This window comes from Heliconius melpomene, chromosome 10 (genome assembly GCF_056956725.1).
Source record: "Heliconius melpomene rosina isolate 202511_hmr_F chromosome 10, ASM5695672v1, whole genome shotgun sequence".
Lineage (NCBI taxonomy): Eukaryota > Metazoa > Arthropoda > Insecta > Lepidoptera > Nymphalidae > Heliconius > Heliconius melpomene.
The window spans coordinates 15015565-15066298 of NC_140398.1; the positions used below are offsets into that span (position 1 = coordinate 15015565).

Sequence of the window (50734 nt, forward strand, 5' to 3'; positions counted from 1 at the left end):
TAATTGTATAAAATAAGTGTAAATATATAATCATCCGATTATTTATTTACCATATATTATATAGAGTTTATTTTTAAAAGAAAATAAGCGGCAATGGCTACTACAGTAAGTGAAATATTACGATATAAAATACGTGAAAAGAAAAACTTTGCACGTATTTTATATCATAATCACAAAGAACTTATCTCATAAATAAGGCGATAAAACAGGTGTTAGAAGCCTCAAGTATAGAACGTTAATCTCTTATATTTGAATATAGATAGATATTATATTAATTGTAATATTGTTATCACTTAACGACAAGATAAGATTTACCTAATATTCCATATATAGAAGTATCAACCAAGTTTATCAAATCGACTTAATTATATTTATCATTGCTATGAAATGATTAGTGTAAACTGTTGGTCGCGTGCCGGCCATATATTGTAAATCATACATCGCAGCTGAGTAGTTGTGTACAATCTAATAATTATAGAGCATCATTGCCAGTATTATTTAACTTATAATATATTTGTCCTTGTTTTTGTATCCAGTTGATGTGATCTCCCATGGATCTTATAGACATTCTCCTCCAAGTCGGCTCGTTCACCGCCGCTGTAGTGTTTTACTTAATATTTATAAGAAAAACTCCGAAACGTAGAGGCTTCTATCGCGAGCCGGGTGAGTTATTTGGAAATTATCTTTGTAATCCTCGTTGGCCAAGAATTAGATAAATAAATTTGTTTTTTTTTATATTGTATAACGTTTTTGTAAAAGGTTATATCAAAATTGAGTAGGTATCATTTTATTTTGTTCGAGCAAAATAATGCTAACCTTGAACTTTATTATAATTTTGTTGTTAATGTTTGTTTTTTATATAGGTAAGTAGGTTGCCGTCCTTGTGAAAGATTTGTAGTTAATGATTGCGGGTGCAATGAACAATTCTATATTTTATATAAAAACATATAGGTACTTGTAAGTAAATATAAACTTCATTTTAAAACAATATAAAAACTTTTGTATAGCGTATAACATGACCATCATGGGTTCTAATACCAGTTGCATTATTGATAAATAAGTATATTCTACATATAAGTGTTGTGCCCTGGGTTTTGTTAGGTAGAGCGTATTTCTGAGATCTCTATCAACATTCAGCGACTCTAATTGAATGAAAAGTGGCAATTGAAGTTATAATTAAGTTAAGTAATAATTGGGTTTACCTGCATATCTTGAAATTATAAAAAAAATCAAATCCATGCCACATACTATATTGTAGAGAATTTAGTTTCTAATGTGTATATAGGAATATATTTTTTTAGGATGGAACTATCCACTAAAGTTAATCTTAGCACGATATGCTGTTAAAAGATGGAAATCGCAGTTAGCACCACAACCATTACATGAAACCCCAAATCTTGAGAAGAATGAGGGTTGGGATTCCATTGCACTTCGAGCGTCTGCTCCAGATGGTTCAACGGTCTTATTGTGTATCAGAAAAAGTTTTAATAGGAGAAAAGCTATTGCTGAAGTCACAGTATTTGTGAAGTTAGCTGATGGGAAAAGTTATAGGTTACCGCGTAAGTTATTCCATATTATTTGTGTGGCTTTTCAATAAAGTTTTTTTTTATATGAGTAGAACATTAGGATAGTGAGTACGTGGCTATTATAAATTAACTTGTGTAAGTCCTATATTGTGTTCGTCATCCATGACGTTGGAATTGTGGCGGAAAGTGGGGAATGGAATACACAGGGCCATATAAATACCTATATGCATATTTTTATTTAAGTAATAATGTTGGTTTGCGTATACATACTATATTTAATTTTAAACTTACTAAGAGTGAAATAAATGTTTCTCACATTTAGAACATCCAGAGACTGCTGTCAGTGAATGGAGTGATATCGAGGGAGGTTGGTGTGCTGCCGGCCTAAAGATACAAGTATTGGGGGAGCAAGAAAGATTGAGGATTGTGTTCAATGGATTACTAAATAGCGTGGAAGACAATAAAACGCAGCACGTCAAGTTTAATTTTATGTAAATTATGTTTTTACTAATAATTTTGGTATACCTATAGTATATTTTTATAGTAGATATATATTTGAGGCGACCGTCCAGTGAGACAAAGCTTCCCTATATCATAATAATTGTGGGTTCGGTTTCGATTCCTTCTAAGGAATGGTTAATGTTGAGGGAGATTAGAGCGAAATGCTAACGTATAATAGGTCTAGTAGTTCACTACCTAGTTTCTCGACCTTGCTTAGCATAAACCGGTTTACAGCGCTTTTTGATGAGGGCAACATTTGACCGCGGAATAAAAAACAATTTAACGCCTTTTGCCGCATAGCAGGATAGGCAGGGGGCCTTAATCATAAATTGAATATCTATGAGTGACAACGGCATTTCAAGTTCGATCTCAGACTTGAGAGCGATTTATAAATACGGGCGTAAGTGTTTGTCGTTCGTTCCCTCCAATTCGAGACAGTGTATAAAAAAGGTAAAAAGTAATGAAACATATAGGACCTTTAATCAAACTATTTATATATATTTCAGATGGTCATCAGCTACTAGTGTAGTGAGATACCCACAAGATTGGAGCGAACAGCTAGCTGCTGAAACCCTTGCTTTAGAGCCGTGGCGGGATGGTGGTTGGCCATATTTACTGTAAGTACTTTACATTGTTTATTATATAATTGTGTTAATATAAAATATTAAAACATAAAATCTTAAAAACAAAAATAAATTTCCAATATAGTATCACGTTATCCATTTTTAAGCTATTTTGATACCATTTAAAGGGATTGTGAGAATTGAATCCACTCCTGCTTGAAAATGATGTGGACGACACATATTTTTTATCACTATAAATTTATTAAATTACACATACATGTAGTGTCTAGTGTTTTTAACAGTCAGTAGTCATATTAACTTTATTCTGTTTTTAAAGAAATTCATGTGGAAAAGGCTCCGGAAGTTGGATGCAATGGGGAACTATCCAAGGAAGGTTCCAAGCGTTCGATGCAAATGGTGTTACAGAAATAAGCGAATATCTTCGTATGAGAGGCGTAAGAGAGCGAAGTTATGGCCTAAATTCTAAAGACGTGAGACGAACATTCACATTGACTGCAACCGCTACAGATGGCACTGCAGTTGAAATTCGAGGCCTGTCCTTTTATAAAGACTTTACTCAGTAGGTATTTGTTTTATATTCAGATTATTTTTATGTTATTCTTGTTAGATATGTAATTTTTTGTAGATTGATTAATTGATGATTTAACTAAAATAAAGTATTAGGTTATCTTCTTGACACTAAATTCCCTCTACATACCCTACGCTTAAACGCTGATGAGATATTACTAATTAATAAAGTAACCATTTATTAATTACAGGTGTATATCGGGAAGTGTAAGATTTCCAAATTTTAAGGTCAGCAGCATTACGTCTACTGACATGATTATGTCCGATTTTTGTGAGAATAAAGAAGGTGTACCAAACACATATACTATAAATGTGAGCGGTAAGGCAGGCACATAGTGAAAACTAATATTTAAAAAAAATATTTTTTTCATAAGTCTTTTTTATTTTAATATGAAAGAGAAAGGAGAAAAATTTATGATAATACTCTTAAATTTATATACTCTCCTAATCAGTTTTAGTAATAAGAGATCTTGGTGCATCTGGTCTTGGTGGTGTGGAACAGGGTCTGACGCGATGATTACCAGATATATTCGGGAGGTTGTTTATATTTAATCTATATTTTTTTCCCGTGCTGGTCCATAAGGTGCAACATTCCAAGGTTCCCTCTGCCTATACCGCTATGTGCGGAATACAGGGCACGTACACACATTTTTTTTATATTTATTTAAATAATATTTTACAGCAAATAACCGCACATTTAAAATAGTTATTCGTATAAACAAAGACGGAGGTGTACTTTATTCAAGAGGACTGCAACTGCAACAAACGTATCGCACATTTAGTGTCACTATTGATAGCTTTCACGGTACTGGTGTTTTGGAACTTGGTTATGACAGTTTAGGTAAGATAATTCATTCTAATGTAATATGTTAATTAATATGATTTTGGATAAAATACCATTGTACCTAATATTTTTTTTCCCTTCTGCTACAGTAATAGTGCCAACTTTATTTTGCACATTTAATATATCGAACATTACTATCAGTATAAGAGATGTAGGCCAATTGTCATAAAACTCGTCGACGCGTCGCACATCTACACAGTATGTGAACACTCACACAAATGTAAAGCTCAGCTTAAACTTTACGGACAGTATACAATTCTTGTTATGCAATAAAACTATATATCAAGAGTACAAGTTCTTTGCTTATAATGAACCTTTATGTATTACAGTGGATAAATCAGATGTGCCATTAATTCACTCACCAAGACTAAAATGGTTAAGTAAAAAAGAAGCAGGCAAAGTGGACTACTGTCTCCCATTCGAAGCAAAAGCTGCGGCATGCAAGGAATATGTTGGAGGAAAAGGTGCTTCTTTGGCGCTACTAGCGTCTGTGCAAGAGGAAAAGGTATTTTTTGCTTTTTTTTTAGAAAAACAAAATTTTTGGACGATTAGAATCCGCACTTCTTTGGAAAACGTCCAAGCGCTCTGACCAACTAAGCCATACGTTCTCATCGGGCTACGTCGAAATTCTTATATACTACGTTCTAGGCTACGTTATACGCTACGTTCAAATTTTTGTGTTTTCTAAAAAGTCTTTTTACTTCCTCAGTGTGGAATAACATTTTAAAATGTAAAAAAGTATTTTTTGTTGGTTTTTAGCATACATTGGGTCAAGTGTTACTTTTATTTGCTGAATTTCTTATAGGAGTTTCTTAAGCTATACTTATAATGCATTTAAAGTTACAAGCCACGTTCCACGTTAAATGTTTAATTTTTTTCATTACTTCCGACCTAAAAGTAAAGTTTTTAATTTTCTACATTTATCAGGGTTACCGCGTACCTCCTGGATTCTGCATAACTACCCTAGCATTGAACAAACATCTTGAAGTCAATAGTCATCTCAAACAAGCTATTTTAGAAATTGAAGCAGCTAACGAAAATTACGATGAAGCTAACTTTAAAGAGAAATGTCAAAAGTTAGTATGCACACTATTTTTTTTTTCTCATTCTTCATTCTCTTTAATTTTTTTGCTCTCTTTAATTATGGTAGTTTCTAGAACTACCTAGATATTCCTCATAAAATGCGATTATGGTGGATGGTGGATTGCATCAAATACAATTTGAAGCAATAGTTTTAATTTTAATATAGTAATCTTTAAGTTCCAAGTCTGCAAACAAATGTACAAGGGTTATCTTTGAAATCCTAAAAATTTTAAAAAGTAGAGAATGGTGTGACATGTTTTTTTCTGCCAAATAAAAATGCAAATAATATAAAAAGTACCAAAAATTATGTATAAAGTTATTATTAAATTTAATAAATAACTTAAAAGCCATTTGATTAATAGAGCTGAAATTAAACATATTGAAAATAAATATAATTATTTACTTATTCTATTTTTAGAGCAGTAGACTTATTCCTTGCTACTGATATTGTAGAAGATGTGAAGAATGCTATATTAATTGAACTCAATAAATTAGAGAAGAAGGCGATCGCGCAGAATTATGGCCCCGAAATACGATTTGCAGTTAGATCTTCAGGTATTTATAGTGGCTTACAAATTATAATTTGGTAGGTACATTCAAACACCTAATTGGTAAATAATATCTATACTTTTTTTATTTTGTTATTTATTGAGTAAAAGGTAAAACTGTTATATACAGAAACGACAAAAAATAATTTACTTTTAAAGGGTATCACATATTGAAGCACATAACTACAATACAATATTTTGATTCCTTAATAATATATAAATTAATTCAACAGCGGTAGGAGAGGACAGCGAGGCACTGTCCGCAGCGGGACAGAATGACACAGTTTTGGGAAGTGCAGCGGACAGAGTGTTACATGGCGTACGTGTTTGTTGGGCATCTATGTTTGCTTTTACTAGTGCATATTATAGAAGGTAAGATACGTTTGTTTTATTTATTCTTAATCCATTTGACATTATGTATTGAGTGCCGGAACTCTTTGTCTTACAATAATTTGTCACACTTCGTCGTCGTGGCGCAGCGGCACAAGGGTGTGACTGTAACGCGACAGTTGTGGGTTCGATTCCCACTCGAGGAAGTGAAATTTTTATTTACGTTTATATTTCCATTTCTTCGCTCTGGTGTCGAGGCAAAACGCGGCGTTCTGCCACTCAACACGCAATGCCTCCAGAATTCGGCAGAAAGTGGGGAACGGAGTAGCAGCAGAGTAGGCAGAGGAAACCTAGTGTTAAAACACTCCGTTTCCTACTTTCTAGTGATTAAATGTAATTATCATATATATTTTACAGACAAAACGGCCAGCCATGCTTGTGTGAAGGTGGTGTAGTAGTGCAGGCGATGGCGGCGCCGCGCGTCGCCGGCGTCATGTTCACGATGCATCCGCATCAAGGCGATCCTACTAGGATTCTTATTACCGCTAATTATGGTTTGGGAGAGGTATTTATAAGGTATTTTTTATAGAGTTGGCTAGAGTATATTTTAGGAAGGTAGAGTGGGGTAGGGTAGACACCAAGTAAGTAAGACATTTCGTTCCCCACTTTTAACCAATTTTCGACGCAATAAGTGGAGAAACTCAAGGTGGCACTTTGTTTTCAGAGCGAGGAAATATTATGAACAATTACTTTTCCTCGAGTGTGAATCAAAATCATAACTGTCACGTTCTGAGGAACTGACCCATTGTGCCACGACGATCCCAATTCAGTTTTGTACTTAGATACGACAAAAAAATATATTTAGTGGGATTCCTACACGAACGCCTTGCAAACGAAGATCTTAATATTTTTCAAAATTCATGAAGGTTTCGCTTTTCTAACGAGGATACTATTCACTGAATAATTTTATAATAACTTAAATTGTGTAGATAGTTATTGCTAAACTTTATAATTTTACAATAAGTAAAAAAATCATAACTTTATACTCAAATTTCGCATTTACAGAGCGTCGTATCGGGTTCCGTAGAGCCAGACACAATTATTGTTAGACGGGATATCGACGGAACTCTATCCATTGCTCAGATCGATCTTGGTTCCAAAATGCACAAAATCATAACTAGTGATGCCGGCGTTACTTCCCAAAGTGTTACAGATAATGAAAGAAATAAACCATGTTTATCTGAATCAGAAATATTCAAATTGGCTAAACTAGGACTGTCACAGCAAAAACTTTGGGGAGCCGGTAGAGATATTGAATGGGCTATTAATAATGTAAGTAATGATAATAATATTTATTATTTGATTTGGACCTAGCCCATGAGATTACCGCCATGTGGGATGTCAATGCGACTATCATTGTGCCGATAGTGGTTTCGGTTAACGGTTTAATAGCGAAAAGCCTCGACCAACACCTTAAGAGGCTATCGCTTAGCTGTTGGATCAAGAACTGGTCACTTAAAAGTCTTTGTTTTTGTTTTTAAGGATGACATATTTTTGCTGCAAGCTCGACCTATAACGTCTCTTGAGCGATGGACGGAAGAAGAACTTTTGCACGAATTCGACTTCCCGATTATGTCCGACGATGAACTAATCACGTTTGCTAACACTGGTGAGGTAATAATAATAAAAAATGGCTTACTTATTAGTTTCTTTAAATATTTTTTTAATTTTTTTAATGCATGAAACAGGTTCCCTAGTTCAGCAACAGAAGTATCTACAAAATTATATTAACTTTATAGCAGCTATGTGCGGGAGCAAGAAGAAAAAACTTCAAATTACATCTTCTTTATCCTAGAAATTGTTTAGATCTATCTGAATACAAAAAAAAAATCACCTACATAATATTCTAATTACATTCTAGGTTCTTCCAAAGCCAGTAACACCACTCACCTACGATTTGGTCTACTGTAGTTTAGAAAAAGGAGTGTCTACTTTGATAAGAACCAACCACGACGGATACGATAAAAATATTATGGTAACACATAATAGGTGTGCTATTGCTCTTTATAATGTAAGTAATATATTTTTAACATCTCCTTCTTCATGAAATATAGATTAAGATAGTAGTATCACTCATGACATTATTCCTAAAGTCAGATACTTAGCGCTTTTAATTACTAAATCTGAAATAATCATAAATATAACTTAGAAATATCACGAATCGTCGGCGAATCACGATCGACTAAAAATGCTAGATTTATAATCGCATATTTTAAATTTTATAAGAAATGTAAAGAATTTAAAAAACTAGTCGTCGTCCGCAACTTAGTTTGTTATTTTAACGTAGCTTGAAGAGAACGTATGGCTAGTCTAGCTGGCTGGTCTTCACGCCCGGTTGGAATCGTACTACGTTCAAAATGATATACGTTTTCTATAAATTAAAACATAATATTTCTGTTCTTAGTCAGTATACCGAAGAGTTCCAAAAGAGATTGACATTAATATTCGTATGTTGGAAATGTCAGTACACGGACACACAGTCGCGGACGACGCCATTATTAGTACCGCCCTTCACAGACGTGCGCCGCAGATAACTGATAAAATTGTTGTTTTATATGACATGGTTAAGGTAAGATGATGTTATACAATCACTAATGGTTTAAAACAAAAATATGTTAAGTTTTTAAATAGATTTTTTTACAGCAGTAGCTGGGTAGCCATAGGTAATTTTATTGTTAAGATATTCCTTTTTCCACTTTCCTTCGAATTCTGGAGGCATTGCGTGTTGAGTGGCGTCTCTTTTCTATAAAAATATTATTACAAATTATTGTAACTGCAAAATAAAATGCTATTTACCGAATAAACATTAAATATTTTCTTACTAAAGACTTCAATAAGAAACTTGACCGTTTGTAATTAATAAAAATACCCATATTATAACTCACAACAGGCCCTACTACTATCAAAACGGCGTATGAACAATGCAATTAAAGACATTAACGTATTGAACTTAAATTTGGACACAAAGGATCCTTCAATAGTATTGAATAAATTAGTATCGACGGAGAAGGATATGCTCAAATTCATGTTAAGTCATGGGACCACCAGCGTTGTCAGCACTTTCACTCAGTTCATTGCTATGACTGTTCTTCTGGAAGGGAGATCTGGTTAGTATTTTCACATATTTTAATGGGCAAGAAGAGATAGAGTGGTCGTGGCTCAGTCTGACTGAAAACGCGATGCTTCATTAACTACTATTTTAAAATATTGTATTGAAAATAATACAATTCTTATAGTTTAAATTTTTTTATTGTTTGGATCATCATACCGAGTGAAGCGAATCTTTGTTTTTGTTTTAGTCTTCTATTTTTTAATAAATTCCTAAGTGAAGACTGTGACCACAGTTGTTTAGACAAGGCAGATTTACAAACATAAATTGTTAGCTATTCATTATGTCAAGAGAATAAAGGCCAAAATTAATTTTCATAATTTCTAATTAAAATAGATTTCACACCAGACGAATGTAACGAAGTTAGTGCGCTTCTTAGCTCCGGGGATGTTCTATCAGCAGAGGTTCCATTTATTATGGCCAAAATCATTAAAAATTTAGAAGGTTGTGGGAAATTGGCAGAGTTCCGTGAACAGAACCCAAAGACAGCTTTAGGGTGGCTGAAAAGCAATGTTCCACGCGTTTATAACGATGTTTGCACGTTTTTGGATCAACACGGACATAGGTCTATTATGGAAGTAAGTATAATTTGCCTACATATTGAATATTTCTTGCTGTTTAAATATTTTCAATCAAAAGTTGTAATAAATACAAATTTATGTCATTATAGTTAAAAGCTTCGTTTATTTAAATAAAAAGCGTCACTTTCATACATATTTGCTTTACTTACAAGCAATATAAGAATATGATACTTATATATTATTTTTTTCTAAGAAAAACATAATATACTAGAGCCTATATTACTAGAGTATATATTATGATTTGTTGTAAAAACTATTAAATTTTCAGTTTGACCTTGCAACAAAACCATGGATTTTAGTGCCAGAGGAGTTGATGAAGTTGTTAATGAATCTACCTGTATCTAAAGTAGATACACCACACAAAACTAGTGACGAAGTTATTGCATCTCTAAAGACGCCTAAAAAGCCAAATACTAGGTAAATTAATAATATTTTTTTTGAATGAAATTGTATTTATTACATTTTGATTATTTTTCATGAGTTCATCAATTTGTCAATTCATCAGTTTATCGCACAGCTCTTTTACACATGGGAAATATAGAAAATACAAGAATATCAAGACATCATTAAACATCAAGTCATCACATCATCAACATCAAAAACAATCTCATTAAAGAAAGAACACACAATTATAACAGATTAATTTAACAGGAAAATATTACGCTGGGTAGTACCATTCTGTCATGGAGCAGTACGGAACAGGGAAGCGACCAAGGCTCATCTTATACTAGCCGTACATAAACTGCGTTTGGCTGCTTTGAGACTAGGAGAACTCCTCGTGCAGAACTGGTTCCTGCCGTTTCAAGATCTCGTCTTTTATTTCACTCTAGCTGAACTTAAGCGATACATCGCGATGAGGGATCCAGCCTTGTTGAAAAAGTACGTTTTTTTGTGAGAGTTCTTGTTCTTCTTGTAATTAAATTCGCACATGCCTATAGATACCAGAGAGCTAATTGGTTATGTTTATTTATAATCCCCAAATATAAAAGAAGTGAATCGGATTAGTATTTTAACAGTTATAAGCAGTTTGCCAAGACGAGGTAGTGATAGTGTAGTAGTAATTATAGTAATATAGTTAGGTTTTTAAATTTTATTTACGAATATAATTACATTAATTAAATGTATTTTTAGACATTAATAATACCAGTGCCGGGTGTATGCGCACAGAAAATTTCAGGCTGGCTATGCCTTAGGTGTTAATATTTATTCTCCAACAAATTTATTTGACAGAGAAGATCAAACAAAAATAAAATTTTCTTAAATCCTAGGGCAATGCAACGCCATCAATTCTTCCCCGCTTGGAGCAAGTTGAAATTTGCTGAAATGCATACAGGATGGGTGGAACCCGTTAAAACTGAGGGGCCGAAGATAACGAGTGGTGAAGTCAAGTTAAAAGCTACTTCTGTCTGTGGAGGGGAAGTTGTGGCAAGAGTGTGTGTCGTTAAAGACTTATCTGAGGTAAGTTTAAAAATATAAATTTTTAAAAGTTTTTAAACGTATTTTAAATAATACTCTAATCTTTTTCACCTACATCTACTCTCTTTTACACGAGTTCGCTTATAATATTATAGTTCTTTATATTTTTAGACAGCTTTTAACAATGCTGATAATTTATTGCCAAAATTGATTAATTGTCTTCCATTATATTTGTCAAATTATTGTCAATAGATCCATGAGTTACAGCAGGGCGATGTACTGATAACGCACTCTACGGATATTGGCTGGTCTCCATACTTCCCTCTACTCACTGGCATTGTTACCGAACTTGGAGGACTTATTTCACACGGTAACTATAGTATACTGTATGCAATCCACTATGTGGTGCGCGCGTTGCTCGACTCTAGAGCAAAGAAATGAAAACATTAAATATTTACTTCTTCGAGTGGGAATCAGACCCACAACCTGTCGCTTTGGCCACGATAGGCCTTACGTCATAATTCGGTACATATTTATGAATGTATTGTAAACATAACAGTTTCAATACGAAAATTATAAACTTTTAAAAATATTATACGAATTTTAGGTGCTGTAATAGCCCGCGAGTATGGTTTACCTTGTATAGTGGGCGCCACGGGCGCCACCGACATGTTTACTACAGGAGACATCGTGCGTCTTTCTGGAAACGACGGGTACATTGAAAAAGTCACCATCGTTAATACGGCAGAAGATAAATGATTAATAATGTAAATATATATGAAATAAATTGTAAATTTTACAAACTGCAATTCTTTATTTTTAATATCACAACAAAAACAAAATATTCCAAAAATATTGTGCTCCAATGGTATATTGGTAATAAAATAAATAAAATGCGCTAATTTAGAAACAATTAGTACTTGTATATAATCCTAAAATGGCCAACTTTTACATTTATACTAAAAAATCAGCCCACTACTACCAAAATACTATCAGAACATTTCCATAAGACTATCATCAACATCATCATCAAACACTAAACCAAAACCAAAATTTCAACAACAAACACCATCAAAATAATAACAAAAATCGCAAATAATTTGACACCTACATCCTAATCATCGCCATCATCACTCGGCCAAAACTAACAATTCATAGCAATTAAACGCAAACGGCCGTCCGTATATGACGACGTGACAGCGGCACGCGGGTGCGAGCACGGCGCCCACGAGGTGCGCGCCGCGGTACAGCACGCGGCCCACGAGCACGCCGGCCGCCACCCGTACCGCGCGTGTACCTCGCGGCCCCTTGGCGAGGCCCTCTCGTGTGTCCGAGGACCGACAGGCCATCCACGATACTTCAGCGTTACACATTACCTTTTGAGGAAATACTTTTATTTTTTATATATAATGGAAAGTGCTTCATTAAATTAAGGAAAGTTAGACCCTATCGTGTCGGGTCTGAGGCCCAACATGTCATCCACATCGTTACACTTTTTAAGCCAATATATTTATGATCAATGAGATGTGATCAGGTGAACACCATTAAAATGGTGAAAAAGAAGTGTAATCATTTGGATATTCCACTGTTATTGTACAGACTGGTATGTTTAATGCACTTGTGGGCCACAAAGCATCACATTCTGTAATAATAAAAGTAATAAATGTTAAACCACATCATTTCTATAATCTATCATAAAAAAAATGTCGGTGTAGTCGCTAACTTCATTATGCTGTACCAATCCCAGTAAAACATGTGAAAAATTGCATGGTAATTTAGGGTATCTAAGGAAACCTAAAATAATTAAAAACCGAGGATTACTTTAGCAAACGTTATGTACCTGATATTTAGTGTAGTGATGAACTTCACCGTCGCTGTATACTGTGCAACAGTGCTTAGACGGGTGAAGGGCTGCTGGTAATACACTGCATCTATAATAATCGTTACCCTTTTAGGATGCACGGAAATACCAATTTATCATTAATTAATGATAGTAGTTCCTATCATTATATCACTTAAGTAAGATGTTCCTAAACATTTGACTCAAATATAAAAATCAAGTAAATAATGCAATATTATCAATTAATATACTTGTGTGTAGTCCGGGCCACCCAAATGACTTCCCCTTCATATACACCCGCGGCGACAGCACCGCTGGGCACCGCGCCGCACGCGCTCACTACCCACATCGCGCCAGACTTGCTGAGCTCTGGCAACCAGTCTAAAACAATTGTTATATTTGTTAAATAGCTTTACCCCTGATTGCAGAGGGGCATATAAAAATCAAGGCATTGCGGGCTGAGCGTTGGAACTTAAGGCATCTCAATGCATTTTGTCTTCATTATAATTTTTTCTTGAAGGGAAATTAAAATAATCACGTATATTCCTTCGAAATGAGGTTAAATCACATTCATCAATAAAGTTGTTATTTTTTAAGTATAAAATGTCTCAGTATTTACCTAAGCAATATTATAAAACATTCTCACCGGTAATAAGCATTTTATATTTTTGTTCCCAGCTGACTTTTAAATGTGTATTATACTTTTTCCAATCTTCCACATATTCCTCAATTTTGCTCTTAAATTGCTCCCATTTACTATTTAAGTATGAAATAAAATTTGTATTTGTAGGCTATATAACAAAAAAATAATAAGTTTTGATATATATTTATTTATACTAACGTATTATTTGTATCTGCCGTCGTATCATAATCTTGATCAATTGAATCTGTTTCTCTTATCTGTTCAAAATCAAAGTAAATTAAAAATTAAAAAAGGAATACCTATTATCAAAATATATATAGTTATATGTATATTTAAGTGTTTTACATACAACTAAAGTCAACCATTGGGTCCATGTGTGAAACATATCAATGATGTCTAACATCTCCTGCTGGCACTTCATATAAATTTCAGTTTTAAGAGTGGCTCTAGTAGGAGAAACAATCTGCAAAATATAAATAACACCATATTGAATATTCAATTACTTATTTGTCTCGACTACCTGAACAATCATAGAAAAAAAAATATCGTACATACTTTCTTATCTCTGTACCTAAGTGCAAGACGATATGTTAACTGTCTACTGAAATTGTTGTACTGCCGCCATTGCAGTGCATCTGTAGATGTTTGCCTTTGAAATATTGCCCAAGATTCTTCGGTTTCTGCTATAAAGGAAGTATTTTAATTTTGAATGAAATCAATTTACTTTCACACACTTTACCAAACGCGATTGTTATTTACCTATTTATATTTTTCGAGTTTGTCTGCTAAGACATAGTGGCTGTGAATTCAACAAACTTTTAAACAAAATATATGTACCATTATTTCGATAGTTTAAAGCGCGATCTATATTCCCTTGTATCCACTTTCGCCACGCTTGAACATTCCAGGTCAAGCTTACCATCATGGCGTGCCAATCGGCCATTTGATCTGTTGTTATTATTGGAGCTCCTGCAAGAAAAAATTATAAAATATTACGTAATGTAAAGCATTTTTACTGGATATTCAAACAAACAAAACCAGTCACTAAAGTTTGCGATTTATATAATTTCCCAAATTTTATGCTTGTAATTACTATACTGAAAGCCTCGTGATATTTTACTTTGTTCTTTACATATGCAATTCATAAAATTATCCTCGGTTTCAAAATTAGAATATACTACATATTTAATATTTAGTAAGAACTGTCATAATTACGTGTATTATATCCCCGTTTGCCTAAAGTCCTTTTGGATATGGAAGGGTCACAAGTTCTTGGTGTATGTGATGAACTTTGGTCTGGCTCAGTTTTTACAACTCTGGCAAACATTGTAGTAGGTGAATGCCAAAACACGTGTTCAGTATTAGGCTTTGCATTTTCCGAGCTGCTACTTTTAGAAGTCAGGAAAGATGAAGATGCACTTTCTTGATTATTTTCAGGTCCAAGACACATATCTCGCTTTTCGACAGCTTGCGTATCTTTAAAATTTGCTGACACTCTTGGTGAACCAATAGGAGACTTAATTGTAATACCTTGTGTATGTGAAGATGTTTGAAACGGTTCCCTTTCATATTCTGACGAATACAAAAGATATGAAGCAGTGGTCTTGCAGTGCTCAGAAGGTTTCTTGGCCGGGCAAGATTGAGCATACGGTTTTTCACCTTGACTTGGTAATATTTTCTTTGATTTCGAAGGGCAAGGTGTTAGAGATATCCCAACCCCATTGGTGTACGTTTTAGAAGTTCCAGGAATGTCATCATACAAATTTTGTAAAGAAATGTGGCGTGAACAGTTACAACAGGGTTTAGCAACACGACGCAAGATTTCATCGCTCCATAATTCACATTGAACGAAAACGTTATTCATGCATTTACAAACTTGTATAATATCTGAAAATATCATATATTATGTTTATTATATCATACAAATGTACAAGAATATATTGGTACAATAAATATATTGTACCAATATATCGGCGATAAATATATCGACAAAAGTATTTTAACAAAATATAATATAATAAAAAGTGACATTACGTGGTTGCAAGAAGTGGACAGCCAGATACATAGTCGCATCTTCAATAACATCTACAGAAAAGGAAAAAAATACTTTTACAGTGAACAAAAAGGAGGATATTTAATATTTTTTATATTTCCAGAAGCATACCGTCCATGAGGGCTAGGTATTTATCAGGTGTACGCGAGTTCATCAAGTTGCGTAATTTTATTTGTATCTTCCTTGAAACTACAGGATCGGCGCTTGGGACACTTAACTGGTCACTGTTCTTTGTGCGCAATCTATAAGAAAACAAAAAGTCTTTTTTGTACAAATATATACATAATAGCATTAATGCTTTTAGCCCTATTGGCCTTTACAGCGAAACCAGTTGAGAAGAAAAGACGATACTCTATCCCTGAAAAGGTTGCGAACACTACAATTTTCTCCGACAGGATGACGACAGAAACAAGGACGTCTCTGCGAGATATACCTCGGCTTGCGGCCGTCGATCAGGCTGGAAAATTCCTTATTCGAAGCAAACCAGATGCGACGTGAAGACGCGACTCGAGACAAACTAGATAAAAAGCAACTTTTTGTTGTGAAAACGGGGCAAGTTAATAAGCTACATTCACATTCACATTTTTATTGTTATATAGTCTTTGTATAAACTCTTTCAGGTTTCACAATCTTAGGACATTAATTTCAAATAATAATCACAAAAGAGTTAGAAAACATTTCTACACTATATGACATTGTTACTGAAACATAAGAGACTAACGCATCAGCTCCGTCACCGAAAGTTCTTCGGACATTACCATGTCGCAATAACACATTATCACACTCTGTTTCCATTTCCTCTGTTAGCACTTTTAATGCTTCCGTTTTTGTACCTAAAGAGAAAACACAAAGAACAATTAGAGAAACATTAAGAAGCGTTGTAATTATAATAATGAAGGTACTTATTTTATCCAATAATTGTCAAACAAGCATACCTTGTAAAACGATGTAAGAGACAAGCAATCTTGTTGTTTCACTTATAACACCTTAAAATAACAGAAAAATGTGATTAATTAATATATATATATATATATTGTAGTAGGTATTTTTTTAACAAATGTATACCCTTACCCGACATGGCGGTTTTGTCGTAGTTTACACTGCTGCTGTCCATTAAGATTCTCAATTTACCTTCAGTGTTGGATTGCAATGATGAATTTGGTAGTGCTATCATATCTTGAAATGTTGTTAGTTGACGGAGACTATAATTGTTCATGTTAATTGATTATAATATTCGTTGTATATATAAAAAAAACAGAAGTTATATAATTCAATTATTAACAAACAAAACAAAATATATAAATACTTACTAAGAGGCAGCGTCTTTGTATGATTTTGGTATATCACCTTCTACGAGAAGGCCACTCCCAGCGGCCTCCATTTCATTTAGTAGCGCGACATATGCTTCAATTTGTTCATCTACAAATACAAATATTGTTAATAAATATACAAATTAACGCACCTACATGCAACAAATAGTATAAATTTTCAAAATAAGTATGTACTAAACTTAAACGACTAAATTGTAAAAATAATGAACATACCTGGTTTTGTAACGTTAGCTGACAGATACAATGCCACTTCTACAATGTGATCTGAAAAATCCAAGCAACAATAATATAGTTAAAAATATTCTTTGGGATTTATTAAGGTATCTAAATCAAAAATTGTATTTTTTTTTTTATTATTTTATTAGTACCATTTAACAATACATACAAAAAGTTAAACTGTTTGTGAGTTTGACTGCAGGATCTCGAGTCTCTTTACATATGATTTCAATTAAAATTACATTGATATTAGATCAAAATTAAATTAAGAAGTATTTTTCGGTACCTTTCATTGACGATATTATTTTTCGTGGCATTGACCGACATTTTACAATATCTTCTAACTTCTTTGTTAGGCGATATGCCACTTGCGAACATGGCTCATTTACTTCTAATGATGATGTTTTCTTAAGTCTAATATAACAAAAACAAAAAATCCTTATAGTATTTAGTTTTTCTAAGAAACTCTATTTATAATAATTATTAAGGACCACCTTTGAGCTGCAAAGAAAAATGTTTCAGTAGCACCATCCACTTCTATCAATATTTCATTCCCTCGCTTCTGCATTTCCGATATAAGCGCTACTCCGACGAGAACTTTAAAACCTATAAAATAGTTTTATAATACAATATAATATTTATTCTTATTATTTATTTGATACAAAACTAGTGTATTACTAAAAAGCTTAAATATTAATTATTGTAAGAATTTTAATAATTTTATTAACAAATATCTTTTACTTTCTGCTATAAAATCGTATAATAATCTACAAATATTATCAAGAAAATAAAGCTTATGCAAATGTACTTACTTTTCGAAACAAAATATTCCGAAAGAATTCCTGCTGACTCTATAACGACGTCTGAAAAAAATTAGTAATAATTATTAACGTAAAAAATTTGTAATTTATAATGTGCAATACCTACAAGGTATACTTTTATAATAATACCTTGCATTACGTCGTGCATGTTTGCGGGAGTGCTGTCACCAACGAGATTGTTGAGCTTTCGTTCAAATTTTATATGAAGACGAGCAGTGTCGCCACAATGTTTCACCGATTTGTCCACTTTCATGGCTGGTTCCATTGTCAACCTGCATATTAAAACTACTATGGAATGGATAAATTATTCTATTTTATTAATAACTAGCGGACCCGGACGCGGCTACGCCTGCTTGAAATATAAGAATATAATTTCTATAGAAATATAATTTCAATCTAGATGGAATGCTAAAAGTGATTATTATATTTATTTTTTTCATAAGGATGAATATCAAAATGGCGCGGTTGCGTAGCGACGACGGTTGTTATTAACATGGCAGAATAAATTGCATGTCAAATTAGAAAGTATTTTAATTTATTAGTATATATGTGTAATATAATGTTATATAGCCTATAGCACTTCTGAAGAAGGCAGCTTTCATACAAAACAAAAACAAAGTAAATCGAACCAGTAGATCCAGAGATCTTAGCGTTCAAACAAACAAACAAACAAACAAACTCTTCCGCTTTATTATATTAGTATAGATATCCTTTTCCTGTAATGCTTGGTCTTAATAAATAAAATATTACAAAACATCAATGGCGTACAGTAAAAAGATAATGCGAGAGATTGGATTAGATCACCAAGGCACTCAGTCTTACAAGATTTGGGGCCACGGTAGTAGCCCCGTCATACAAGAGGGGTACCTTCTACATACCTTTACTCGAAATGCCGTTGTCGTTTCTTAGATCACTATATATAGAATATTACATAGTATAGACCTTAACTTGTATGTATTAGTAAAATTTATATTTGTATATTTAAGAATATGGGGGTAACTATATATTTTAACCATTTAGCAGCTTCCGAGTGTGTCAGTTCAGTATGAGGCTGCTTGTAGAACACCTCCTCGCCGCGAGCGCGCAGCTTATTATGAAGAATTTGCAAAGCATGCTCACGATCGACATCACCTTCAAATTTTTAAATCAATTAAAATATTATTGTGTTCGATTCCCATTCGGGGCAATGAGTTATTATTTATTAATATTTCTCGAAAATTCAGCGGGAAGCGGGAAATCGAATGTTTTAAACAGGTTCCATCTATATACCCAAATATATAAAAAAATATAATAGCATTAAACACATTAATTTACATTATTAACGTTTCTAGAATATGAAATATCCTATTATAAGCTTGCTCTAGCATACTCGTACAATTTATTGTTGCTATATCACAATATCTCTTATATGCTAATAATTATTTTAAGTATGTGAATACCTTCAGCCACCTGGTCAGGTTTTTGGCCCGATTTTCTTTTAGCTTCCTCAAGTTCTGCAAGTGAGACGATAGAGCTTAAATTTTATGATTACTATGTCACAATATATCTTATATATTCATATTGACAGTAAACGCGACTGGTTCCCCCACAAACCCCCCCCCCCCCTCCCTTTGGTGAAATATTTATTTAAATTTATATTTAATTTTTTTCGCTCTGGTGGCGAAGCAAAGCGAGGCGTTAAGTTCCACGACTCAACATGCAATGCCTCCAAAATTCGACGGAATGTGGGGAACGGAGTTTTTTAACACTAGGTTTTCAACACCTTTATCTACCCCGCTGGTAAATACAGCGTGGAGCTGAATTTATTTTAAATATTTGAAAACCTTTAGCCTTTCTTCTAGCTTCTTCTTCTGCCATCCTTCTTAATCTGTCCTCCCTTTCTTTGTCATGATCATCTCCACGAGGAATACTAGTTCTTTTAGAGCTCGTGTCATCTGCCATACTCGCTGCCGTATCATCACTTAATGACGGTGGTGGTGGAGCTGGTGGTTTATCTCTAAGATATTACATACATGCTTAGTGTCAGTCTATCACTATTTATTCAACAATAGTACATTTTAAAGATGGCCAAAAAAGATAGAAAGATAGATAGCGGTCTTGTCCACCATTATGGCGGTAATGCTATCTATCCACGTGCCAACTTCCCCAATCATAAGAAATATTTGTATGGTTGTATAAAATTTATCATGTAATCGGTAATTAACATATTTTGTAATCAATGAATTTAAATTTATTTATATATAATGTTTATATTTTTTAATGAATGTAGATCATAGTGTTATAGTTAAGTTAGCAAGTGGCAACTGAAATGAATTACTGGATTCTCTTAAGGAGATATTGTATAAATATAGAAACATCAGTACTGAAGTAAGAATTAAAATAAATAAAATACTATTTATAAATAGAATTAAGGCTTAATATCTATCTATCTTTAATATCTTAAAGAACTAAACATACCTAACCAAAAACAAGTAACAACAATTTATATTTTAAATACTTAGATTAAAAATGTAGTATATGAACAAAATGTACCTCAAGACATTAATATAATTAACCAGTTAAAAGTCTATTTGAGCATTAACATTAAAATTATACCCTGAGTTGGAATTGGTAAACTAAAGTACGTACTTTTCTGTTTCCTTTGTGGCATCTATAGATTTTTGTAAAGCTGCAAGTGCCTTCGCATCTAAGCCACCTTAAAGTTTGACATTATTATGTCTATAATTATTTATATATTTCCTTTCTTTTTGCGTTAGGCCGCAGCCTGTTGTAAGTAAAGTAGGCAGAGGGAACCTGGGAACAATGCGTTAAGACACTCCTTTCCCATTAAAACACTTCCGTTTCCGACATTCGTTGAATTCTGGAGGCTTCATTACCAGAGCGAGGAAATGAAAATATTTAATATTTTATAACCAACCCACAACCTGTCATACTTATAGTGGCATCCCAGTGTTCCTGCGCAACGACTAGCCTCGTTTGGTTTAAGTTTTTTTTAAATTTCAACAATTTTCAAAATAAATAATATTTCAGACTTACATTCTTCTGTAGCTATTCCAGCTATGTATTTTGTTGTAATCTCAGACGTATCTGAAAATGTATTAATCTCATTATTCTTTTAAAATACGACCGACCTACATCTAAGGAGGTTCTACCTAAGAGGTGAGCGCAATTTACATAATGCGCAAAAGATATTAGAAAAGATGAATAATATTGACATATTAAAGTAACATAAGCATATTAACATATTAATTTAAAAAAATAACGGTATTAACTTTATACCGTTATTTTTTTCAATTTCACGCTAGAAAATATAGAGCATATGACAAAGAACCGAGCTGTGAGAATTTATTGCGAAAATACTTTGTTCTCCTCTTTCTACTCAAATTAGAGATCCGTTTGGTGGCGGAACTTAACCGTACACTGCGCCTATCAGAGCTGGTAAACAGAAAATAGTACCTAATATATAATTTCGATGCATGAGAAACGGTTTCAATGCACAAATATCGCATTTACTGTTAGACGCTGTTTGCCTACGCCAGGAAGGCCTTAGTAATATTTATTATTAAATATTTTATCTCACCTGGGACATACGGTTTTGATTTTTCTGAAACACTAGTAGTAGGAATGGCCTTTATTTTATCAGAGACTATATCTTCAAGAACAGGTGACGGTCTCTGTCCACCAAAGTGAGAGGCTGTTTCTAACCTAAATATCAAATAGCCTCATTTTTTTTAAATAACTACTTTTAAGAAAATTAATGAGAAAATTAATAAATATAATGTTACATTATTTAACAAGTAACGTACATTTGTGCTCCTTGTTCGTGAGTCTTAGAAAATTTCCCAACAGAAATAAGTTCTTTGTCCTTTTCCTTTTTCATCTCATCATGTAATACTTGCATCACTTCAGCTACATAAGAAAAGTAAAGATGTATGAAATAGCATTATAATAACTTATATTAATGTAATACAATATATTCATTACTTTAGCGTTCACTATCCAAGCAAAAATCGTCTTTTATATATTTATATATTTTATTTTAAGCATTTTCCGCATCTAGCGGAGTAGGCAAAGAGAATGTAGTGTTGAGACATTCTGTTCCCAGTTCTCCGCTTGAGTTCGAGACAATGGTGGCAGAACTCAATGCTGCATTTTGTCTACGAAAACGGGGAAATTAAATTATTAATTCTTTTAAGTGGAGATCGAACCTACAACTGTCGCGTCCAAAGGCCGGCACCGCATCTGTAGCTCCTCTGGTGTTGCACAGGGTCGTGGGCGGCGGTGATCATTTACCCTCAGGTATATTTGTTTGCCTTGTCTTTTTCCATAAAAGAAACTCTACCATTGAGTCACGATGGCCAGAATATAAATTACATTTATTTTATAATGTTGATGTCTCACCTCTTCCTTTTACCATATCGCTTAGGTACGCTGCCCCTTCGTTAGCTGGTTCTGAAACAATAGACATTATGTGTATGTTATAAGACCTATAATTACTTTTAAATATAATTATTTTATAAATTATATTAAATTTACGTTTGAGAGCGGTTTGTAACTTCTTTTCTGGGATAACACCATTTACTTTTTCCAGCATCTGTTGTTTCGTATTTTCGTCTTGTGCTTTAGTTGATCCGACAGGTGCTTTCATTATTCTAAGAATTTAAATATTTTATTATTACACAATTAATTGTATAATAAATTTAAACTAGGTATACATATATATATATTTATTCCTTACTCTTCTCCACCTTCAGTATAAGTTACTTTGTAAATGCCTTCCTTCACTAATATTTCGTCTCCTTTTCGAGCCATCAAGTCAGCCAAAACTCGTCGTTTATCATCTTCACCTAAGGTAGGTGAATTCATTATTATGATCTTTTTGCAATTAAATTATAAATAGCATAGGCAAATATGATACAGGCCAAAGCGGAAAAAAAACTAAAGTACTTAGTCTACATTGATACTAAACTAAACGAATTAAACTAAACAAAATTACATAAATAATGTTAAGATCCCTTAAGGAGACTTAAATCCTTCCGATCCGATCCTTTTTACAAATTAATAATGATTAATTTCAATCTACAAAGTAAATTACATATGTTACTTTGTATGAGAAAAATAAAATAAAAACAAAAAGAAAACTTACTCTCTGGGAACGGTGCTGCTAGAAACTTGGAACTGTCATCGACAATTGCTGTAACAAAATGTAATGGATCTTCATAATGGTGAGAATAAATTTAATCATAACAATAATGTATAACACATAAGAGTTTATATTAAGCATACAATAGAAAATACTAAAATTATAAATTATAATTAAAAACCTATAAAATTAAAACAATATATATTTTACCGGGCATATGTTTAGCATGCTGAGGGTCTGGTTTCTTTTCAGTTAAACTTGTTAATTTTTCTCTAACAGATTCATATGCTCCTTTATCAACTTTGTCGTTTGCCAAAGAATTTGCATTTTCTATTCTAAAAAGATAAAATATTGTTAGCGAACTGCGTGTAAAAGAGGGTAGATGTAGGTGAAAGCAGTGGAATTGTGTCAAACGGGAGCAGTTGCTTGTAGCCAACGGCCTCTATTAGAAGGAAACTAGTGTGAAGTATTGTTATTGGGTGATACATATCTCTTATAGCAATTACGTAGATTCTTTTTCCGAATACGTTAGAAACATACAGACGATATGCGTTTTATTTGGTTTTTTTTTAAAACGTTAACCGCTTTCGATTTTTAACAATATAATAATATTTAGCACTTTTCTTACTTGCATTTTTTTAAATAATTTATATATTAATAATTAAAAAATAATAATTCTTAAAATAAAAAAGTTACCTCCTCGCGCCATCAACGTAACTTTGTTGATAGCCCTGCATTTGACCAAGTGGGGTTTCGCCCTGTTCTTTCATTATATTAACTAAATGCTGCAAAGCTTCACCTAACAGATATTAAAATAAATTAAAAAAAAATTTAAATTGGCATTAGTCTGCAATGATGTAGGTTGTCCAATTAAATACAATTATTGCAAACAATAGTATAATAGAATACTTACTCCTGTACAAAAATGTACAATACAAACGTTTAAAAAACAAAACATTTAATCTAATTATAGTTCTTTAATTTACCCCTACTACATCCAATTTTAAATGCAACGAAAAAAATATATTTTATTTTTATACCTTTCTCACTTCCAACTTTCGCCAAATGCTTAGAAGCATCTTCCATTGTCTCTAAAAGTACAAAATGATAATAATTAAATAATTATATAGTCTTATAATTAAACATGTAACAGAACATGTCAATTCTGTAAAAATATAACATAGATAATAACCGCTTAAATTGCTTGTGATAGTTGGAGCTAACCGTGTGGGCATTGTATGTTTCATTTCTGTACATATTGCATGTTGTAACATTTCACATTTAGGGTCACTCTCCAAAGCTCCAGCATATTTTAATCTAAAAAGGAATATTACATTACCTATTTATTTATAACAACCGTTAAAAGTAACCGTTTAGATTTACGGTAAGAAAAGTGAGAGAGTGAGAATAGGTATTTAATTACTTTTATTCCATAACAGACAAGAGAGCCTACTGTGAAGATTTTCCGTCCTCCATTCATGCTGATAATATATTTTATGTTATGAGCAAATTTGCTTAATGTAGGTAAATAAACTATTTTAAAAATCTTTTTAACTATTTACTAACACTTCAGCTGCATCAGCGTATGTCTGACCAAAAGCTTTATACTTGTAAAGTGATTTGGATCCCAGAGATTGTTTAACCGCTGCCAAGAAGTTCAATGGATACCGTTCACCGGCTGCACCACCTTTACATATTAAAAGATTTATATATTTAGAAGATTATAGCTAAAAATATATTTAATTATATATTTTAATTATTTCGTCTTATTTTAAGTACATATATTTAAAATTATGTTATAATAACTTTGAAATGTTATGTTATTAATTTGAAAATACGAGTATATCTCATTGTACGTATTACGAATGACATCGTCATTTGGAGTTAATATTTAAAAAATATTTTAGTTAGCAAGGTTTAGTGAAACAAAGCGTGATATTGTTGTTGTTGAGTAGAAAATGGAGAACTTGTGAGAATACTAACTAATGTGTGTGCATGAACGTAGGAAATGAAAGAAGATTAATAATGAATGATAATGTAAATATTGTAATATATTAAGTATTAATATGCATATTTTACTTAACTTACTTCTCATAGCAATCGGTTGAGATAAATATCTCGATGCGTCTTGAATTAACGCTGTAAATATAATATAATAAATATTTTTTATTTCACTTTTCATAATTATGGCAATACATTATAGCGTTTCTTAAACTAACTTTATTTTAAAAATATAGAAAGGAAATGAATATAACATATCTATATATAACCTTTTACAGCTAATTTCATATCGGGCGTAACTTGGCCTTCCATGTCTCTAGTGAGATTGGATTTCGCCTCATCAGCAATATCTTTTATAGGCAAATAAGGCACCACATTCGGGGCGTTCTCAAGTCTGTCAAACATATATCTTTGTAAAATTGTTACAAATATATAATACTTATGTATATTGATTTAATTATTTGAAATTGAGCTTTTATACATGTAAGTTTATCTAACAAGATAGAATTTTAACATTTTTAATCTAAACATATTATTTTTACTAAATCTTTCTTACTCATAAGCTGCGGTGTCATAGTTCATGATATAATTATTTCTTTTCGCCAATACGACACTTGGTTTGCTTTTCATCATTTTGAGTAAAGTTTGCATAGCTCTATCTGCAAGTGCAATATTAATAAAATAAATTAAATATTAATTTTGTGAAGTTCATTAAAAGTATTTATTAAAAATTAATTAAATTGGAAAGATGGCGATTGAAAATTATTAATTAATTATTCTATAGTATGCTTTTGTGAAAATGCAGATATAACTTGCCTCTGTCCCTTACAAATGCCGATAGATAATTAGCACACCGCCCAATGACATCTGAAACATAAAAATAACGTCAAACAAATCAAATTGTTGATTTTGTAAAAATCAGTCAAACGTATAAAGAAACAATAAGTACCATTCATATCCCTCACTAAGATCTTTGGAGTAGCCACATCAACGACTTTATGTAAAGCATTTTTAAAAACTAGAAGTTTTGATTCATCTGGAACTACTCCGCAAAGTCCTGGCGCTGATTTCAATCTGAATAAAAACAACATTTATTATATGCGACTGTAAACGCGACGGTTGTGGGTTCGATTCCCACTCGAGGAAATGAAATAATTATTTAAATTTATATTTTCATTTCTTCGCCCTGGTGTCGAGGCAAAGCACGGGGTTGAGTTCCGCTACTCAGCACACAATACCTCCAGAAGTCGACAAAAAGTGGGGTACGAAGTGTTTTCACATTAGGTTCCCTCTGCCTACCTTGCTGTGTGCGGGATACAGTGTGAAGCTTCTAAGATTGTAGGTTGTTTTTCTTCTTCTCGCAGGTCGAAGCTTACCCTTATAATCTCAAAATTAAAAAAGGCAATGGATACAAATTTCTAGTAGTATTTTATAGAAATAAAACTGAAATTTTACACGTATGCTGCTGCAAAATTTGTATTGACACATGGAAATTGTGGTGTAAAATTTTCAAAGCCCTTCTTTTCCAATTCCTTAATGAGAATATCAAAGGCGGGACCTCTTTCAACTGCAAATTTTATTGCATTTATTTTAATATATAGGTACATATATCTCATTCACATCACATAATATTTACACTATAAAATTACAAAAATATATATACACTTTTCTAGTGCCATAAATAATATCCTTCTATATAATATAATGTTATAAATATAAAATTTTGATAGAGTAGATGTTTGTTCATTTTCTCGAAAACTACTGAACAGATTTAGATGAAATTTTACAGTAACAGAATAACATGTAGGCCACAATTTATATAAAGTGTATATGTATTAGAAAAAGTTTAAGCGCTAGTATGTAATATACGATACTTTTGTAATTTTACAGTGCGATTATTAAAATTTGTTACTTACTTTCATCAATTGCACGTTGTGATAGATATTTTGAACATAAATTCAAAGTGTCTGGAATAAGAAAATAAATAAGGTTTGAAAGATATTTTTTATACTCATGGTATCTAACAGAATATACTTTTATTAAATAAGCGAATCAATTTTACATTTTTAAATATAAATTATTATAAAAAAGATACATTTAAAAATATAAAAAACCACACTTCCGAGGGCGGGACAAGGGTCCAAGCCATCGGTGGCTAGGGCTCCAGAGAGAGGAACCTCCGCACAATACGTGCCGTCTCAAGTAACACTGCCTTCTGTATCCGGTTCTTGATCCAACAGCTAAGCGATAGCCTCTTAAGGTGTTGGTCGAGGCTTTTCGCTATTAAACCGTTAACCGAAACCACTATTGGCACAATGATAGTCGCATTGACATCCCACATGGCGGTAATCTCATGGGCTAGGTCCAAATATTTAGATTGTTTTTCTTTTTCGGCCTTCACGAGATTTTCATCATGTGGGATAGTAACGTCAACAATCACTGCGCGGCGCGCCGCTCGGTCTACTAGTACTATATCAGGTCTATTGGCAACAATATACCTGTCAGTAATAATAGACCGATCCCAGTAGAGCAAAGCACAGCTATTTTCAAGAACAGACATGGGATTGTACCTGTAGTAAGGCACCTCCAATTCTACAAGGCCATATTGAAGACCAAGTTGCTGGTGTATTATCTTGGCTACTTGATTGTGTCTATGCAAATACTCGCCATTAGCAAGATGAGAACAACCAGAGACAATATGTCTGAGGGACTCCCCAGGTCGATGACACGCCCGGCAGATGTCGATAGTGCCATCTTTCATAATATGTCTCTGGTAGTTCCGTGTCTTGATAACTTCGTCCATAATTGCACAGACAAAACCTTCAGTTTCTCCGAAAAGATCCCCGAACTGTAACCAAGATAATGATGAAACAGTATCCACGTCCTGGCCCACTAGGGCTCTATGGAATCTACCATGCAGCTCCTTGCTCTTCCATACAGCCATGCGATCAGAAGTAGTAAGTACTACAGGCCGACGCCAGTTCTCTTTGCCCAAGGAAAGAGGGGTAAGGCCTTTGTCAACTGTTAATATCTGTATCTAATATTATTAAAAATGTTACCATTTGTATTATAAATGCAATAATTTAGTTGCTTTACTAATTTTGATCTAGTAAGGTCAGGTCAGGTAATTTGTTCAGCATCGTTACCTTTCATGTCATCTTTTAGGTTGGCTGGAGTTTCATTTTGTGTAAGTTTAGATAAATTTGAATGAATTTCTTGAGATAAATTAGGATCATCGTGGTCACTCTCCAAGCCTCTTGCGTTTTCTAGTCTATGTATAGAACATAATTTTGAATAAAATGTTTCCACCAAATTTTAATTTTCAAACTTAATAATAATATGTATTTATGTTTAAGTCTCATTTACTATTTACTGCTTTGTGTCAATAGCTCAATATATTTATAATTAATGAGTAAAAACTTAAGCTAATATTGTAAATTGATTTATTCTTACTCCGTTGCGGCATTTGCATAGCTTCTTTTGGCTTTTCCTTTTTGATATAATTGATCGTTACCTTTAGCGCGCATGGCCTTTACTAATAATTTGAATGCTGGACCTTTATCTTCTATAAATAAAAAAAATAACATTGACAAAAAATACAAACAAAAACATAGACCATAGACAGATAGAAAATTGTTAAATAATATCGAACCCACAACCATCATGTTTACAGTCATACGTTTAAGTCGCTGCACCACGACAGCCTCATATGGCTATTAAAAATGTTTTATAAACAATATAAACAAAATAAGTTTCATATTCTATACTTACTGTTAAATTCAGCATGCTGAGCTAGAAAATTTGAGCAAATTTCCACCATGTCTGAAACACCACAAGTTATAAATAGTAATTATTTCTATGCTAACTAAATGATTGTAGATTCATTAACGGAATATTTTAATGGGGAGTGGGGTGTTTTAACACTAGGTAATCGGTATATCACTTGAAGTTAAAGAAAAGTATAACGTTTTCATATCTATTTGCATGATTTCGTATAAAATAAATCAAATCAAATTTAAAATATGATAAGACTTTTTTTACCATTAATTTTCATTACTATTGAAACAAAATACCTTTCATATATGGAGCAATATTGTTGGGTGTGTTAGGTTTTGCAACCGCAGTTAGGTCACCATTTATTTTACTCGCTAATGTAGTATTGTACTCTGTTGCGTTAAAATCTGATGTTTCCTTTAACCTAGAAGCAATAGAGTTTGGTATGTTATTGATATTTTAATAATAAAACAATTATTTTGAATAGTAAGACGTTTTACGTACTCGTTCGCCGCTTCTGTATAGGTCTGCTGAAATTTTCCATAGGAAAGCAACTCTTGATCTTCTTTTTTATACATAGATTCTGTTAAAATCATAAAAGCTTCCAACATTTCACCTGGTTACATAATGAGATAATATGATTATAAGTAAGCCGCTTGTATTAATTAATATATTAGCAATATTGTGATGACAAAAGTTAAAGGGACTTACCAGTGAAATTTAAATATGCCGGTTGTGCTGAAAAAAGAATATAATAAAGTAGGAATACAAAAACTAACATGATTATAGAAATAAAGTGAGAATACAGAAACGTAAGAAGTGTGCTATTAATACTCACGGACTTTCAGAAGACCACCCTGAAAATAAAATAATAAAATATTTTTAATATATAAAAATAAGGCTTTTATTATCAAATACTTTTCAAGAAAATTGAATCATCCTTCATTGTCCACATCAACACAAGTGAACACAAATAAACTTTTCTTAATAAAATAAAGAAATGGAGAATGAAGAATGATTAAAAAATACAATTTAACAATATTATAACGATTTTATGTTACCTTATTAGTGTTCACTTGTGATTGAAGGAAAGGGTGAAAAATATAAAAAAAATATAATGTTCATTAATTTTACAATTTTTTTATTAAAAATATCATGCAAGTGTAGTTGATTGTAGTTTTTTCTAATGGCCGGTTCTGATACTGTTTCTAAGCTGTTAATGTCCAATTTATCTTCTTTCAATATTATTATAATTATCTCAACACGGTCCTAGGAATAATTATGTCTTTAGAAATGAAATTTAACATACGTGAAGGACAAAAAAAACATTTTTTTCAAGGTAAGTATTTTTAACTTAGGAATAATAAGCATTAACTATATATATGTTCTAGACGTAACGAGACAAAGAGCGGCTCACAAATAGTTATGTTTGACTTATGGTTCTTTCTGCATAGTTCGAAAAATGCAGAAAATTATGTAATATAATATAATACTTACACCGCCCATCATATTCAGAAAATTATCTGTAAAAGTTACTTCTCCCATCTCACCCGCTCCTGCAATGTCTGCAAGAAAGAAAATTTTATAAATTATTTTAATTATTATTTTGATAATGTACTTTCAACTTTTAATTTTGGTCTTCTCACGCGTTCTCTGCGTTGTTATTTTATAATTTTACCAAAATCGATATTTTTTTTACGAGAAATCTGCTGATTGGTTTTTTATCTTTGTTTTGTAGTCCTCCGTACAAAGATGCTAACTCTTTAAAAATGTTAAAAATATTTAATAAAATAGTATATATACTCCATCGAAATGGAATTATTACTAATATCTAGTTTTTACGTCAAACTGCATAACACATGATATCACTCACACACTTTCACTTTTATAATATTAGTATATTTTATTACCTATTCTTTAGGCAAGCTTGTCTTCGAAGCCCCAGGCGTGGTGCCCGGTGTAACGCCTTCACTTGACACAGCACCTTCCGATGCAGCCATGCTTTTTTCCACTTCTACCCGACAAAAGGAAACAGGCAGACCGTTTATTCTAGACTAGTCCGTTTTCCGATAATCGTATTTATCAAGAAACAATTTATGAATACAGAGAAAATATTGCACCAGCAATAATAATTGAGTTATCTTTAACATTGCACGTAATAGCAAAACAGCAAAAACCTTAGCATAAGTTATGTCATATCAAGTTACCTTGATTGCAGCAAGAATTGTAGAAGAATCACAGATTTGAACGCCATGCTATCAATTCTATAACTAATAGTACAAAATTATTACATTGAAGCTCACCATTATCCTCATCGAAATCCATCATCAGCATGCGATCATCACTCTCTGCAAGGATTTCGTCGATCCAAACCGTCACCTAAGGGCGAAGCAAACTATATTTAAAATTTAAAAATTAAACCGACAATATAGCTGGAAAGCTATATTGCTTAGCTTTTGCAGAAGGAGTTCCTCCTTCTGGAGGGAAGCTATGCTGTGCAATGAAACTCTGAATATTGCCTAAGTTGGAATTCATTTAAATAAAAATATATATCTCGGTATGACCTTTAGTTAGCATACGTGCTAGGAAGCCTGAGTAGATCACCATACCCAAATAATATCCAATTCTAATACACGCATACAAACATGTCAAACTGATTATTCTTCTTTTTTGAAGTCGGTTAGGAAAGAAAATAATTTCTACCCTTTTAATTCCATACATATTAAAGCATTGCTAACTTTAAGTGCGCTGAAACATATAGTAGTACCTTATCCGACATCTCCATTATGAACTTGGCTTTTGGATGAGTACAACGTCTAGAAGGCACGTTCATATGCATGTAGCAGCATATATCTTCCAAGATAATATTTGACAACCGAAGCATTCTATAAACGTTTTATGCTTCTGATATTATTTTGAAATATTTATAAGTTTTTAAAAATCTGACGTTAACGTATTGAAAGTTTAGCCATCTTCTTTATTTTATGTTCACGCTGTATCCCGCGCATAGCAGGGTAGGTAGAGGGTACATGGGAACCTAGTTTTAAGACACTCCGTTCTCGTTCCCCACTTTTCGCCAAGTTCTGGAGACATTGGGTTCTGAGTGGCGGAACTCAATTCTGAGCTTTGCCTCGTTTCCAGAGCGAAGAAATGAAAATATTAAATGTTTCATTTCATCGAGTGAATTTAAGCTTGTCATACCTAATTATACGGTTCAAAGATAATAGTTGTAGGTACATATCTATCAGCTAAAATACTGGCACATACCTATCAGCTAAAGTATAAGCACCAGGTCTGGAAAGCCGCTGTTGAATACCTCTAGCAAATGCAACAGTAGCATTTCGCGCCCACACAATTCTTTTATCGCCATATAAGGCCATGACGTCTTTCTTTATGCGATTTACACCACGAGCTCTACATATAAAATAAATATTTTTTATTGTCCAAGTTCATGTTCATGCTTGTCATTTTTACATAGATTTTTAGTCTATCTTAAGACATTTTTATAAAAGCTAGGATAGGCAGAGGGAGAGTAGGGTTATGGGCACTCCACTCCTCACTTTTCGCCGAATTCTGGACGTATTGGCGGAATTCAACGCCACGCTTAACCTCAACACCAGAGCGAAGAAATTAAAATACTTATAAAATATTTCATTTCCTCGATTACCTCCTCCAGTCAGCTTGTGGCCCTGCGCCACGACTGACCTCAACTTGCATCCTACATCAAAAGACATTATAATAAATAACACAAATATACTCACGTAGCAACTTTATTCTTTGTTTTTCTAAGATTAATAAAGTATTCATAAGCCTGATCGGGTTTGAAAGGCTCATCTGCATCTAACATTGCTCGGAGTCTAGCGATCTATAATAATTATTTATAAAAAAAAAATGTTATTTTATTAAGATGAGATAATATATTATACTATTAAAAGGTACATGGTATAAGGTACAGTGTGTTTTTAATCAGTCAATGTTATAAAATAATAGGTCTATGTGAAATCTGTACAAAATGTGTGTAAAATGTTATAAAGTTAAAAATTAAATAAAGTGTAATGTATTTGTGCTATATTATTTTTATGGTACGTACGAGGATTTGATTGTTGAAATCATCAAGTATTTTTTTGGGCTCATTACGCATTCAGTCTTATGCTTATAAGCAGATTAGGTGAAATGTTAGTATATTTTTATTCAGCTTTACGCCCGCATGTAGCAGCAGAGTAGGCAGAAAGGGCCTAGTCTTAAAGCATTCCGCTCCCCACTCTCCGACGAATTCAGAAAGTATTGTGTTTTGATTGGAGGAACTCAACGCCGCGTTTTGCCTCGTCACCAGAGTGAAGAATTGAAAATATGAAATAATTGTTACACTTCCTAATGTGAGAATCGAACCACAACCTGTCACGTTTACGCACACACGCTTGTGTCCCTGAACCGTGACTGGCCTCAAGTAGTAATACTGTATTTAGTAAGAATAAAAGCATAAAATAATTCTTTCACATTATACTAACAGTTTCAGCTGGTAGTCTATGAGCGTACTCTCTCCACAAATAAATAATGCTTCGTCGAGGTGGTTTCGACATACGCTCTAAACGATCTGTCAAAACTGCACCGTGGCGGCGAAGGCAGCGCGCGTGGGCAAGGGCAGTACGCTTTGACATTTTGACATCCGTTACTTTAGCTCCCCTTAACAGTAATTACAATGTTAGAGCCGCAAAAAACTGTCGGGAAATTTTATGGCGCAAAATAAACTTTAAAAGATTTATATAAAAATAATATTTAAAGAAACTGGGCAATCATTAAATAAAATAATTATACATTTAAGGTTAAAGTAAAAAAACCAAATAGATTGTACATATTTAAGATTTTATATAGGTATAGCAACTATGCAAATTGTACTTGGCCTTAGCAGGTCTTGGCGGGAGTCGTACAGATTTCCTTGGCGTTGATTTATGCTGTATGCGTAAATCACGGCCTGCTATGATTGTGTCGGCAACTGATGCAGGAGCAGGTTCCGAAGTATACGGTGGGTACGGAGGAAATCCGGCGCCGGTAGTAGTTACTAAAGTAAGAGTTAGATAAATATATAAGAATATATGTATACGAGAAAATTACTCTTTCTTGAATGTTTATTTTTATAATTGACTAGCGGATGCGCGCAGCTTCGCCTGAGCCAATCAGTGGTGATTGAAAAATTTTTCCATACAAACTTTCAATCCCTTATTTGCACTCTTAGGGGGAGAATTCTAGAAAATGATGAAGCACGTGTTCAATTAAATACTTTTAAAAATTTAAATTTCAAATTTTATAAAGATCGGCCGATTTAATTTTTTTTCCATACAAACTTTGAACCCCCATTTCCCCCTTTTAGGGTTAAAATTTTTCAAAATCCCTTCTTAGTGGATGTCCAGATTACGAAAGTAAATATCTGTCCAAATTTCACGTTTCTACGCACAGGTGGTTACGGCTGTGCGTGCGTCTTACCTCAGTCAGTGAGGACAAGTCCTTTTATATATATAGATTTTAATAATGTTTAGGTACTATTTAAACATTTATGTTGGGATAAGTATGAAAATATCAAAATAGAAATATTAAAATGCAACTCAACTGACTGCCGCGCTTTATCTTACCAGGAAAATAAAAAATAATGTAAACAAATTATTCCATCGAATAGTTGTAAGGTCGATAGTCTAAACAATAAATTTCAATAAATATAATTATTAAATAACCTACCTTCAGGTTCAGCGACAGGCATTTCTGCTTGATCGCCGGGTACGCTCTGTTCTGCCATATTAATTATTTAGATAATTTCAGTTTAGCAAATTAGAAACAGTTTCATAGAAATAAATTGTAAATAATGTCTAAATTTTAGACAATCGCTTACAAAGCAAAGTTACCATCATAGGATAACAATAATAAAAATAGAACTTGTTTAAATGTGACAAGAAACTTAGTGGCCAGTAATAATATTTTTCTTCATCCTGCCTATTAGAATAAATAAACCTCGTAAGTACGATTCGCAAGCCTCAAGCTGATGATCTAAGAGCGAATAGTAGCCAGACCTTCGTTATTTTTTAAAGCCTGAAACTTCTGTGCGCATAGACTCAACGCGTACTATTAGGGAATGTGGAGTTTGAGTGGTGGTTTCTTTGGCAGTTATTAGGTAAATAAAATGCAAATAATAGTACCTAACTTTCGTTAACCTACGTCCTATAAATAACTCCTATGCAAAATTTGATATTCCTAGCATATGTAGTTTCTGAGATTTCGTAACGAGTGACCTTTCAATTTTTTAGATATATAAGTTATTTATCATATAAACATACATACACTGATAAAAACACAACATACATACATAAAAATAAAAAAATATATACATACATGCATACATACTGTATATATTTAGGTAAAGTAATTACAATTAAACAAACTAAACTAAAAAAAAAAAATAGTACCCTAAATTACGCACTATTTTTATGTGTAAAAGTTATATAGGTACATTAGTTTTGTACTTTTTACACAATAATTGATTATGTAAATAGAAAAACAGATAATAATTTTTAAATTACATTACATAGATTTAACCATCCTTTAACTCCAGAGCGCCATCTATTGTGCTAATAGCTAAACTATAACCGTTCGATCTTAGTTAAAACATACCTTTTTCTGAGTATAAATAATCAAAAACTATATTTTGCTACCCTTTACAAACTATTTAATTTTTTTTATATTTAATTCAGTAGTTTTTACTATGAAAAAATTTGCTTAAAATATATATATTTTTTATCAACAGTCATGTAATTAAAACGTTCCATATTCTTTTTTTTGGAGAATCTAGCCAAAGCGCCACCTATTGTGCTAATAGTTAAACTGTAATCGTTCGATCATAGTTAAAACATACCGTTTTCTCAGTATAAATAATCAAAAACTATATTTTGCTAAAGTTTTAAAATTAATAATATTTCTTCCGAAGTAATTAATGCTTAACAAATAATAACTATATTCGTTATCAAGATTCGATAGTACTTACTATTGGTTGCCCATAGATAGCGTTACATGTACCTATTTTTACTATCTTAAATATTAAGTTCTTGAAAACATTAAATACTTATGTCTTTTGATAGAGTGAAGTGATTACAATGAAATAAAAACTAAAATCTCCTCTGATTTACTTGTAATTTTTATATATAAAAGTTGCTTAAATTTGTTGCGTACTTTTTACGTGATACATGAACACATAACAGACAAACAGACAAACAGATAAAAATTCCAAAAATGCTGGAAATGGATTCTGTTAATTGTCCTTTAACACCCTAGCTATTTTTTTTTTTATATTTTCTATGTACAGAAATGACTTTTCTACAGATTTATTATAAGTATAGATATAGATATATATATAGAATAGATTTTGCATAGACATCTGTCAATGTCACTAAAAAAAATGTTTTGTTTTCATATTATAGAAATATATGAATCAGAGTATCTTAAATCTGTTATCGATATAACATGAATCATAAAGAAGTTAAAAAATATCTGTTAAAGTACAAAGAAGATTGTTTGGAAGATTACTAAGTTTGATAGCAAAGGTTTCTATATATCTTTCGATAGCCAATATTCAGTTCGCCTTGATTTTTTAATTTATAATGGACATAATAACAAGTAAGAAATTTTCGACTTTACATATATATGAAAAATCGTATATCTTTATATATATAAGAATGTTATAAATAATAGTTCCAGGGAATCTTGTGAAACTTGATCAACTTGTTCCTGCTGATAATGGAGGAGTAAAATTTAAATTGGTTAGCCGTGAATACTGTTCAGAAGCTGTCATAATAACCTTATTAGCAAAAGAATGTCCACATAGTGAGCTTTACATGGTATGTTTAACTTAAGAGAGTTAATAAATATTTTTACTAATTTATAGAGATATTAGTAAATACTATATTAATTTTTATATACTTCTTTCCAGATATCATTTGGTTATTATTCTCGAACAAGTGTACGATCTACTCAAGGCACTTCCAGTATTAGAGTGTCTTTCTTTTCCGAACCAGGCACATATGATTTTTGTTTGACATGGCTTAATAAAAAACTATTCATGACTGATATGAATGAAATAAATTCATCATTTAAACTTTTAGATATAGTTGAAGATAACATAATTGGATTTGTTAAATTTGATACTCCTGCCTCAATGGATATTACTGTTGAAAGTAAGTTTTTTTTAAATGAAACATTTACAAAAGTTTATCAAGCTTACTGTTATCTAAGTTATAATTTTTTTTAGCTCCATACTGTATTCTGTATACAGTAAAAATTAATCCTTTCCCCAAAAGGGAATTAAACTCACAACTAAATATAGTGATATTTACTATGAGATGCTATCACAATGCTATAATTTTAATTATGAATAAATCGAAATTTAATTTATTATGAATAAATTTTGAATAAATCGAATTCATTTAATTATGTTTAATCATCGAATCGATTTAATTATGAATATATCGAAATTACTACTTTAGTTGTGTGTCAATCATTTTAAAAAATGTACTATAATATTAGAATAAAACATGTGTTTTTTTTTCATTATAAAGAAAAAAATATTTTTCCATCAGATGACATAGCTCCACTAAGGCCACTGGCATATAAGCATATAGAAGGTGGACAATTACACTGGGTGTCTTATAATACAAGTTGTAATCATTTGCCGCAAGATGCATTTATAGGTGGATTTGAAGATGGTGAAACAATATATATTGCTCGTGCCAAACATCGTCGATCGCAATGTCTTGGGAAATATGTACCATCGAAAGGTTGTGCTTTTGTACCATGGGGACATGAAGAACACAGAAAAGAAGAGTTTGAGGTAAATTTTATATAAAATAGGGGTTGACGACCGACTATAAATGTAAAATTTCTGCTGGTTCTGCTAAATTATGTAGTGCAGTGCAGTGTAGAGTTCTGCCACTTAACATGTAATGTCTCAAAAATGAGCAGATGGTAATAAAGTATCTTAATATGAGATTCCTTCTGCTTACCCAGCTTTGTCGAAAAAGTGTCAAGCTTTATATATTCTGGATGTGTAAACTACATTGACATATGAAAGAAAACAACTGATATGTAAATTTTGTTAAAATAATGTTTACCATTTTATTTTATCTTAAACTGTACACAAAATGTATATTTACAAAAGTAATAATAAAATTGTTCATATTTATTTACAGATACTCTGTGGCTATAATGCAATGTGGATGAAATGTAAACAGAACTATATTCCCGAGAATGCATTCATAGCAGGGACTTCAGAAGTGCGCAATGAATATCTTTACATTGGTAGAGCAATGATCGGCCCGGATTTAATAGTTGGCAAAGTCCATATGTTATACAAAACATGCTATCTCCCTTATAAAGGAGCAGAACATGAAAAATATACATACGAAATTTTAGTTAGAGCTGATGTTGAAGAACATGCATTAACTAAGAGTCGCAAGTGTTCTTTAAATCCTATGAAGGCTTCACAACCTTGCATTTGAGATAGTTATTAAACTGTTTATTACTTTAATAAAAATGTGTTGAATTTTAATATAAATTTAAGTAAATGTGTATTTGTTTTGATTGATATCATATATGTAAAAAGTTCTTGATATTTTTAATTATATAAAAATTTTATTATGTTTATACTTGAGACTCAAGTGTTGTCAGAGACTCAAATTAATTTTATATACATTGTGCAATGGTTTGAATTTTTTTGTTGTGGACATATATGCATAGTTTATGACAAAGTTTAGATTGTTTAGTAAAAATTTGATCTTTTTATGATTCATTTGTGAAGATACATATATATATAGTAAATCTTCTTCTTGTATGTTGCCAAAGTCTGCCTTCCTGCTCTATCTACTCTTAAATCTTAAACGTGTACTGTAACTGTGGTGTAATAAATATTGATAAGAATGGTATATAATGGTATATATATGGAGTCACTTAATATCTTTACTACTGTGTAAAAAAAATATTTTACTAATCGTAAATGAACAATGTGATTTTTTATTTAACTATATATAAGATACTTTATTGCACCAAATTAACACATAACAAAACATAACATTTATTTATTATATATATTTATACAAAAACATTGTTTCTTTTGAACCGACTTCCAAATAGAGAAAGTTATTAATTCTTATTATTCCTACTAATATCTACCAATCAAAATCAAATCAAATCAGCTTCACGCTGTATCCCGCACACAGCATGGTACTAGGCTAGTAGTATTTGCTGCCCGGTGCGGCTTAGGGGACTTGATGCCCTTTAAAAAAAAACCAAAGTGTCTCCTACTCTCACGTAGATCAAGTGTCAAACACTAAAATGTGACATTGGCTACCTTTTAAAAAAAATTATCGTCGACTTTGATGCCCCTTTCCTTTTGATGCCCGGTGAGACCGCACCGCTCGCACCCCCCTAGCTACGCCACTGTGGTCAGCAGAGGGAACTTAGTGTTAAGACACTGTTTCCCACTCTCTGCCGAATTCTGGAGACATCGTGTGTTAAATGACAGAACTCAACCCCGCGCTTTCCCTCTACACCAGAGCGAAGAAATGGAAATATAAACGTAAATAAATATTACACTTCCTCGAGTGGGGATCGAACCCCCAATCGTCGTATTAAAGTTGCACGCTCATGTGCCTGCGGCACGATGGTTTGTGTCATACATATAATATTATGTTTGACGATATATACTTTTGTATAGTGATACACAGAGCGCTTGGACGTTTTCGAAGAGGCGTGGGTTCGAGTCCATTGCGTTCAAATTTACATATATACGTTTTGTAAAATATTTTTGTATTCTCATAAAAACCACTTAAAATTTTTAAGAATATTTAATAAGGAATATTGTAAATATTTTTTTATTTCTAACTGTATTTTAATGTCGTAATAAATTAAGTCTAAGGAGGTTAAAAGGTTGTCATAAAACTAAATAAAATTTTAAAAATAATTTAATAAAGTATAACATGTTACATAACAAATTATTATGTAGTGCTCTTTATTATTATGAGATTACCAGGCACATTGTGAATATAACTTAATATATATTTTAATTTACATACATATTTTCTCAATTAAAAAGAAGCCCAGGCAAAAAAACATTAGCGCTACTTAGTGCTTCTTTCCAGTTTCATTCGTAGACAAAAGTTTAGATTAGATAAATAAGTAGTTTTTAGAAAATATTGTAGATAATCATCAATCAATCAGTTTATTATAATTATTCTTACGATATACACAGATAATATATAAAAATATATTGTTGCTACAAATGACACTAGAAACGACTTTACAGATTAAGCATTTTTTTTCTCGTAATTATAACAATTTATTGTACAAGAATTTCGTAATCAGGGAAACCGAGTTCTTGTCCAGCAAATGATATATAGCAAACGCCATGGGATTGTTGCACTTTGCCGGTAGTGAGGCTGCCTTCATGGCGCACCCTGCCAATGAACAACGGCTCGCCGTCCTCCGACTGGCCGGCAGGGAACGCGCCTGGGGGAATGTTTGATCCGCTGGTGGGCACCCAGTTGTTGGGTCCGCCGACTAAAATCTAAATTTCATAATATGTAATTAATATAATATTGACCTCAATAAATATATTATAATATCCATGATGATATATGTAGATATAGTATGGAGCCCAGTCCCGACGCAGGAGCGGGAGGGGGATCCACACGCTTGTGTGACTTAATGCGACAGGTTGTGGGTTTGTCACTCAAGAAAATCAAATATTTAATATTTTCATTTCTTCGCTCTGATATCGAGGTCAAGTGTGACGTTAAGTTTGCCACTTAACACGCAATGCGTCCAAAATTCGACGGAAAGTGAGGAGCGGAGAGTCTTAATAGTGTTAGACAGAAAAGCCTTGAGTTACGACTAGGCTCCTTCTGCCTCTCCCGATACACGCGTTAGTGAAGCTGATGTAGTTTCGATTTGATGTCAAAAAACCATAGCTTTTATTGGAATGGAATGTGAAACTGATGAAACATCCTAATGTTACATTAGTTTTATACACAATTTTAATGTCGGGCTCATTCCCACTGAATCACACTGTATTGTAAATTAATTCAATAAACATACTTGGTACTCGTTCTTGCCATGTTCCTGGCCACCCCATGGTACGTAAGCACATCCGTGAGAGGAGACCAGCTTTCCAGGTAACAGAGCGCCTTCATGCTGTGCTCTAGCCACGTAAAGGGGTTCTCCAGAGCAGTCGTTTCCTCCTACTACAGCGCCAGGAGGCACTTGGCCGGAGGTTGCGTCGGCCCATACACTCGCGCCGCCAACAGCCGCGACCGATGGGTAGCCGGGGGGAGGGGCGAATAAGGCCTGCGCTGACGGCGCCGAAGGTGGCACTATAAATTTTAATAAAGTATATATTTCTAATAAAATGTCAAATTGAAATAAAAACAATGAAAATTAGTCATGCAAAGTTAATAAATCGAAAGTGAATTGCGTGTTAAATAAATAAGCAACTAAATATAGTGATGATAGAGAAAATATGAGTAAATCAATAGTTTTGTACATAATAGTCAAGTTATTTACAAAATAAATTGTTGATGACACCTACGTTTTATGTATTTATTAGGAACAAAACTATTAGGAAAGATAAGCTAACAACCACAAATAAGAGCGTTGTATACAAGTTGCAAATGAAAATAGAAGGCCAAATAATCACCGTGAAATGACTACACAAAATGTACCCAACCTACCATAAAACGATCCCGAAAACAATCTCCGTAGTTTCAACGGTTGCATTCAACATAATAAACACACAAACTCAAGGCAAATTAACATTTAATTGGTTAGTCGGTAGTCATGACAACAATTATTAAAATATTTGTATATAAACTATAGTTGGATGCAAGTTTAGCTATTAACACCAAAGCAACATTTTTAACATGGCCACTCAACGTTGTCTCTCTCCGCCCTTGTAGAAGTGTGATATACGCCATTGTCCCCTCGCTCCATATCCAGTGCGCACACCGAAGTGGGTTATAGGGAAAGGTGCGGGATCAATCCACTCCATCATCACTGCCCCAGAGGCACCATCTCGCACTGACAACCTTCCGCAACGCCATTCAAAGATGAATTTCCTAAACTCGTTGGCATTCATAATACCAGGTGTAGGAACGGTTACCTATGAAGTTTTATAGGGGTTTATTGTCATATTCTTTCATTTGTATATTGACAACATCGAAAAAATTTACTACCTTATCTGGTTTTTGCCTGCAATGGCGTATTACTGATTGAGTATTTTCCCATCCACCAAGAATGACTTCATACATGGGATCTACTTCAGCAGGTGCAGGTGTGAGGCAAACGTGACAATTGTGAGGGCCGCAGTACTCAAGTTCCAAAGAACCAGATGCGGCAGGTCCGAATTTGTATTCTAACTTGTCAGGCGTATTGAACTCGGCTCCATCTGCGCCGTTAATATTTATTTAAATGGAAAGAACGTTGGGTACATTTTGTGTGAAGCAAAAATATTACATACCTTCAATTTTCCATGTGCCAGAAGCACCCCAGCCGGTGCACACTCCAACGAAACCAATAGGGAAGGGTTCTGAATCAGACCAGGAAATGAAAGGAATAGACTCTCCTTCGCGGCCCGCTGACACAATGCCGCTTTCCCATCTCACCCAAAACCCACGAAATTCGCTGCCACTCAATATATTCGGAGTTTCAATTTCTACTTTATCTGGTTTGGATCTGTTTCTCCTAATGACACTCTTGGTGTTGCCCCAACCACCAATAAATATCTAAAGGCAATAAAAGATATATTAATAAGTATTATATTATATGCATTTTAAGTATCATATGTAAACAAAAACAAAATGTAGGTATACCTCATACATAGGGTCAGATTCTTGGGGACCCATAGTCAGAGCAATATGCGCATCATTAGGTGCTCTTATTTTGAACTGAACGGAACCGCTGGATACTGGGAAAAATTGGTATTGCAGGTTGTCATCGGTCGAAACATCTGTAATTTAATACACAATTTCATGTGTAAATACTAAAAACATATCCTAGAACTGCTAAGGTTGTCTGCTATATTGAATATATATGTGCTATAAAAACAGAAATGAGTAATTGATATTTATTAGTATGCTGACACATGCCTTTCCTTCAGATCTTATTAAGGTTAAAGTATAACATTAATAAAACAGTACGCGCAGTGGGTAGGTCTCTTAACAGTTCGTATGTCTAAATATAGAATAGTGCGTTGGTATGCGGAGACTAGCCCGAGTGAGCCGCACTGCGCACTCACAAATTCTTTTAATTCGCAATTTCTCGTATCAATTTATTAGGTAAACCATATTTCATCGATAGGTTCGTAGATAAAGCAAAAAAATTGAGCAAAAATTATATTTCCTTATTTTTGAATTTTTGTTGTTTTAGTTATTAGCTTAAAATAAATACTTTACCTGCCTACATTTAATGTCGAACAACATTTTATATTTATATCAAATTAGTTTTTGTGTTTTTGTTAAACCTCAGCTCATTAAAGCGTATCATCATGTCACACCCCTATTCATACAGTTCGATTATGTACAGTTATACTTCGCCTAAGGTTTTTGGTCGAGGTCTTCCAATGATGTCACCACATTGGATCGATAGTAGTTCTTGAAAGGAACGCTGGTGGTGCGCGAACATTGACCGCATTGACATTGACCAATTTTTAGGATTTATTGATTTTTAAAGATATTCCTTAATACAGCGTTGTTATTTAATATTCAATGATATAACTTTACTTTTATACTTCCAATGTGTTGATAACAATATTCTAATAAATTTATTTGCATTATTATATATGTTATTTAGTAAGGATATATGCAATTTAATACGGCAAGGTTTCATTTATATGATACAGTAGGTAATATTATCTCAAGATGCTAACAATTCGAAACGTTCGTGCAAAAGATCTAGCGCAACGGAGATCTTCATGACATCCTTTAGCTTTTTAGGTCAAAGGTTATACAACTATTAAATATATTTGTAGGGGAATTGTGCTTAAGATGACATACTTTTTGTTTGAAGACAAATATTTCAAATAAATAAAGTGATCTGAGAACAGCATATTGCGTATACTATTATATATTTCATAATCAACGAAATTATTTTAGTTTCAGAACAATCATCTTTCAAACATCATAAAAACTAACAAAAATCGCACTTAGGTCGGCCAGTGTAAGACGACTTATCTACAGGGTAAAATGACATACTTAGTATGTGGCATAAAAACGCCATCATTATTTGTCGAGCATAGTTCACAAATAAATAGTTTCTTCTTTGCTGGGGGGCTTTTAAACAATATTAAGGCCAGATTCATACATGTTGCAAATTTTATGAGGTTGGATTCCGTTATCAATCACTTCCTTTTCCAAAAGGGAAATAAGCTTCGTCACCTGCGGCTATTGAATGCCCTTGCTCTAGCAGCCTTATCCATGTCTTCTTGTGACCAATATATATTCGTTTGTAATTGCCAGGCATTTTGTAGGTAAAGCAAAAAAATACATCTATTCCACTTATAAGGCTAAGATAGTATGCCATCTTATACTCACGTTTTGTATGTCATCTTACCCAATAGATATATGAATTTAATTTTAACCGTTGTGACAAAAGTTTATAGGTTAGGATGCGCTTTTAGCGTTAGTTATGTCATATAATAATCCTATTTTACATTTATAATTAGTTCAAACAGAAAATCTTTATCTTACATGTCTTTTCACCATCAAGCAAAAGCGAAAGAAAAATTTGTTGCAATTGAAAATAACGAAAATATGAATTACTTGCCCATCTGCATTCACTTTCAGCCATACTGAATTTAAGCACTAGCTGCATCTACAGACACTTTCTAAAACGTCATAAGATCGCACTTAGCGCTAATAGTTTCATCAATATTGGTAGTGTGTCATCTTATCATAGTATGCCATCTTGAGCACAATTCCCCTACATGTACGATAACATATTCTATTATTCCCCAAACTTAGTAAACATGAATAATCTCTTAATGAACACAAAATATAGGAACGATATTTTAGGGAAATCATTTAATTTTTTTTTCTTTAAATAGTTTACAATAAGTGAGTGTGTATAGGAATTATGAAATACACGAAAATAAGTTTTTCACGGCTTCCAAAAACTATTTGTGACTAACGAGCAATTGTAGTCATTGTTTATCTTTTACCTAAATATTTTGCTCTTGAAATTGTTTACATCCTGAATAATTCATATAAATTGTTTAGAATATAATAGCTAGAGAAGTTTTTATTTTGTTAAATTTACCCGTTTCATTTTTATTAAAAAGGGTTTTTTAAAAATTATAGTCAGAGAGCCGGTCTTTAAAAAACTTTATTATATTAGTTTTATTGAACAGGTCCAAATCATAGCTATATTTACGTTAGCAGCAATGACACAATCATCTCCCACTACAAATGTTTACAATGCAAACCGAAGGGCCGGAAAGTAATTTAACCGACAATTCAAAGTAGATGATCTCATGCCTCGATACGATTCAGAGACCACAATGTCGAACCACCTACTCGTCTAACAACATTAATTGAGACCAATCATTGCAATTAAACAGATTTTATTATCAGTCTCTTCTTCTTTTTCTCTCGTCTCGTTTTCTAGTTAAGCTAAAAATATACAGGTATTTGAACGATCTTCATACTTAAAATTTATTTTCGTTGAAATGAAAAATTTCTGTAGCTATTGATCTTACGGATGTAAGACGCTACACCCGGCAGTTGGCATTGTGCCAATAAAATGCCGGCTATTTGCTGCAACCGGCATATCAAATTAAAAAGTTTTCTTATAAAAGACCAAATCTTCTAAAGGCGACATAGTTTTTAAATGGTAAAAACTTTTATTAATATAAATAAAGTTGTATTTAAAAAAAATACAAAATTCAATACTTATTTATACAAATGTTAAACTTACCTAGAATGTTAGCCATGGTTGTAATACTTTTGAAGCACTTAGTACGTAGCACAGAACGGAGCTCTTAATGCAATGGAACTCCGAAGTAAACTGAGGACGGGAGGGAGCCGGTCGCGCCACGGCCTCCGACACTGAGCTCCGGCTACGTAATGCTATGATGTCATCCTTACCTGACACAAACATACAAATATTTTTATAGATACTTGTTTTACTATTTTAATTTACTTAATTGCATGTTTTTTATGTGTAATTAGAGAAATCTATGCAAGAAATTAGAAAACGATACATTATTTACTTTAAATATTTATTTTTTTACATTAATATATGATACAGCCTGTATAGGATCGAAGCCGTCCTGATGCAGAGGCGCAACGTGAGACTGTAAAACGCGACGGTTGTGAGTTCGATCTTAAAAAAGTTTAGGCTGGTAATTAAATATAATATCTATGTCTATACATTTACAAATAAAATAAAGAATGACGTTTTATTTCCTGTATCAATTTATAAGATGTTGTTGATTAATCGATTATTACCTAAAGTACCTACCGTTAGACCTTAAAAGCAGTTTCGGCAAAATGCCAGATATGTTTCATTTATTACCATGTTATTATCACTCCACATTGTAGGTACAAAAATGTATTATATGTAAACAGCCTTATCTGTATATTGAAATTGCCGGCTGCATACCTAATTACTATGTAGTGTTGCTAAATTACTATATTTTGGTACATATTTACTTTAATATATTATAGTAATCGAAGTGTTGAAATAAACTTAAAAACTAAGTTGAATTTACAATAATCCCGTTCCACTACGATGATTTAACTTTAATTTTATTATCCAATATGTAATTTGAAAAAAACAGAAGAACAATATTTGATGTGAAACTCTTTAACCGTATTAATTACCTATTTTTTTAAATTTCATAATTGCGTACTTCAATCTACCCGTGACTACCGCACCTCAGAGGGCAAGATGCAGTCAGCTCATTCTGAAAAGATGAAAGAATCATTACCAAATTTTACGCATATTTCACTTGGTCAGAATAATCAGAACTTCTGATTAAAGCCAGTAGTGGCGTAGGAGCACAAGTGTGTGAATGTAAAGCAACTGGATGTGGGTTCGAACCTCACTTTATGAAATAAATTATTTATTTCAATTCAATTTATATTTTCATAGTATAAGTTATTAAACTACTCTTACTACTATTCAATGGAGTTAGAGCATGATTTTTTAATTATGATCCTTGCATAGAAAGAAGAGTGCATATGAGTGAAATATCGCTACATGCAACGAATCGGCTTAAAAATAATACATGAAAAATAGCGCTTCAAAAATAGTAGACCAAAAAAAGAACATTCCTGAGTTCCAACAATCTAGTTCCTGAGATTAGCGCGTTTAATCAAACCATTTATTCAGCTTCATAATATTAGTAGAAAAAGAATATAGATAAGTATATAACATATCAACGAACGAATATTTGTATATTTTTGGGAAATAAAACAAATTTTATTATTTTTATTTATCATTGTATATTTTTTAAATACATAAAAACATTCTACAAAGTAAAAAAAAACACTATCTATACAAAACGCCATCAAAACGTTCCTTAATTTGCAATTGATGTAAAGAGAAAGTAAGTGACAAGTAAGTTAGTAGTCATTATATAAAATTATATATTTAAGATGTTATAATTTTAAATAATTTTATTACTGGTTTTGTAATTATTATAATTTGAAAAAACCACGTATAGGGAAACTGAATTATAGACGAAGAATGACTTTGGTTTTATTTATTAATGCTTTTTTATAGTTTTTTTACATGTTACGCAGATAAAACACTAGTTGTAAGTCACCTTAGTTATATTATAAAATGAAAATAAAGAAAAAAGAATAATTGTAAAAAACTAGGTATCTACCTAGCTGACGTGCGTAATTATAATTAAATTGATAGGTAGGTACTGCCTTAAGATGTACGTAAATGTCAAACGGATAAGCGAAACACACAAGTCATATACTAATAGATATTTTAATACATTATTTATTTTACAAATATAAATAAAACACAAAATATACAGGAAAATATATTTAATTATTATTAATTATTTGCAATCCATCTATTTATGATGATTTATTTCTCAACCATTGGATAACATTAATATTAAAAGGTTCTCGACTTAAATTCTACTCTAAAGATGCAATAAAGACAAATTTATTTATTTACAGTTTATTTATTTATTTATTAAATGGTTATAATAATACAATTTACTATAACCAATTAAGTTACAAACGTGCGACTGTAATCGCGATGGTTATGTGTTCGGTTTCCACTAGAAGGAATGAAATATTTTATATTTGCGATGTTAAGATCTGCCATTCAACACGCAGTAAATGCAGAATTCAGCGGAGAGTAGAGACCGGAAATATGTTAATGGGAACGGTGTGTCTTAATATTAGGTTTCCAAGTTCGCTCTTCCCTACTCTGCTATGTGTAGATGCGTGCAGTAGCTGTAGCTTAGCTGTAGCTAAAGAAATCATGAAATGGATAATAATAATATCCGCCTTTGCATACGTGTTTTTCTTTAAATTTTATTTGTGTTGTTCTTTCTATATATTTCTTTTATGTGTGCAATAAAGTATATTCTATTCTATTCTATTCTATTCTAATAATAATAGAATGTCAATTAAGACTAATAACCATGTTAATAATGGAGAATAAAGATGTGGAAATTTACCGACAGTTTTTAGCTGTCAAAAGTTCCTAGGTACCTTGGTATAACCAGAAGAGAAATAATAAATATATTTTAAATATAAACAATAACTCAAATGGAGTGGAAATAAGTCACGCCTTCACCATGGGGGCTACAATGGCGTCATCTACCGAATTAGTTGTTAAATTCAAAAGGAAAATAGGGAGCGTACAAGATAAATAAATAATAAATTTGCAGCAACTATGTATAAAGTATATTATTATATATTAATATTTTATTATTCTGAAGACAAGTACAAACAGGTAAATTACAATTTTTCAATAGTAATTTAAGATGAAAACTGTCACTTTTTTAGTATATGTTTATTTGTTAGCTACAATATGTTATGATTAGAGATGACGAAATATGTAGGACCACCCACAGAGTACCGACCTATTTCAATGCAATCAGTGACGTTTTTAGAATATGATTCATGTTAGTTCGATGAAAGGTTAATGCGATGATTGCTTGACAATTAAGATCCCTATTATCTAGAGACGTAACAAGAAGAAGCCAGTCGTGGCACACGGGCACAAAATGTGACTGCAAATGCGACTGGTTGTGGGTTCAATCCCTCCACTCGAGGAGATGAATTAATGAAATTTATATTTCCATTTGTTCGCTCTGAGGTCGAGGCGCCCGGCGTTGAGTTCCGCCACTTAACAATCAACACGCAATGCATCCAGAGTCTGGCGGAAAGTCGGAGTGTCTTAACACTAGGTGAGGTAGGGTAGGTGGGAGGAACTGTATCCACAGGTCCTCACTTTCCATCGAATTCTGGAGCTATTTATGACATGTTAAAAGCCGAGGCAAAACTCCACACCAGAGCGAAGAAATTAAATTTAAATAAATATTTAATTTCCTCGAGTGGGAATCGAACCCACAACCAGTCGTGATTACAGTCACATTTTGCGCCCCTGCTCTACGACTGGCCTTAATATATGATAATATATTGCTTACTTTACCTTATTTATCTGAATGTGAATTCTGGGGTTATTACTAAGTGCATGAAGTAATATTCAATTTTAAATACGTTATCTAATATAATCATGAAACTGAGTATAAATTAAATGTTACAAATTTGACACGGGACGTGTGGCGCCATCTGTTTCTTTACTCTTAATATACTGTCTCATTAGGTTATTAATAAAATATAGATGGCAGCACTATAACATTATATAAACAACAATGTTCAATTCAACATCAGCTTGGATAGTCAAAATTTTACTCTCATATAATATTTTAAGGTATTAACTGTATAAATATACATATTTAAATTCACTTGCTTTATTCTAACTGTGTAATAATTGCAACACCTAATTAAAAAGTATAAACTGGCAACATTATTTCTAACGCCACCTATATTTTCGACTAATAAACTAATAACTCATTCACATTTGCAAATAAAAAAGAGATGGCGTTGCTTTCAGAATATTAAATGTCTCTTAATTCCTATGACTTCGTTGTTTTATGTATGGCTTCGTCAGGTATTGTTTGTAGTAATAGGATTCTTTTAAGTAGATGCTATTTACACGGCAGTAGAAATAGTTTTAATCCACTGAAATATATAAATTACTTTATACGTGCTCTGGCATTAGGCCAAATTTAAAAAGTATATTTTTCTAAAAGTAACATTGTCTTATATAACTTATGTCTATCTCTAATTAAGCAATTACATAGATTTTATTTAGATTCACGTAGTATCATGTACATAGCATTGTAGGCAGAGGAATTAAGACACTCTTATTTTCCGCAGATTTCTGGAGGCATTGTGACGAAACTCGGTGTCGAAACTCTATGCCGTGCTTTGCCTCGACACCATATTGAAGTAATGAATATATTAAATATTTCATTTCTTCGAGTGGGAATTGAACCCATCATCAACCGCTTTTATAGTCACACGCTCGTGCGCCTGTGCCGCGTTCGGCCTCAATTCCATAGTTATAGAAAATACAAATTTTATTAACAGTAAGCTAACCTACTACTGAAACCGATTAATGATAAGATAAAATTATTATA

At 32.6% G+C, this 50734-nt stretch overlaps 4 protein-coding genes across 5 annotated transcripts; 2 read left to right on the plus strand and 2 right to left on the minus strand.

Annotated features, from left to right (window-relative positions):
- Positions 1 to 381: 381 nt before the first annotated feature.
- LOC146535872 (uncharacterized) lies at positions 382 to 11958 on the plus strand. The gene is made up of 23 exons (XM_085190616.1): positions 382 to 663; positions 1302 to 1559; positions 1849 to 2017; positions 2534 to 2644; positions 2928 to 3170; positions 3370 to 3497; positions 3861 to 4019; positions 4352 to 4527; positions 4950 to 5098; positions 5524 to 5660; positions 5887 to 6025; positions 6401 to 6548; positions 7049 to 7315; positions 7526 to 7657; positions 7905 to 8054; positions 8448 to 8612; positions 8934 to 9150; positions 9489 to 9730; positions 10002 to 10150; positions 10385 to 10612; positions 11002 to 11191; positions 11402 to 11519; positions 11757 to 11958. Exons 1-23 carry the CDS (start codon positions 552 to 554, stop codon positions 11906 to 11908), a joined length of 3939 nt encoding a protein of 1312 aa, XP_085046742.1. The 5' UTR covers positions 382 to 551; the 3' UTR covers positions 11909 to 11958.
- LOC146535873 (uncharacterized) lies at positions 11952 to 34759 on the minus strand. Its single transcript, XM_085191189.1, has 58 exons — positions 34702 to 34759; positions 33868 to 34078; positions 33480 to 33654; positions 32733 to 32836; positions 32239 to 32385; positions 31739 to 31856; positions 31275 to 31350; positions 30469 to 30536; positions 29810 to 29828; positions 29683 to 29709; positions 29476 to 29587; positions 29271 to 29395; positions 28969 to 29019; positions 28651 to 28762; positions 28344 to 28468; positions 27114 to 27164; positions 26653 to 26764; positions 26147 to 26271; positions 26010 to 26064; positions 25754 to 25852; positions 25467 to 25591; positions 25285 to 25335; positions 24763 to 24883; positions 24389 to 24513; positions 24237 to 24287; positions 23893 to 23995; positions 23407 to 23531; positions 23200 to 23247; positions 22792 to 22900; positions 22590 to 22705; positions 22455 to 22505; positions 21860 to 21962; positions 21634 to 21758; positions 21090 to 21140; positions 20682 to 20748; positions 19877 to 20049; positions 19493 to 19546; positions 19067 to 19184; positions 18183 to 18325; positions 18045 to 18095; positions 17727 to 17838; positions 17519 to 17646; positions 17230 to 17280; positions 16996 to 17104; positions 16757 to 16887; positions 16621 to 16671; positions 16407 to 16518; positions 15797 to 15927; positions 15667 to 15717; positions 14848 to 15519; positions 14470 to 14601; positions 14188 to 14315; positions 13982 to 14095; positions 13831 to 13889; positions 13636 to 13745; positions 13241 to 13370; positions 12990 to 13080; positions 11952 to 12525 (listed from the first exon to the last, which is right to left on the minus strand). Exons 1-58 carry the CDS (start codon positions 34757 to 34759, stop codon positions 12280 to 12282), a joined length of 6438 nt encoding a protein of 2145 aa, XP_085047315.1. The 3' UTR covers positions 11952 to 12279.
- A 1661-nt stretch (positions 34760 to 36420) lies between these two features.
- On the plus strand, positions 36421 to 39104 carry LOC146535874 (uncharacterized). Its single transcript, XM_085190621.1, has 5 exons — positions 36421 to 36627; positions 36703 to 36848; positions 36941 to 37184; positions 37587 to 37837; positions 38196 to 39104. The coding sequence occupies exons 1-5, from the start codon at positions 36612 to 36614 to the stop codon at positions 38502 to 38504; spliced, it is 966 nt and encodes a 321-aa protein (XP_085046747.1). The 5' UTR covers positions 36421 to 36611; the 3' UTR covers positions 38505 to 39104.
- Positions 39105 to 39949: 845 nt separating this feature from the next.
- LOC146535875 (uncharacterized) lies at positions 39950 to 46116 on the minus strand. 2 transcript variants are annotated; one of them, XM_085190618.1, is made up of 7 exons: positions 45967 to 46116; positions 42867 to 43003; positions 42515 to 42779; positions 42231 to 42442; positions 41932 to 42157; positions 41098 to 41372; positions 39950 to 40567 (listed from the first exon to the last, which is right to left on the minus strand). In XM_085190618.1, exons 1-7 carry the CDS (start codon positions 45980 to 45982, stop codon positions 40340 to 40342), a joined length of 1359 nt encoding a protein of 452 aa, XP_085046744.1. In that variant the 5' UTR covers positions 45983 to 46116; the 3' UTR covers positions 39950 to 40339. The 2 variants fall into 2 exon arrangements, with proteins under 2 accessions (XP_085046744.1, XP_085046746.1); XM_085190620.1 differs by lacking the exons at positions 41932 to 42157; positions 42231 to 42442.
- Positions 46117 to 50734: the final 4618 nt, after the last annotated feature.

Excerpts from the sequence above, each read along its gene's own strand:
- LOC146535875 (XM_085190618.1), bottom strand. Across the intron at positions 42,158-42,230 it reads GCAGGCAAAAACCAGATAAG|GTAACCGTTCCTACACCTGG; the intron begins GTAGTAAATTTT and ends AAAACTTCATAG. Across the intron at positions 40,568-41,097 it reads ATGGCAAGAACGAGTACCAA|ATTTTAGTCGGCGGACCCAA; the intron begins GTATGTTTATTG and ends TATGAAATTTAG.
- LOC146535874 (XM_085190621.1), top strand. Across the intron at positions 36,849-36,940 it reads CACATAGTGAGCTTTACATG|ATATCATTTGGTTATTATTC; the intron begins GTATGTTTAACT and ends ACTTCTTTCCAG. Across the intron at positions 37,185-37,586 it reads AATGGATATTACTGTTGAAA|ATGACATAGCTCCACTAAGG; the intron begins GTAAGTTTTTTT and ends TTTTTCCATCAG.
- LOC146535873 (XM_085191189.1), bottom strand. The coding sequence starts at position 34,759 with ATGGCAGAACAGAGCGTACCCGGCGATCAAGCAGAAATGCCTGTCGCT. Across the intron at positions 26,765-27,113 it reads ACAACGTGCAATTGATGAAA|TTGAAAGAGGTCCCGCCTTT; the intron begins GTAAGTAACAAA and ends TAAAATTTGCAG. Across the intron at positions 15,928-16,406 it reads TTCGGTGACGGAGCTGATGC|ATTGCGCACAAAGAACAGTG; the intron begins GTTAGTCTCTTA and ends GTTTTCTTATAG.
- LOC146535872 (XM_085190616.1), top strand. The coding sequence starts at position 552 with ATGGATCTTATAGACATTCTCCTCCAAGTCGGCTCGTTCACCGCCGCT. Across the intron at positions 664-1,301 it reads AGGCTTCTATCGCGAGCCGG|GATGGAACTATCCACTAAAG; the intron begins GTGAGTTATTTG and ends ATATTTTTTTAG. Across the intron at positions 6,026-6,400 it reads ACTAGTGCATATTATAGAAG|ACAAAACGGCCAGCCATGCT; the intron begins GTAAGATACGTT and ends TATATTTTACAG.